This window comes from Aquarana catesbeiana, linkage group LG01, assembly GCF_042186555.1.
Source record: "Aquarana catesbeiana isolate 2022-GZ linkage group LG01, ASM4218655v1, whole genome shotgun sequence".
Lineage (NCBI taxonomy): Eukaryota > Metazoa > Chordata > Amphibia > Anura > Ranidae > Aquarana > Aquarana catesbeiana.
In genome coordinates, this window is record NC_133324.1 from 837765018 (window position 1) to 837837106 (window position 72089).

Below are 72089 nucleotides of genomic sequence, written 5' to 3' on the forward strand. Positions count from 1 at the left end.
TTTTCGCACAGCACCCCAGTTCTCTATCTCTGCCTGAATTTCAGTGTATAGAAATAAATAAAATATCACTTTGTGACATTTCTATAAAGTCAATAAGAAAAAGAAAAAAAGAAAACAGTGCACTGCAATCCCCCCCCCCCCCTTCCAAAGGCCAACACAACACTACCCATCATTTTCCTGTATGGGTAGTGTGAATGAGCCTACTGTATCTTTTTTCATGAGAAGTATGCAATATGGCTGCTCCCTAATCACATTGCTCTTCAGATTTTTTTTTTTATGATAACCATGTCATTTTATACAGCTACGCCTGGTCACCATTTATCACCATTATGCTTTTAGTGCTCTAAGGCTTCCAAACCACAGTTTAGAAGAATGCCATTCAAATTCAGAAATGTGTATGATTAATTCTTCATTATCTCTACAAAATATTATTTAGTCTTTTTAATACAGGCAATTATATGGCCAAAAAGTCTTGTTCATTGTTACAACTCTTCTTTACAGGTTATGTCCATCAGCCTCTCTATGGTTGTGAAGTTCCGTCTCCTCTTCAAATAAATCCCCCTCTGGAACAGGAAGGTCTATTTGAATTGCTCCCCTGAGGTTAGCCCAAAAAAGGCCTTGTTTGGCTCTCTCCTTTGGCCACTCCATGTAAGTCCTTTCCTTCATTAGTGCTTTTAATCTGCTGTATTTGTCAGGAATAAGATATTGGGGTATTGGTTCTAGTAAAATGAGTATTAGGTTCTCTGAAGTCTTGCCAAATAATGAATGCTGTGCAAAGTATAATTCATAATGACACCATTCGCTTTGAAGAAAATTTGGAGAAAGGACAAAGATAGACTTGAAGCTTTTTTCTATGCAGCAGATGATATTTTCAACGATCGATTTGCCTGGGATGAAGTCTCTTTCATGGAGACAAATTCTTATTGAGCTATCATCTTTTTCAAGGTTGGGCAGCACAAAGTTTCTTACCCAGTCGCTGTCTTTTTGGCTATATGAGACAAAGGCATGAAAATGTTTGCTGTTCTGGATCTCTGCTACATTAACCTGCCGTACCCTATATTTTCTTCTCAGCCACTGGAAAATCATTCTCAAATACCAAGGTACATCAAAATATTTACACGTAAAAATTATGGAAAATACCACAATCAATACTGAACCTACAGCAATGCCTATTAAAAGGTATACATTACATGATACCTCAGAAAGATGGAAATCATTAAGAATGATTCCTCTAAATTCTTCAGGAATTTCACAATTATAGGATGATGGCCACCCCAACATTTCTCCTTTAAATGCCTGGATAGCGCTAACAAATGCCCGCATTTCACAATTACAAAGAAATTTATTGTTAATAGCACTCACTGTCTTTACATTTCGACAGCTCTGGAAGAAATCACTCGATGGAGAGAATATAATATTGTTATCTATGTTTAGGACCCTCAAATTCTTGCTTATGTGTCTACAATCTGGTATATTGCTTAGCTGGTTTAATGCAAGATTTATTTCTTTTAATGCTCTTAACAATGTAATGTCTTTAGAAATACTTTTTATCTGGTTTCGGGAAAGATCCAGTATTTCAACATTATTTGGCAGACATTTGAAAACTGAATCTGCTAGCTTGTTTCTGGACAGATTTAGGAAAACCAGACTTTCTGACCATTCACAGTGTACATTCTGATCATAATAAAGAGAATTAAAGCTCACATCTAGATGGAGCAGAGAATTCATAGTTGAAGTCATTGAGCTTAAGCTCAGAAGCCTCTCTAGTCGGTTATTGTGTAAGTTAAGATACTGCAAAACTAGAAGAGATCTACATTGTTGAAAAATACCATCGGTAATTCCGTTATTTGCAAAGTTTAGAAACTGGAAAATGCTAGGTAATTTTGGACAAAAGAAGTATGTAAGATCTGCATTAGATAAAGTCAAATTGCTGACAAACATTTCTGAAAAAATGGGCAACGGATGTTCATAAAATTCAAACACTAGAGACATAATATTTTCAATGTGTAAAGATTCTACTGAACCTTTCGAGACATCAATGGGTTCATACTCAAAATCCTCTATGATTGTGTACCCATAAATGAAGAGATGTTTAACTGAGGACTTCCAGAAACCTTCCAGAAACCTACTCATGGCACTCCATGGCATTGTAAAATTGCTAAGAATTAGAGTTGATACGTTTGAGTTTTTGGTAATAAAAGAAATCTGCCCCACAGGGCACTGTATACATCTAATCTGAGAGATTTCCAGAGTTATTGTGGAATTAAAGGCATCACTCAGTAAAAAAATGGAGCTGGGGATAATTTGAGGTAAAATGATGTGTATCTTCTCAGTCTTCAGTAGCCTTAGACTACCAGGATAATATTCTTTCAATTCTTCAAGTGCCAGAAACACACTTTTAAATTCATGGAGTGCAATATTTGCAAAATCATTTATTTTAATCCTTTTACTACTCAATCCAAAGTGTTCCAACTTTGTCAAGTATCCAAATTCCTTGCAAAGATCCATTGTTTCAAAATTATTGTAGGGCATATTTAAATGTTTTATGTCTTTAATAAATTGTAATGAGCTACAGTTTATAATGTGTAGTCTGTTGTGTGAGATGTCTAGATGTTCTAGAATGGTATTAAACTTGAACACTGAAAAGTCTATCTCTTCTAGAAGGTTATGAGAGAGATCCACTGTCTGTAAATTGGTGTGTAATTTGAAATCACTTTCTTGAAGGTTGCGAATATTGCACTGACGTAAATCTAGCTGCGTGACCAAAGATGGATTGATGTGTGGTTGGGATCCAGTACATACGTTACCAAAGTTGCTGGGCAGGAATGTCAGAAGCAAAGACAGGCAGAACACTTTTGATATTATTGCGCTCTTTTTCATTATGTTGGTTGTTCCTCGTTCTAGAATCTGTGAACCTGTGAAGAATTAATCCATCAGTATGTGTGGAAAACAGTGATACTTATGTAATTAGAGTTGAAATATTGCTCTATAAGGGCAACAGTGATAGTCTTGATTCTTTTGGACACTGCATTGCCAGAAGTGCCCTGAGCTGATTTGTATCTATGCCCTCTCTAAGACCCCTTTCACACTGGGGCGCTTTGCAGGCGCTACATCGCTAAAAATAGCGCCTGCAATGCGCCCAGAAAGAGCCGCTGCTGTGTCTCCAATGTGAAAGCCCCGAGGGATTTCACACTGGAGCTGTGCGCTGGGAGGATGGTAAAAAAAAGTCCTGCTAGCAGCATCTTTGGAGCAGTGAAGGAGCGGTGTATACACTGCTCCTTCACCGCTCCCGCACATTGAAATCAATGGGGCAGCGCGGCTATACCGCCGGCATAGGCCGCTGGCAGGGGGTAAAACCGCCCCGCTAACGACCGAATACCACCGCTGAAACGATGATAAAGCGGCACTAAAAATAGCACAGTTTTACCGCTGGCGCCCGCACCGCCCTAGTGTGAAAGGGCTCTAAGATGTCATTCTATGGAAGCTGAATTTTCCAGGTATTTGCGAATTCTACATTACTGAAAATCTAGGTTGTATGACATGATATAGGGAATTTTGATGATGACTTTTAAGTGATATTAGATAACATAATTTAATTAAACTTTAAAGTATCCATAAATAACTGACATTTAGGTTGACTACAGTGGTAATTTTGACATCAAATATTGATTTAATTCTAGTCATAGTCTTTTGACTAAAAAAGCCATATTTTAGTTTTAGTCATATTTTAGTCATCTGAATTGTTTTAGTTTCAGTCATATTTTAGTTTACTAAAATCTCCTACATTTTAGTCAATTAAATTAATTTTAGTCAACTAAAATCTAAAGGATTTAGTTAAATTGCAATGCACTATTTAAGTATTTCTCTAGAATTTCCAAACTTACTATATACTCCTGGAATAAAAATCTAATAAAACCTTATTATTTATGGTATTAAAGTGATGGTAAATGGTCAAAACATTTGTAAATGATGGCAAAACATTTGTGTATAGATATATAAAAAAAAATAAAAAATACCTTCTTATCTCTTTTTTATAAAGAGCTGGGGGGGAGAGGCAGCAGCACATTGAGCTTCACAGTAAATGGGGGAGGGACTGGCAGGAACACCAGGGATTTCACACAAAGGAAGCAATACAAAGAGAACAGGAGACTTTTTCATACAAGTACATGGTACAGCAGGGCACATATCAGGAATCTGAAATGTTGGGGCAACAAACGCTTTTAAGGAGAAGTCCAACCTAAACTCTTTTGGCTGGGCTTCTCCTATGGGTGACAGGAGTGCAATTCGTTTTGCACTCCTGTAACCCGTTTTTAGCAGAGAGAGGTCTGAAGTCCGCTCTCTGCTGACGTCACAGAATTCAGTCCAGGCACTGTGTCATCCCGACAATGGGAGTCCAGATCCACCAGGTGCCTGGACTGACACCCGTCTCAGCCTCTCAGCGAGCCGCTGAGAGCCTGAGATGGCCGCTTCCTACCCCTCCACAGCTCAGCGCTTCAGTGAGCGTGGAGGAGCAGAGGGGAGAGCTGCTGATTGACAGTCGCCATTTCTCTGCTTGGGGAGCTGTAAGAACCGAGCCATCGGTGATGTTCGATCGCCCGGTTCTCAGTGCAGAGGCGCTGGGGGACAGATGCAGCATCTGACCGATGCTGCATCCACCTAGGTAAGTATGATAGATGAAAAACCCCTAAACCCATACTTCTTTTTTAAGGTTTGAACATGCACTAAAGATACAGATTGAACCTATGTGATATATAACCAGTGTTATTTTGACATCAAATTTCGATTTTGTTTTAGTCATAGACTTTTGACTAAAATGGCATTTTAGTTTTAGTCGTATTTTAGTCATTAGAATTGTTTTCATTTTAGTCGTATTTTAGTCAACTAAAATAGTGTTAATTTTGCACACCAAAAAAACCACAGTAGATTTTTGCATGCATCTACTGTAAATTAATTAATCTGCTCTCCAGGCAGATGTGAAGAATCCCAGTTAATGCAGATATGACTTTGTTATAACTAGTATAGGTACCTGAATGTGTCTTGGCATTGACCTCTTGGAATCCCTTGTTTAGCAGCAATTAGAATGGATACAGAAGGGTTGGCAATCTGAGCCAACTAAAGTTTGCTTTATGCACATGTGGTTACAATTAAAGTGACAAAGGGAGTGGTGAATTTTGGTTTTGTACTGCCCTAGGCAAGACTAAAATCAGGCGCCCCCATCTAAATTTGCCCCACCCCATCCTGTTTAAGATCCACCCCTTCATCTGTAAACTCCACTCCTTCCTCTTTAGGCTCCACCTCTTCCTATTAGACCACAACCTCTTTCTCTGTACATTAAAAGCATGGACCCCTTAGATCTAAGGATGTGACCCCCCCAAATGTGAATGACTACAAGTCCCAGCACGAAAATTTATATCTAAGGATGTGACTCCCTCCAAATAGAAGGACTACAAGTCCCAACATATACCCCTGATCTAAGATTGTGACCCCTTAGATCTCATGGGTTCATGCTGGGATCCGTAGTCCTTCACTAGTTGGGGGGGCAGGGGGGTGTCACATCCTCAGCTCTGAGGGGTTAATGCTGAGACCTGTAATCCTTCACTTTTGGGGGGTCACATCCCCCAAAAGTGAAGGACTACAAGTCCCAGCATGAACCTCTCCTCTTTATATGGATCTCTGCAGTGCCCCAGCTCCCTCATGACACACACGTTTCCAATCCAGCCCTGGTGCCCGGCATCACCTCAGGGTTTTGAGAGTTGTTCTCAACTGAGTCCTGGCAGTCCTCTTCCCTCCCCTCTGAGCATGCTAAGCCACCAGAGAAAATGGAGGAGGTGGGTAGAGCTAAAGCACTAAGTGCGGAGCGGCGGAGGAGGAAGTTAAATCCTCCTCCGCTTTGAATGCTGGGGCCTCGGCCTTGCTCTGCATTAGGGCCGAGACATGACGCCATTGGTTTGTAGACATCAGGCGCTGTGGCCCTAGCAACCCATTGGCAGTAGAGCCAGTTTTGGAGCAAGCTACGGGTCTCGGACGGGCAGGATTAATACTGTCAGTTAGTAAAGTGGCACTGTCTGTGGTGGCCTTTTTTGGGCCATCAGATTGGCAGCCCAGTCCGACCCTGTTCTCTGCTGTCCTCGCTAGTGTCCCATCTGCCTGGGGGGGGTTGGCGCCCCCCCCCGTAAAATGCCGCTCAAGGCAAACACTTTGCCTCACGTTAGATACGCCCATGGACACAGGTGCTGCTGTTTGTATGTAGAAAGAAGAATCCTATGACGTAGGTTCATGATGGTTACTTTTGTGAACAAGAGAGAAAGAGGGACAGAGATATGCCAAAATAATCAGAGGTGTGATAGAAGGTCTTGCTAGAAAAGTGTCGATGGTTATTTTTTGGAGCTGCCAGGATTACGTTTTCTAAAGACCCTGTAAGGAATAATACGGCTATGTTATTTGTTCCTAAGATGAAAATGTCCAGTTACAGCCTAGTGTTTTTGTATCTTGACTATGGTGCTCAGTAATAAAGTAAAGGATTTTCCCCAAGCAACTCATTTCAACTCACTTGCATGGTATTATTTTCCATTCACATTTCCATGTGTGAAGATGAATTAACACTTCTACTTCATCTTCTTTAGTTATACTGTAAATAATGATTTTTTCCAGTAAATTCTCTGTTTAATTGACAACCTGCTAAACCTCATCCTAAAGTCTTTATTATTGGGTCAAATTATTTGTGGCCTGATGGATTTTATTTTTTCTATTTCCTTCTTAATACTCAATTAAAAAAAAAAAAAAGAATGGAGTGCAGGATCAGGTACAGTAAGTAAAACTACTGTACCTGGTGCCCTAGACATAAACAACCTGTGCAGTGCAGATGCAACCCCACTGCAAGGGAGGACCTTTAGTTTTCCTGGAGTTTAACCTCATAGTCCCACTCACAGCGGAAAACAAACCCCCTTTCATCCCTCCTTCCTATAACCCTCTGGCTGCATGCTGGAATGCAAAAAAATATACTTTCTAAATATCATTTCTACTTACCTAAACACGTGGTCATGTAGTTTTTGGGTTACAATCCTTCACTCCTCTTCTGTATTCTTCTGGTGGGGTCCTTCTTCAGGATACCACATGCCTGCAGGATGTCAACACTTTCCACTGACTGTCCCTGTCCAGGATCTAGAAGAGGGATCATCTCAAGGAGACGGTATGAGACCATCCCTATTTGAAAAAAACTCCCCCCTTCCTGTTTCGTTACCTGCATGAGTAGTGAAGGGAAATCTCTCCAAAAGGGTCTCCTCTACTCTAACTAAAGCAATAAAAATATGAGTTGGGCTGTACTCATTTTTGTGCAGAACAACAACCTATATTAGATTTTTATTAACAATTTTCAAAACTCTGGACTTAAAATGGCATATTGAGGTCATGAAAGGGACATAATAGACTGATGCATTGAGGAGGTAGCAATGGTGAACTGTAACACTGAGAAGGAACATGTTGTAATTAACAACTTGCCTAACTAAAACTAGTGCATAAATGGAAATAGAAAAATAACTCTGAAGTTTGGATTCAGGGAAGAACAAAATATGGCATATTCAGGATTATTGTGTTATATATAATAAAGTAATTTGTTACTCCGTGTATAAATGTACACAGAGCACTTACTTCTGATTACATTTCTGATTACATTTTTTTCAATGCAGGTTTAGTGCATTAGTGCAGTGAACACCACAACATGCCCACACGTACCTTTAATTGTGTCCTTGCCTATCTGTGCGCAGCCTGCTAACCCATTCTGCAATAAAGAGCCTCTGACTCCCAATTAGTCTGCTTTTACCATTACAGTTTCCATTGAGAAATCTTAGCAGCTAAAAAAAGGAAACCATTTGGATATTTTATCCTGTTCCAGTGGCAACTCAGGTTTTTGGATTTACCATTCCTTTATGCATACCTCCCAACTTTCTGAGATAGCAATGAGGGACACCTATTAGCACCTATTATAACCTATTATTAGTAAACTGGCATTACTGCCAGTTTAACGTCATATAGTTTTGTGTGCGTTACTGCCGGTTTAATGCCATATAGTCCTGTGTGCGTTACTGCAAGTTTAACGCATAACGTTTTTTGTGCGTTACTGCCAGTTTAACGCCATATAGTTTTGTGTGTTACTGCAAGTTTAACGTCATTTACTTCTGTGTGCGTTATTGCCAGTTTAACGCCATATAGTTTTGTGTGCGTTACTGCCAGTTTAACGCTATATAGTTCTGTGTACATTTCTGCCAGTTTAAAGCCATATAGTTTTGTGTGCGTTATTATTATTATTATTATTATACAGGATTTATATAGCGCCAACAGTTTATGTAGCGCTTTACAACTTGAGGGTAGACAGTACAAATACAATACACTTTGATACAGTAGGAATCAGAGGGCCCTGCTCCTTAGAGCTTACAATCTAAGAGGGAAGGTCAAAAGATACAAGAGGTAATAACTGTGGGTGATGTGCTGATTGAGAAGATAAATGTACAGTTGTTAGGTGGGGGCCAGATAGGCTTCTCTGAAGAGATGAGTTTTCAGGGATCGTCTGAAAGTGGATAAAGTAGGAGAAAATCAGACGGATTGGGGTAGAGCATTCCAGAGGATGGGGGAGGCTCTGGAGAAGTCCTGAAGGCGAGCATGGGATGAGGTGACAAGGGAGTTTGAGAGCAGGAGGTCTTGGGAGGAGCGAAGAGAACGATTAGGTTGGTATTTTGTGACTAGGTAGAGATGTAGCTGGGGGCCAGGTTGTGGATGTGTGCGTTACTGCCAGTTTAATGCCATATAGTTCTGTGTGCGTTACTGTCAGTTTAACGACATATAGTTCTGTGTGCGTTACTGCCAGTTTAACGCCATATAGTTTTGTGTGCGTTACTGCCAGTTTAATGCCATATAATACTGTGTGCGTTACTGCCAGTTTAATGCCATATAGTTCTGTGTGCGTTACTGCCAGTTTAACGCCATATAGTTTTGTGTGCATTACCGCCAGTTTAACGCCATATAGTTCTGTGTGCGTTACTGCCAGTCTAACGCCATATAGTTTTGTGCGTTACTGCAAGTTTAATGCCATTCACTTCTATGAGCGTTACTGCAAGTTTAATGCCATATAGATTTGTGTGTCACTGTACGTTTGGCGCATTATATTGCAGTATATTGTAGTGTATCCGTGGAGTGTGTATGTGTAGTGTGAGTACTCAAATTAAAGTGCACCAAACACCACTTTACATTGATTAAAGTGCATCTACGTACAGATTTCCACTTCTTCTTTACATTTGCTTATAAGCACCGCCCCTTCCCTCCCAATATTGTCTGGGAGGACAACAAGGAGAGGCAGACGTTCCCTTGGCACTGTAAGGGGGCCAGCAACAAATGTGTCAACAGGCAAAGGTGGACGTGGTGGTCAGTCCTCAGGCAGGGCATCATTTCCTCTGTTTAGTGAGTTTGCCCGTGCTATCCAACCACTACATGCAGCAGAGGAGGTGATGGACTGGCTTACTAAACCTTCCTCATCCTCCTCATCCTCTGTCACACAAGCAGAAACAAGTGTGCAGTCCCCTGCAGTTGCCAGAGTGGATAAACATGCCTCCTTGCCATAACCGCAACATCAGCCATGGAGAAGTCAGCTGAGTTATTTGACCATAGCGTCAGCCACTTGCACCTTGATAATGCCCAGCCATTACTGGATTCAGATGTTGGTTCTGAGGTTTAGTATGACAGGAACATGAGCCTAGAGAGAGGGGAGAACACTGGTAGACAAATTGGCATTCATTGCAGAAAAGGGAGATTTTTTAGCGGGACTTTTAAGGTGCCAACAAGGAAAAAATATTCATTTCAATCCATGATAGGTACAAAAAATATGAGATTTTATTGTTACATACAAAACATGATAAAAGGTTTGATAAGAATTATGTGCACATGTACAAAAATACATCTAAAATTCAAAACAGATGACAGTAGAATAATTGTCCCGACATGTTTCGCCACTCTTGGCTCATCAGGGGATATTTGAAAAATAATTAGATGTAGCACTGCATGCAACCAAAATAAAACAAAATTAAAACCATTGCATGGACTGAGGGTACAATATAAAATTAAAATTAAAATGGTAGTAGTACAAAGGAAGAAGCTGTCAACCACCATACCCATCATCAATCGCTCACCCAATTGAGGATCTTTCGTCTGCGCCTCAAAGTCAAGTCACGAAAAACCGTCAAAGTGTAGTGCACATGAAAGAATGCCAGTGGGGCTCCAAAGAAACTTTTGGGCTGGAATCTAACCAACAAAGTTGTGTAAAAATTTGTGAAAATGATGAAGGTAAAATAAGGGGGTGACCAGGAGAGGAAAAAGTGAAAAGGAGGGGGGGAGGGAAAAGAAAGGGGGTGGGGGGGTTAGGGGGGTATTGGGGAGTGAAGGTGAGGTGAGAAGGGAATGGGGAGGTGGAAGTGGAGGGGAGGAAAAAAGGGGGGGTGGGATGGAAGGGGGAAATGGGGAAAAGGGGGAAATTACCTCTATAGGGTTATGGTGGGAAGGCACCACCGACACCTAAAGACCAATTTTTACGCACCCGTTACTTCTATCCAAAGTCAAAGTGACACCAGAATGTATCCAAAAAATCTCTAATCTTGTTCCCAGTGCACTACATTGTGGCCTCATCATACACACTGGCTCCCCGACTGTTGCTGAGCAAAATAAAGGCAACTTGCAGGGAAAATGTCATTGTCTTTGCCTTTATAAATACTGCAGCAGATTCTAGACCTGGTACAGATCTGCCACTTTACATGTAGACTAAGGAGACCCCCCCCGTATTGGAAGGAATTTTTCATTTTTATGCTTTTACTTTAAAAATCAAAAAATCACTGCTCATTTAAAAATGACGTTTTTCACAAACTCTTTTTTTATTGATACATGTCCCCCAGAGCAGGACCTGGACCCCTATAACCATTGTATGTCCAATTACTTTCATATAAGCCTTCAAAATGGGCACTTTAGATTTTTGATGATCGGTTCCCATTGACTTTAATGGGGTTCGTTATTAGGGTCCGAACTTTCGCAGTGTTCGAAAGTTCTGGTGCAAAGCGAACAGGGGTCCGTTTGGCCCATCCCTACTCTCATTCTCTCATACTGATCACTGGAAGTTCAACATGCAACCTCATGGCAAAGAACTCTCTGAGGATCTGAAAAAAAGAATTGTTGCTCTACATAAAGATGGCCTAGGCTATAAGAAGATTGCCAAGTTTCTGAAACTGAGCTGCAGCACGGTGGCCAAGACCATACAGCGGTTTAACAGCACAGGTTCCACTGAGAACAGGCTTCACCATGGTCGACAAAAGAAGTTGAGTTCACCTGCTCAGCATCAAATCCAGAGGTTGTCTTTGGGAAATATCGAATGAGTGCTGCCAGCATTGCTGCAGAGGTTGAAGGGATGGGGGTCAGCTTGTCAGTGCTCAGACCATACGTCGAAACTGCATCAAATTGGTCTGTATTGCTGTCGTCCCAGAAGGAAGCCTCTTCTAAAGATGATGCACAAGAAAGACCGCAAACAGTTTGCTGAAGACAAGCAGACTAAGGACATGGATTACTGGAACCATGTCCTGTGGTCTGATGAGACCAAAATAAACTTATTTGGTTCAGATGGTGTCAAGCGTGTATGGCGGCAGCAAGTTGAGGAGCACAAAGACAAGTGTGTCTTGTCTACAGTCGAGCATAGTGGTGGGAGTGTCATGGTCTGGTGCTGCATTAGTGCTGCTGGCACTGGGAAGCTACAGTTCATTGAGGGAACCATGAATGCCAAAATGTACTGTGACATACTGAAGCAGAGCATGATCCCCTTCCTTCAGTATTCCAACATGATAATGACCCCAAACACACCTTCAAGTTGACCACTGCCTTGCTAAAGAAGCTGGGGGTAAAGGTGATGGACTGGCCAAGTATGTTGTCAGGAAAGGTTCCACCTGCTAATAACACTGTCTGACATTTGGCATGCAGTACTGATGTCCACCAGCGGGGGTCTCCTGGCAGTCTGGAACTGTCAGGGGAGCTTTCTCCTGCTGGTGGTTCTATGTGATCTTTGGGCCGCAGTACAGGTGTCCACCAGCGGGTAGTTCCTGGCAGTGTAGAGCCGACATCATCTCCTGCGATCAGACGTCACCTGAGCCTGATTGCAGGAGATGTGTATAAATACCTGGCAACACACACTCATAGTTGCCTTGGTATCTTCCTTGCGCCCTGACCTGATTCTGTGAGCTCTGAACCTGATCCTGTCTCTGAACCTGATCCCTGTACCTGAACCCCGTGCCTTGTACCTGAACCCATCCCTCATGTGACCCTGTTACCTTTGCCCCACAGCCTTATCCATCCATCCTCTCCTGGTCCTGTTTGTTCCCTGTCCCCATCTGCTGACCTCCCGTTGATGACCCTGGCTTGGCTACGTTTATGATTCCGGTATTCCCCATTATATATATATATATATATATATATATATATATATATATATATATATATATATATATATATATCTGTCTGATTATTATTACATAGTTACATAGTAGGTGAGGTTGAAAAAAGACAAAAGTCCATCAAGTCCAACCTATTATTATTTGTGGGTCTCTGTTTGTGATTTGGTTGGTTGTGCACTGTATTATATTGGAGGTGGTTGTGTTCACTTATCTTTAATAAACCACTATATTATCACTTATAACATTTGGTTTCCTCTGTTGCTGTCCACACAGCTCTGGTCTCACCTCATACATGACACGTGTCTTTAGACCTAAACCCTATTGAGCATCTGTGGGGCATCCTCAAATGGAAGGTGGAGGAGGGCAAGGTCTCTAACATCCACCAGCTCCGTGATGTCGTCATGGAGGAGTGGAAGAGGACTCCAGTGGCAACCTGTGAAGCTCTGGTGAACTCCATGCCCAAGAGGGTTAAGGCAGTGCTGGAAAATAATGGTGGCCACACAAAATATTGACACTTTGGGCCCAATTTGGACATTTTCACCTAGGGATGTACTCACTTTAGTTGCCAGTGGTTTAGACATTAATGGCTGTCTTGAGTTATTTTGAGGGGACATCAAATTTACACTGCTATACAAGCTGTACACTCATTACTTTACATTGTAGCAAAGTGTAATTTCTCCAGCGTTATCACACGAAAAGATATAATAAAATATTTACAAAAATGTGAGGGGTGTACTCACTTTTGTGAGATACTGTATATATATATATATATATATATATATATAGATATAGATATATATCTATATAGATCTATATATAGATATAGATCTATATCTATATATATATATCTATATATAGATATAGATCTATGTCTATATAGATCTATATCTATAGATATAGATATAGATCTATATAGATATAGATCTATATCTATATATATATCTAGATAGAGATATATATCTCTATCTAGATATATATATATATATATATATATATATATATATATATATATATATATATATATATATATATATATATACATATACAGTGGGGACAGAAAGTATTCAGACGCCCATAAATTTTTCACTCTTTGTTATATTGCAGCCATTTGCTAAAATCATTTAAGTTCATTTTTTTCCTCATTAATGTACACACAGCACCCCATATTGACAGAAAAACACAGAATTGTTGACATTCTTGCTGATTTATTAAAAAAGAAAAACTGAACCTTAAGTGCAGCAGAAATTTTTTTGTAACCTTGGCCAGATCTGTGCCTTGCCACAATTCTGTCTCTGAGCTCTTCAGGCAGTTCCTTTGACCTCATGATTCTCATTTGCTCTGACATGCACTGTGAGCTGTAAGGTCTTATATAGACACGTGTGTGGCTTTCCTAATCAGGTCCAATCAGTATAATCAAACACAGCTGGACTCAAATGAAGGCGTAGAACCATCTCAAGGATTATCAGAAGAAATGGACAGCACCTGAGTTAAATATATGAGTGTCACAGCAAAGGGTCTGAATACTTAGGACCATGTGATATTTCAGTTTTTCTTTTTTAATAAATCTGCAAAAATGTCAACAATTCTGTGTTTTTCTGCCAATATGGGGCGCTATGTGTACATTAATGAGGAAAAAAAATGAACTTAAATGATTTTAGCAAATGGCTGCAATATAACAAAGAGTGAAAAATTTAAGGGGGTCTGAATACTTTCCGTCCCCACTATATATATATATATATATATATATATATATATATATATATATATATATATATATATATATAGTGTGTGTGTGTGTGTATTTAAGAGCTTTCATAAAGTCAGAATCAGCCAAGGCTATGCATATACTGAATAAAGAAAAGTGAAATGAGTAACCTATTAAAAAGTAATAATAAAAGCTGTTTACAGTAAAACCTGTTTAAAGTGTTACTAAGCCCACATCATAAAAAAAAATAGCAATAAATGGTGTATTTCATGCTGTTCATAATCACTCAGTCACTATGGGATTTGTTTTCTATTTTCTGCAAAAAAAAAAACTGGCTGATCCTGCTGCTATCTATCACCACCTTCTGTTCATTTCCCCAATTCAGCTAGGGATTTTGCAGCTGTGGTGGCAACTCTGCACATGCTCACTTTTCAGTGAGCTTCTATGCTGAGCATTTCCTCCCTATCACAACTTTGCAGCCCAGAGTCACACATGTAGGCGTATACACAGTGGTAAATGGCAGCCCACTCTCACCCTCCTCCATGCGCACTAACCAGCTAAACACAATGGGGGTGGGATATTACATCTTGATTGCTGGTGGCTTTACCTCCCTCTTATTTTAAGACATAGGCTGGAGGGACGTGACACAGGGCGAGCCTGTGATTGGCAGAAATCCGCCCACACCATGTTATTTCCACAAAATAATAAAGATTTCATTTCAAAAATATTTTTTCGTATGCCAATTTAAAACAGTTTATTGATGTTATTTATTTATTTTTACTCTGTATTACAAAGGCTGTTTTTTTTAACATGTGACCAGCAGCAGAGAACTAGAAGCTCCTCCTGCTTATGTTTTCCTGCAGACAGGCTGGGAAAGGGCTGGATCATGTGACAGCTGTATATCGATTAGAAAAAAGGTACTTAGATGTTTTTTTAAAATAAAAAAATTACAATGCCCTTATTCACATACAGAAATAGAAGGGACAATGTAAATGAACCACTTAAAGAACGCCTTCCACATATATACTGCGGCAGAGCGGCTCTATTACGCAAAACAACGTGTAGATACTGTGGGTGCGTGTCACCCGCGATCGCTCCACAGAGAGTCAGAAGGGGATCCGCCTATGTAAACAAGGCAGACAGGGAAGTACACAGAGATCTTCTGTCCCTTGTAAGCAGGAACACGGGTCTCTGTGTTTTTCCTGTCAGTCCATCCCCCACACAGTTAGAAAACACTCCCAGAGAACACACTTAACCCTGTGATTGCCCCTGATGTTAACCCCTTCCCTGCCAGTGTCATTTATACAGTAACAGTGCAATTTTTTTTAGCACTGATCACTGTATTGGTGTCACTGGTCCCCAATAAGTGTCACTTAGTGTCAGATTTGTCCGCCACAATGTCGCAGTCCCGCTAAAAATTGCTGATCGCAACTATTATCAGTAAAACCATGAAAAAAATTAAAAGTCCATAAATCTATCCCATAGTTTGTAGACCGTATAACTTTTGCGCAAACCAAACAATTTACGCTTATTGGGATTTGTTTTACCAAAAAAAACGTAGAAGAATACATATTGGCCAAATTGATGAAGAAATTAGATTTAAAAAAAAAAAATGGATATGTATTATAGAAAGTAGAAAGTAAAAATATAGTTTTTACCACCAAAAGAAAACTCTATTTGTGGGGAAAAAAGGAAATCAATTTTACTTGGCAACAGCATCGCACGACCGCACAATTGTCAGTTACAGTAACTCAGTGCAGTATCACAAAAAATGGCCTGGTCATTAAGGGGGTAAAACCTTCCGGGGCTGAAGTGGTTAAGCAGTGTGTGTTTAGTATCACTTGCTCAAAAAGACAGAAATGGCCATGAAGCAGCATTAACTTTGTGTGTATATTTACCAGATGGCTGAAAGCTCCCTACCACAGTTCAGATAGATAAAGCATAACTCAGCTATTACAGCTTTGGGATCGTTTTATAAAAAAATTTGCTTTGTGAATGTCTTATTTGCGCAAATGTAAAGAATACCTGTCATATTTGTAGCATGTGCGTAATAATGTCAGTTTCCATTTATTGCCTTTTGCCATGGGAATGTAATATTCCCTAACATTCAATCCTAAGAAAAAAATAGCTATACGAACATCCAACAATAAGACCATTCACAATTAGAGAAAATAGTTGAACACTATAGGCAATATGAACATTTGAAATAAAACTCGCCTACATGTCCAAACAAAATGCTTGGTTCACGCCGAATGGCATCTCTCAGTCCTGGCCACCGCAATGTAAGCAGAAGGGTCTCCCAGGTGACATCATTGATTATATATGGCCATGTTTGGTCAATGCTGTCATAGAGATCCCTTCAGGTCTGGTGTGAAATTTGAAGGGGCAGTGGGGGGTAGTTGTTTTATTTATTTTTGTAGGGTCCTCCTTAACCACCTCAATACTGGGCAGTTTTACCCCCTTCCTGCCCAGGCCAATTTCCAGTTTTTATTGGGAAAAGACACACCCGCCACTCCAGGTGAGACCAGGAAGCCTAATAATCCAGGTAGGTGCAAGCCTCATCTCGCCTCCGCACAGAATGAATTTAGAACAAATGGCCGCCCTCCACTGTAGATCAAAATCCTTTTTATTTGGACATCCCAAAAACTACAAGAATCAGAATTCTGGGTAGACGCGTTTCGCACACTTCACGTGCGCTTAGTCATTACAAAGATATGTTAGCAAGACAGTTCTTATATAGTTCCACCTATAACAGGTGTCACCAGATACTAATTTCAGGCGTCCTGTTACATAGACTACACATGTGAAAAAGAGACCCATGAATACATAATTATATATAACACATATAAACAAAAGAAACAAATAACCAAAAATATATATATGTGCTCTAACAAGACAAAGTGTTATTCTATAAAGACTAAATATAAAAGATATATAAAAACATTATCATAAAACACCATATAGTCTTGTGTCACCCTGTGTCCTTATACTCTAAAACAATTAACCAATAGACAGTATCCTCTCCCACCCTGATATAAACAACAATCGATACATATAAGCACATACATATCAATGGATGTGGGGATCTCCTAACATAGGAACGGGAAAAAAACAAACCGCACAAGACACAAAGAGACAGAAAAGACAATTGACACATAAATATAATGTGCATTGCAAAACCCATTCATGTACGATGTGGCTCCCATCTGTGAAAGCACACCATAAAGTTGGTAGGACAGACAACCAGGAACGGACAATGGGGATGGGCGGCACAAATTTAGGTAAAAGAAACTCCAGTGAGCCGCAATATTACCGCCCATCCATCTGTCCCTTTATTTATAACCCTGTGGCTAGTGAATGTTCAGATGGGTCAGAAATAATTGGAGAAGGGATGTGTATCGAAATTCATATATGGACATTGCTTCAATACACAGAAACAGCGGATGGTTATGTAGCACATCACAGTGTTTAGACAACCAGAAATGAGCTATGGAAACGACGGCACAAATTTGGGTAAAAAAAACCTCAATGAACTGCAATATTACCGCCCCAGACATCCATCCCATTCATTTATAACCCAGCGGCTAGTGAATGTCCAAATGGGTCAGAAATAAATGAAGAATAATGTGTATCAACATGCATGCATGGACATTGCTACCATGCATAAAAACAACGGCTGGTTATGTAACACATCACAGTGTTTGGTACAATCGTAACAGATGAAGGATAATGATAAAAGTTACAATATCAAATATGTAAATATAGTGTATTATTAGATACCCTCTGCACAAATAAAGAACTCACCATATCGATGCGTATCAGTTGCTACGAGAGGGAGGAAAAACTATACTATTCATAAAAGTGACTCACATCCCACTCGAAGTTTAACTTCTGCGGGATACGAGTCTGGAGCTGGAAAATCCAGAATACCTCCCTCCAGCAGAGCAAACGAAACACCTCTATTAGGGGTCCTCACTTTTTCAATGACCTGTACACGCATGGCTGAAACATCTCCATTGTGGCAAAAATTGAAATGTTTGGCCACATTGGTTATTAGAGCACATATACATTTTTGGTTATTTGTTTCTTTTGTTTATATGTGTTATATATAATTATATATTCATGAGTCTTTTTCACATGTGTAGTCTATGTAACAGGATGTCTGCAATTAGTATCTGGTGACACCTGTTGTGGGACTAGATAAGAACTGTCTTGCTAACATATCTTTGTAATGACTAAGCGCACGTGAAGTGTGCGAAACGCGTCTACCCAGCATTCTGATTCCTGTAGTTTTTGGGATGTCCAAATAAAAAGGATTTTGATCTACAGTGGTGTGCAGCCATTTCAGTTTTTAAAGCTGTCGCAATTTGAATGACAATTGTGCGGCCATGCAACATTCTACCCAAACTAGATTTTTTTTGTTCACACCAATAGAATTTTCTTTTGGTGGTATTTAATCACCACTGGGTTTTTTACTTTTTGCTAAACAAATGATAAGAGACTGAAAATGTTTCTTCGTTTCTGTTATAAAATTTTGCAAACATGTAGCACCCTCCTAGATAGCTGCTAGAAGAGAGTATAGATTTTGATCTTACTGCTTACCAAGAAGATGGTCAGGTAAAACTTAGAGTGCTCTCTGCCTACCAGTGAGCAGGATCTATTGGTTAGGTCTGCTCATTGTGCTCAGGTGCAGCTTAAAACGTAAATATGTGAAAAAGCCTTGTGAGCTGCTATACTAATCCAAGAAAAAGCTGTCGACATTCCCCACACTTCCAGAGTATGTGATAATACAAGTAAACTTAAATAAGTGCAGGCTATAATTTCCAAACGATATTTTTGGCGCAAAAACAACACTGCACATCACCAAAAGAACACCATACTACCCACAGTGAAGCATGGTGGTGCCAGCATCATGCTTTGTGGCTCTTTTTCTTCAGCTGGAATAGGGACTTAGTCAAGGTAGAGGGAATTATGAAGAGTTCCAAATACCAGTCAATACTGGCACAAAACGTTCAGGTTTCTGCTAGAAAGCTGAACATGAAGAGGAACTTCATCTTTCAGCATGACAACGATCCAAAGCATAGCATACATCCAAATCAACAAAGGAATTGCTTCATCAGAAGAAGATTAACCACTTCAGAACCAGAAGATTTGGCTGCTCAATGACCAGACCATTTTTTTCGATACAGCACTGCGTCGCTTTAACTGACAATTGCATGGTCGTGCGACGCTGTACCCAAACAAAATTGACGTCCTTTTTTCCCACAAATAGAGCTTTCTTTTGGTGGTATTTGATCACCTCTGCGGTGTTTATTTTTTGCACTATAAACAAAAGCATATCGACAATTTCGAAAAAAACACAATATCTTTTACTTTTTGCTATAATAAATATCCCATTTAAAAAAAAAAAAATTTTTCCTCAGTTAAGGCCGATATGTATTCTTCTACATATTTTTGGTAAAAAAAAATCGCAATAAGCGTATATTGATTGGTTTGCACAAAAGTTCTAGCGTCTACAAAATAGGGGCTAGATTTATGGTATTTTTATTATTATTTTTTTTTTTACTAGTAATGGTGGTGATCAGCGATTTTCATTGGGACTGCAATTTTGCGGCGGACACATCGGACACTTTTGACACATTTTTGGGACCAGTGACAATTATACAGCGATCAGTGCTATAAAAATGCACTTATTACTGTATAAATGTCACTGGCAGGGAAGGGGTTAACACTAGGGGGCGATCAAGGGGTTAATTGGGTTCCCTAGTGTGTGTTCTAACTGTGGGGGGGGGGTGGGGGGTGGGACTGAATAGGAGGAGACAGAGATTGATTTTCATACACAGTATGAACACAGGATCTGTCTCCTCTCCCCTGAGAGAACCGGGATCTGTGTGTTTACACACACAGATCCCAGTTCTTGCTCTGTCACGAGCACTTGCGGGTACTTGCATCGGCTCGGCACATGACCCCTATCCAAAAGGTGAAGCGACGTAAGGTAATGTCGTTTTGCCTAGGGGAGCCAACCTGCCACAGTACAACTGCGGTGGCTGGTCGAGAAGGGGTTAAAGTTTTGGAATGGCCCAGCCGGAGCCCAGACCTGAATCCCATTGAAAATCTGTGGGGAGATCTGAAGAGGGCTGTGCACAGGAGATGCTCTCACAATCTGACAGTGCTTTTGCAAAGAAGAGGTGGCAGATATTGCCAAGTCAAGATGTGCCATGCTGATAGACTCATACCCAAAAAGACTGAGTGCTGTAATAAAATCAAAAGGCACTTCAACAAAGTATTAGTTTAAGGGTGTGCACACCTATGCAACCATATTATTTTAGTTTTCTATTTTTACTTCCCCCCCACCGAAAAAATTTCTTTTTGTTGTTCAATTGAGTTGTACAGTCTATAGGTCACATTAAAGGTGGAAAAAGTTCTGAAATGATTTATCTTTGTCTTATTTTTTTACATCACAGAAACCTGATGTTTTAAAAGGGGTGTGTAGACTTTTTATATACACTGTACTAAGCCTATAAGGTGAGGGCACATCCGGTGGAGAGTACACCAAGATTTTCTTCATATGCACAAAGGTGGATCAGTATGGAGATGATATGTTTATATGAACTGCTTTCACAAATCACATAATGTACTGTCACGCTCAGAGCCGGTACAAGGGGGGGCGGAAGGGGCGGATGCCCTGGGCGGTACAATTTATTGGGGGTGGGGGGGCGCAGTGAAGTGTCCTTCTAAAACACTAAATGGCAGCCCGTCGTCCGAGTCCGGACTGAGTGACACTTCTCCCCGGACCGCCAGGCCGCCAGTATAATTGTAAATGTCAGCAAGCGTTGGTTTGCTGGGACCACGGGTTTCCTCAGCAACCAGTGATGCTGCGTGCGTTCGCCTGCCCCCTGCTCCTCACCGCAGGTCTCAGAGTTGACAGAAGACCAGCTCGCACTCACAGGTCGCGAGTAGGGGCGTGACGTCATGTGCGCGCCCCGCCCCCCTGCTACTGGCGGTTCCCAGGTCCTGGCTCTCCATATCTCGCATCTTCCGCCCCTTCGGTATTTCAGTTGTGCCCTCCAGGTATGTGGGCCACATGTTAACTAGTGTTCACTAATGGGCATATTTAAATTGTGCACACTGCTGGGCATATTTTGTTAAAGGTCACGCTGATGGGCACCTTTTTTATGTTAAGGGGCACTCTGATGGATGGACAAATTTTATTTTAAGGGGCACGCTGATGGGTATATTTTTAATGTGCACACTGATAGGCATATTTTCTTAAGGGGCACACTGATGGACACATTTTGTTGTGCCCATCAGAGTGCCACTTAACATAAAATGTACCCATCAGCGTGCCCCTTAAAATAAAATGTGCCCATCAGAGTGCCCCTTAACATAAAAGGTGCCTATCAGCGTGACCCTTATTTTATGTTAAGGGGCACGCTGTTGGGCACATTTTATGTTATGGGGCACTCTGATGGGCATATTTTATTTTAAGAGCAACAATGATGGACACATTTTGTATTAAGGGGCACTCTGATGGGCAGATTTTACGTTAAGGGGCACGTTTTGTTGCGCCCATCAGAGTGCCCCTTAATATAAAATATTAATATAAAATATGCCCATCAGGGTGCCCCTTGACATACAATTTGCCCATCAGAGTGTCCCTTAATATAATAATAATAATAATAAGTATATTTTTATAGAGAAATAAATACGTTGCGCTAGAATAAACCAAATTAATGTATATACACCTAAATGTAAATTTAAACTAAATTATATCTAAACAAAAATCATGTGACAAATTCATGTAAATAGCATTAAAGTGCAATGTGCACGTACAATATCAGCAAATCCAAAGTGCATAAATAGATATAAAGTGCCCAGTGCTCAACATAAATATCAGAAAGTCCTGTCAGATATTCCTATTCCTGGATTTGCTGATATTGTACATGCACATTGCACTTTAATGCTATTTATATGAATTTGTCACATGTTGCTTTATATGAATTTGTCACATATAATTTTTGTTTAGATATAATTTAGTTTAAATTTACATTTAGGTGTATATACATTAATTTGGTTTATTCTAGCGCAATGTATTTATTTCTCTATACTAATTTGCACGGTTATGAAAACGTGATCTGCGTCTGCAGCTGGGCGTTATTATTATTTTCTACTTTATTGGCATTGGATTATTGTGGCTCGCAAGATCCGTTCTTTATTTGTCAATAAGTACTGTATTTATTGGCGTATAACACGCACTTTTTCACCCTGAAAATCGGGTGTAAATAGCGTGTGCGTGTTATATGCCAATACTTAAATTTTATCTGCCTCGGAGGGGACAGGGAGGGGGACGGGACGAGCGCTGTCAGATTATATGCAGTGAGAATCTCCTGTTTACTTGGCGGCCTCTGTAATAGGAAGTCCCGTCTCCTGGGAAGCAATTGGACCACTGTTTTGTCTATCATAGGAGATTCTCACTGTATGTAATCTGTCGGTGCTCGTCCCGCCCCCCTCCATGTACCCTCTAGGCTGCAGATGGGCATCGATCAGACTGCACTGATGACATAGGTGAGGCTGCTGCATTGATGACAATGGTGAGGCTGCTGCATTGATGGCAATGGTGAGGCTGCTGCATTGATGGCAATGGTGAGGCTGCTGCATTGATGGCAATGGTGAGGCTGCTGCATTGATGGCAATGGTGAAGCTGCTGCCTTGATGGCAATGATGAGGCTGCTGCAGCGATGGCAATGGTGAGGCTGCTGATGGGCACTGACCCTTATTTTGCTTCAAAGTTCCTTATTTAAAATTTAAGTGTTTTTCCTGAAACGTCCCTCTTAAAATGAATGTGCGTGTTATACGCCTATGCGTGTTATACGCCGATAAATACGGTATATTCTTGTTTTGAATCGACATTGAGTTTGCCATCTTCGCCTTGGGCACCAAATGCCTTGTCCCAGCACTGGTCATGCTGTCTGCACTATTGATTGAATACTATAAGGAAACTGTGTGGTGCATTAAACACATTGCACTTTATTGCTATTTTTTGGCTGTTTATGACAATTTTCTTTTAATTTACATTTATTAATTTTTGGGATATTTTCACTGATATACTTTTTTGGTATATAGACTATTGCACTTTATACAGTATTTATATTTACATTGGATGTTTATGATGAGGTGCAGCTCAGCTTGTTTGACTGTCCCTCACTGGTCCAATAGGGAGGCATATTGGACAGTGGGAGGGGACCTGACAAGTGAGTGCACATGCTTTGTTACAGTCCTGGCAATTGGCAAAGGAGAAGTGCTGCATTGCATGCTATGATGTACATCCATACTTTAGGGAAGGATATCGTTGTTATGGCAGCAGCTAAAATAACAAAACATATGCGGCGCTCTTTATGCCCACACTGTGTGCAAGGAAATAAACAAAATTAGAAATTAAAATTGCCACAGAAAATTCACAAGGCTACTAGGAAGTGCAATGCGACTCCACTGGAACGCATAAACAGTGCGACTGATCAAACAAACCCATAACTCACATATAAAAATAAAGGTGGTGGGAGTAACATAAAGGTGAAATAACGAATTAAGAAATGTATATTCAATATTGCATAAATAACAAACAAATAAATGGAATGAATTCTTGAATAATAAAGTGCTATACACTACAATAGATCAATCTGAATTATAAAAATGAAAATGAATTCTTGAATCATACAGTGCAATACACTGAAATAAATAAATAAATATGTGCAAATTTCATAAGAATACCAATCAAAATCTTGACTCATACAGTGCAATACACTAAAAAAATATATGTGCAAATTTCATGAGAATAACAATCAAAATCAATTCCTAAACAGTGATGTGCAATTCATTGAAGTCCATAAAAGTGCAAAAAATTCATAACAATCCGTGAACAAAAATAAGTGTAGGGATTGTTCCAATAAAACGTGAAAAAATATGTCTTCCAAAACTTCATGCAATATAGTTCCTGATGGCCGTAAAGGCAAATCTTCTAATCATGCATGAAAGTGCAAGTGCAGTGAACATTAAGTAAAAACAGTGACCATGGTGGATGAGTGCTTACAAAACGGGCTCCGGGGTGCAACACCTGTTTCCCCCAGCCTCTCACCTGAAGCAGCGGCCCCAATGGGCCAAGTCAAGCGTAGGTTTAGGTCAAAGTGTATTCTGCTACATTTCTTTAGTGAAAATAACCCAAATCAGTGTAGATTATGTGGTCTGTAGGAAAGTTATGGAGTCCAAAAACTATGGGATATATCTGAAAATTTATCAGTCCTGATGTACTGACTGCCTTTTTCTTTTCTTGAGGCCCGAAAACTCAAGGACAGTACAAATACCCCCCAAATGACCCTTTTTGGAAAGTAGACATTCCAAGGTATTTAGTAAGAAGCATGGTGAGTTTTTTTGTAATTTTTTGTCAGAATTTTTTGAAAAGGAGGAAATCTAAAAAAAAATTTATTTTATTTTTTTAACATATTGCCACCAGTGCAGTACAGCGTTATCATATAACGGGTGTGTCGGTAATTGGGGACACGGACTGGTGACAGTACAAAAAAAAAAAAAATGTAATAATTTTTATTTATTTATTTATTTTGATTAAATTTTTTCTTTTTTTTTTACGATTTTTTAATTAACACACTGTGACTAGAGCAATTTAATGTTACCAAAGTAACATTGTACTACTCTGCGGAAGTGATCAGGATTTTTTTTATATGCATTTGACTGAATTAAACTAACTCATTAAGCCTGTTTTGTTTTGATTAGCTGTGATTGGCCAGAGCTAATCACGTGGTACAGATGGGCTGTGATTGGCCCTGTCTGTACCATGTGATCACACTGACCAATCACAGCTAGCAACACAGCTGTATTCAATGGATGGCATGAAAGGAAGCCATCTATTGTTTTCAACTGACATGACCTGCTGTGATACGTCACGGCGATCACATGGTATCGGCAGCGAGCTGGTACTCGGATCGGTCATCGGCTGTGTCCCATGGTCATGCTTTTGTGATCCCTGTAGCTCGGGATCAACACCGTTTGGTAAGCGGCCATCTTCTCTAAAGGAGCACATCTGCGCATTTCAGTATTTTTTTTTTTCAGAAGTTATTGAGCACTGAGCACTTTTCATCACCATCACGTATATATTGACTTTTATCAACAAGAATTTTCATTGGTGTTTATTAATTTTTACCATACATTGTTTTTAATTACTATATTCAATTGTACATGTGGGGCACTTAAGGTCCATATATTGCTGAAATTCGCAAATTTTTCTTGTTTTTTGCCCACTTTGAAATTATGGATGGACTTTAGTGAATGATTTATTGTTTATTAAAGAGACAGCACACTATTTTTTTGTTTTGGATTTATTATTGGCCCAGTGTTTGGGTTTTATAGACTGCAGCGGTCCAGTATATAAAACATACGTACAATATCACAGGAGATCACTGGAAGTAATATTTAGTACCCTATACTAGTGCTATACCAAAGAAAACAGGCACCAAACCAAGTAGTAAAGGAAAACCTAACATATTGTCACTCATTGTGGTTGGTAACTAGGCAAGCGTAAAATGGATTACCAATGGTAACAACACAATTTAGCATACAAAGTGATTAACAGTAAAGACTAGGCATAAGATGACATTTGAAGTCTAGATCAGAATAAACAAATTTACTAAGTGGTGCTGATTGTCAAAAAATTAGGATATCTAGTCCACATCCCTAAACTGAATAAATTGCAAACGGGGAGTTTTCCTCTAACTGGGACTTTAAAGGGCAGTGCTCCTCTACAGATCAAAACCGTAATTATAAAAAAGTATTATTTTATTAGAAAAAAGTTAAAAAATAGAATATACAATACACAGGATATGCAAGATGCAGATATAGAGCTATGCAATGATAACAGTACAGTTGAAAACAACCACTACAGTACTATGTTGGGAAAGATAGGGCAACAGAGATTAATTGAATTAAACAGTTAATGTAGAACAACTGACCATACAACTTGCATAGAAAATCAAAGATCTTGCATCCAGATTAAAATATTGGGAAATGCTGCAGCTTTAAGCCAACCAGTTCGGGTCCAGAGAGAAATAGATGCACACAGGCTCGAAGGCGCCTCTGCCATGGTTTCCTGATGGAGAGAGGGGATATCCGGCGTCACATAGACAGATGGGGCGTGGTAACGCCTGGTGACGTCCCGTCGGGCATGACGTAATGGTGATGCCATTCCGCGTCGGCGTCTCGCGGTGCACGTCCGGAGTCATGGCAACCAGGTGAGCCTGGCTCCACAACTCATGTAAAGGGGATGCCGAACACGTCATAAAAGGCGTGAATGGCCCCCGTGCGCCGAGTAAGGACATGATGGGCGGGCAAACATGTCAGAAACAAAAAACACAGAAAAACAAAAAGTAATTAACCACTTCAGCCCTGGAAGATTCGGCTGCTGAATGACAAGGCCATTTTGCTTCGCTTTAACTGACAATTGCGCAGCTGTGCAACGCTGCACCCAAACAAAATTTACGTCCTTTTTTTCCCACAAATAGAGCTTTCTTTTGGTGGTATTTGATTTTTATTTTTTGCGCTATAAACAAAAAAAGAGCGACAATTTTGCAAAAAACACAATATTTTGTACTTTTTGCTAGTTTAGGCAATAAGCATATATATTGATAGGTTTGCGCAAAAGTTATAGTGTCTACAAAATAGGGGATAGAGTTATAGCATTTTTATTATAAATTTTTTTTTACTAGTACTGGCGGCAATCTGTGATTTTTATCGGGACTGCAACATTATGGCAGACACATCGGACACTTTTGACACATTTTTGGGACCATTGGCATTTATTGTTTTCCTATTTTTTAAAAATGTATTTATTTTTTATCAATGGGACAAGGCTTGTTTTGTTTTCGTCCCGGAGGGCCACATTCCTCTACGCTTCCTTTAGTTTAGTTGTGATAGTTCAATCCATCAAGGGCATGCCTCTAGTACTCCATCTCTATAGATACGGATGTCTGTAGTTTACTTCCATGTACCATTGCATATTTGGATGGTAACAGTTCTACTTTGGCCGTTCTTGCTGTTCTGTACCTGTATGCCCATTTAAGCATTTGGAATTTCTTTGTCTTGTCACCTTGGATAAATAAAGAATTTTAAAAAATTGTGTTGATAGGATGCTATTCTGAATGGGCACTTGCCAATGGACATGCATTGTAGTGCAGCACAGCATGTGGTAATATGTTGCGGTTCACTGGCGAAAAATAGTGTATGTGCTGAAGTTGATACTGTGCCAAACTACAATGCACATGCTTCTCAACATGTATTGGGGTGCCATTCCGATTGAATTGAACTACATTGTATCAGCTCATTTATTGTGTATCGTCATACACTGGATTAGCAACGATTTGGCTTGATTTTTTGCTCTCTTAACCCTGTATGCCTAATGCAGCCAAAAATCTCAGAATTTCTCCTCAACTAAAACCTTATAGATGTGTATGAGCATTAATAATTTTGTTCTAAGGCATCATTATAATTATTATTGTTATTGCTACTACAACTATTAGTTTTTTTTTCCAAGCACTGGTTCCTAGTAGTGTACTATCTATGCTGACAGCTCACCTGCTGCCTGCCCATGATTTAAGCATACTTTGTGTAAAGATCAATGACAATTAACACTGCCGCCTGTTAAAGTGAAAGTTAGCCAGAGGGCCCCATGAAAATGTTGCTATTGGGTTCCATGCTTTATAGTTACGTCCCTTGTAATAACCTTTGCAAACTGACTTTAACATCGACTTTATCTTAACAATAAATACAATAATAGCACTATAATAGAACTATAATAGCACACCATTATTTAAAGAGAATACTAAAAATTAGGGATCAGAAAAATTGAAGGCACACATCAAATCCCAGGCTTAGTATACTAGCATACAAGTGTATCAGGTACCTTGCCGTGCAGTCTTGTTCACGTGGTTAAATCTGCATTCTTCAGAAACAATAACACTACCCTGAGTTCAGTAGTTGTATTCACAAAACTCTGTTTTGATTCATTTTGTGGCGTTGCATTCCTGTGCTGTGTGCGTATTAGACGTGCACATCCTCTGCTCAGCCAGTCCTCAGTAAACGTCTCACAATCTTTCAAAAAACACTCCCATTGCATCATATCCCTCCTCTATATGTGAAACCCAACCAAACCTCAGTGGGAACGTCATGATGTTTTGTAAAGCCTTGCTGTTCTAGTTATAGTATAAGATTACAGGTCAGAACATTATGCTATGTCATTTTAATATGCAAGTCATCTATTAACTGGCTTTTTATAGTCCAAATACATTACCCTTTCACAGTTGAGGCATTTTCCGGGTACACCGGCATGACTGGATTTTTGCAAAACCAACATAGGTCATAGTCTAAGCCTGCAAAGCTGTCAAGGCGGCACACCTACACATCATACTGGTGGTGAATGTCTTTAAGGCATTGCCATACATAATAAATGTTTTAGGCTGCCAAAATTCTCATTCTTACTGGCCCAGTACAGTATGTGTATTTCTGTTGGTGGTATACTGTGTGCTTTCGCTTAAGTAGATGTAAGCCCTAACTTGCTAAAGCACTATATATCATATTATTGACTGCAGAGCCACCCACAGTGCAACCCAAAGTGTTCCCATTCCCCAGTAACCTGCAAAGTTCTCCAGCCCTCTGCAGAGCCCTAAGACTTCCACAGTGTCCCCAGGCTGTAGCCTCCAGCAGAGCCCATAGTGCCTCCAACTTCCCACAATACTGCCCAGCCTCGGGCATATTCTTTAGCAGCCCACAATGCACCCCAACTTACAGCTGTCCCATTCCTGGGACATTTTATAGAGGATTGTTGATGGTTACACTAACATCCTGCCAGAAATATTTACATCTCCCATCGTCATTTCATATTTTCCATTGTTGCTGAGTGTACCCATCTGCTCAAGCAACTTCAAAGAGGCTTTTCTTTATTTTTTTTATTTTTTTACATTGAATTATAAGTGCAGCGGTACCCCCGTAGGAGCTGCTGGATATTGTGGTTCACCCGTCACCTTGCCCAGCCCAGCATTCACTTCTCAGGCAATCAGAGAAATTAAACAGTCAGAGAACTTTGTTTTTTTGTTTTATTGAGGGGATTGAACTTGGATGGGGTAAGGGAAATATGAGATGTCCAGTAGAATTGGTAGAACTCACTTGGGACAACTATATACATTCCAGTATATACACTCTGTTTCTCCTCCTGCACATCACTCTCTCTCTAATCTTCAGGTCTTTCTCCTCCTGCACATCACTTCCTCTCTTATTTCAGGTACAGCTAGCACAAGGTGTTTAAGCCTGACACTGTCTCAGCCAGGCCTTAGCAATTGCCCTTTGCAGGCAGGGACCGTGGGCCCCTATAGTGTAGCAAAATAGAAAGTCTCTGGTGCAAGCTGTCCTACATGTGGTAACTGAGCCCAGTAACCATCTTCAGGCCCTGCCAGCCCTCCTGGCTGCAGCTGCCTCCTTCCACTGCCCCTTCCACCACAGTCCACACTTCTGGCTCTGCACCCATCTCAGACTGCAAGCTCCCAGTCCTCTCAGGCAAGCCACCCCAGTCCTCCTGACTGTGCCTCACTCACCAGCCCTCCCAGCTGTGACCAGTTGTCCTCCCTGGAGTCTCTCAGCAGTGCTCTCTCCCGCTGTCCTCTCTTAGCTCTCTCTTGTGCATTCGGTCCAGGACCTCTTCACATGTTCTTGAAGTTGGTCCTGACTGCACCAGAGCCCAGGCCCAAGGTCACCCCCCCCAGACTGGGGAGCTCCCTTAAAGGCCCCAACACCCTCCACACTCTCTAATTCCAGCTCTTTAACCCAACAATTCCTCCCCAGCTGGGCTGACCCTGGGTATTTATGGAGGCCTGCCCCCTGCCAATCCAGGTTGGGGATTGGTCAGGGCTCCTTAGAATACCCCAGGCAGCTCCACCTCTCATCTCCTTCTCTCTTTCTAGAATCTTCTGGAAAAAAGAGGGAGGTCTCAGTGATGCTGCTTGGGAGTCACCAGCTGCTACCCTGAGCCACTCCCAGCCCAAAATGAAAACAAACAGGCCTGACGGTCAGCCAGGCCTGCCTAAATTTACCTGTCCACAAAAATCCTACCTCTAGCACCTACCTACCTAGAGGGTGATACAAAAGGACTCTACTTAGGGAGACAGTTACTGAAGAGCAGGAAGATCTATGATCTTCGAGAGCGCTCACCAGCTCCCTCCCAGTTCACTGAGAACTACAAGCCACTATCTGCCACAATGGAAGACAGTAGTTGTAGTTCATTCATTCACAGAACTCTGAATGAACCCCCCGCTTCCACGCGAGCCACCGCGACCACAGAGCAGTAGTTGTGTTCATGTGTAATGTGCTGGACTCCCAGGAAACCCGGGGTCCACCCCAGAGGGCATTAGGTCTATGCTGGTCGACTTTTAACAAGTTATCTCACATGAGTTTCTCCAGTAGTTATTGTGAGTGAACAATAAGGAATAGTAAAACATAATAAAGAGGGGGGAACAGTAAGGGGAAAGAAGAAGGGGAGGAGAGAAGGAGGGAGAGATGGAGAGGGGAGAAGGGTTGGATCAGGTTACCTGTAAATAATGTTAAGCTTCTTCTGCGTCTGCAACGGACCCTCCGGAACTGGGCTCAGGACTCCATAAATGAGTTTAGATCTTAAGGTCGGGCCTACTGGGTTGAGTTTTCGCTATCCTAAGGTCTCTAAATGTGGGGTCTGCCAGTTCCAACAGTGCAACATCTAACCTGGAAGGCACCTTGGTAGGGTCTGAAGTGTATTCGGTCCAGGGTGCCCAGGTGTTATGGAATCGGTCTTTATGGCCTTTATTGGTCGCCACCCAATCCTCAGCCTCTCGGATCTCACTCACCCTTTTGATCCACTCATCTTGTGTGGGGATCGTGGGTTTCTTCCAATAAATTGGAATCAGTCATCTTGCCGCGTTTAACAAGTGTGGCAGCACACTTTTCTTATATCTACGGAGTGAGATCGGGGGGATGTGCAGGAGAAAGTGGGTCGGGGAGAAAGGAACATCTGTCTCTGTCACTATTTTAATTTGGTTTCGTATGTCTTCCCAGAAGGGTTTAATCAGGGGGCAATCCCACCATATGTGTTTCAATGTACCCCACTGTCGGCATCCTCTCCAGCACAACTCGGACGTGGAAGGGTAAAAGCGGACCAAGTCCGCTGGTACTATATACCATCGGGACAGTAGCTTAAAGTTCGTCTCCTGGGTTTTGGATTCTATCGAGGATGAGTGGGTAAGGTGATATAAGTGTATTAAGTCCGTCTTTGCAAAAATTAATCCTAAGTCATTTTCCCAGTGTCTTATATAGGCAGGTGTGGTCTGAGGGAGCGCTGAGCCTAGTAATTTATACAGTTCCAAGACCAAATGTGGTGTGGGTTCCTCTGCAATGAAAAGTTGCTCAAGGTGGGTGAGAAGCGGGGAGTCTCTAATCTTATGTCCGTGTAGTTGGAAAAAATGATGTAGCTGTCTATACTTCCAGAAGTTCATTGGTGCGCTCTGTCGGCCTATGGGCAGAGCTTCATAACTCAGGAGCCTACCGTCTTTCATAAGCTTACCACAACTGGCGTCTCCATCCTCTACCCACGACTCAAACAAGCCCATTTGCTCCCCCAGGGGGAACCAAAGGAAACCCCCCAGTGGGGCCAGCGGGGACACTGGAGGGGCCAATTTTAACAGCGGGTTAATCTTATCCCAGATCGACAGCACCTGAGTTGTCAAGGGGGACGTCGTCTCCGACAATCCCCTATGCTCTCAGGACAACCAGGGAGCATATGATAAGTTCCTACCCGCTAGGCACTTCTCTAAGGACACCCACAGTTTAAAGCGAGTATGGAAACACCAGGTAAGGATCCTGTGTAAAGCTATGGCCCTATAGTATCGTCTGACGTCTGGAAGGCCCAGGCCACCATTCTGTTTTGAACATCGAAGAACCCGTAGGGCTTTCCTAGGTTTGCGTGCGCTCCATATAAAATCTGACAATAGGCTAGATACCTTGTTGAAGAAAGGTCGGGGTAGGAGGATTGGTAGCATCTGTAAAAAGAACAGAATGCATGGCAGAATGTTCATCTTTATTATATTCACTCTACCTAGCCATGTAAAGGCCGTCTGCGTCCATTGGGAGAGGTCTTTTTTTACCATAGCTAACAATGGGAGGTAATTGGCTGTATATAGGCTATCAAAGCTATCTGTGAGTTGTAGACCTAGATATCGTATAGCCGACGTGGCCCAGGTGAAGGGGAAGGCGGTTTTAAGGGTCGTGGCTAGGTGGGGCGCTAAGCAGATGGGGAGAATTTCAGACTTTGAAAAATTAATTTTAAAATTTGAGAGAGACCCAAAGAGCTCCAGTTCCTTCATCAAGTTGGGCAAAGAGAGCAGGGGGTCTGAGACATGGAACAGAACATCGTCGGCATACGCCGAGAGTTTATGTTCTGTGTTACCAACCGTAAGACCTTTAATGTCAGGGCTAGCGCGTACTGTGGGGAGGAATGGCTCCAGCACTAAGGCGAACAGGAGCGATGAGAGAGGACACCCCTGTCTCGTGCCGTTTCTGATGGGGAAGCAAGCTGAAAGGGTCCCATTTACCTTAACCTGGGCGCAGGGTGTGGAGTATAAGGCCATAATGGAGGACAGCATTCGCGGACCTAGCCGCAGCGATTGGAGCACCTCTATCAAGTAAGACCAGTCAACGCGATCGAACGCTTTTTCAGCGTCTGTTGACAGTATAAGATAAGGCTGTGGTTCGGGGCGGGTACGAGCCCAGTGGATGAGGTGCACCGCCCTGATAGAGTTGTCTCTGGCCTCCCTACCCGTTATGAATCCCGTTTGGTCTGGATGGACAATGTCGGGGACAAGATATTTAAGTCTATTTGCCAATATTTTCGCAAAAATTTTAATGTCCAAGTTAAGGAGGGAGATTGGCCGGTAGCTCGGGGGGATGGTGGGATCCTTGCCCTCTTTCGGAATCACAGTGATGTGGGCCAGAAGGGCCTCCGGTGGGATAGTCCCTCCATCTGCTATAGAATTAAAGTATTTACACATGGGAGTTTCCAGGTGAGTCAAGAAGGCCTTGTAACATGCCTTAGTGAACCCATCGGGTCCAGGGCTCTTCCCATTGGGCAAGGAGTTCACCGTAGCACGGAGCTCGTTTAGAGTAATTGGGGTATCTAGGTCTGAAGATTGCTCATCCGTGAGTGCTGGGAGTCCAGCTGCAGCCAGGTAGTCTTGGATCGCACGTTGTCTAGTGTCTCGTGAAGTGCGGGGGAGGTCGGAATCTAGGTTATATAGAGTGGCATAATAAGCTCAGAATTCCGCAGAAATTTTAGAAGAGTGCAGGAGCGGGGTCCCTGAAGCATCATGTAATTTATGTATGTACGTCTGTGCATGATGCTTCCGAAGGGCACGAGCTAGCATGCGACCGCACTTGTTTCCGTGTTCATAGTATTTACCGTATTTATTGGCGTATAACACGCACCAGCCTATAACACGCACCCCAAGTTTAGGAGAGAATTTTAAGGAAAAAAACTTTTAGGAGGGAAGTTTAAGGAAAAAAACTTACATTAAAATGCCCATCAATGCAGCCTTATCGTGTCCATCTGCAGCCTTGTTAGTGTCATTGCAGCCTTTCAGTGTCAGTGCAGCCTTGCCCAGTGTCCATTGCAGCCTTGTCAGTGCAGCTTTGCCCCAGTGCAGTCTTGTCAGTGCAGCTTTGCCCCAGTGCAGCCTTGTCAGTGCAGCCTTGTCAGTGCAGCTTTGCCCCTGTGGTCAGTGCAGCCTTGCCCCAGTGGTCAGTGCAGCCTTGCCCCCAGTGTCCATGCTTGGACAGATCGCCGCCGACATACACATAGCATGTAGTTTTAGATATGGCGCCGCGGAGTTCGGAGGGACTTGGTGGAGCTGAACGAACGCCGCCGAGATACACATAGTCGAGTGTGCTCGGCTCTTTCACAGTCCCGCCCTATGATGGACATAACACAGGTCCAATGGCGGGACTGGGCGTGACTGTGAGCGGCGCCGGAAAGAGCCGAGAACACTCGACTATGTGTATCTCGGCTCCGCCCAGTCACTGTGATTTCGGCGGCGCTCGTTCAGCACCGCGGAGTCGCTCCGAACTCCGCGGCGCCATATTTAAAACTACACGCTATGTGAATGTCAGCGGCGATCGCCGCCGATAGATCACAATTAGCGGCGATCGGCGTATAACACGCACCCACGATTTTCCCCTGATTTTAAGGGGAAAAAAGTGCGTGTTATACGCCGATAAATACGGTATGTGCTATGAATCGAAACTGCTTGCGAGTTTGGCGATCGAGTAAGCGTAGGAACAGTTCACGTAGCTCTGTCAGTTCCTTCAGCGCCTCTGGACGCCCGTTAGCTTTGTGTCGAAGTTCTGCCTTCTGAAGCTCAGTGTATACTCTCAAGAAATCTGCTTGTCGTATCTTTTTAAGTCTGCAACCCTGGGAAATCAGTGTCCCCTTAACCACAGCCTTATGGGCCTCCCAGACCATCCCTTCATTTTGTTCGCCGATTGGGTTTTCCCTAAAATAATGGGTTAGGGTGTCTGCTACCTCAGCCATCACTACCACATCATCTAATAAATTGTCATGAAGTCGCCATGTCCACATTCTTTGCGTGCCTGATGGCAAAGTAAAAGCCATCGTTACCGGGGCATGGTCGGAGATAGAAATGGAGCCAATGGACGCAGACTGCAAGAGTTCAAGAATATTCCGATCTACATATATATGGTCAATGCGAGTGTATACGTCATGTACTTTAGAATAATAGCTAAAGTCACGGTCTAGTGGTCGAAGCGTTCGCCAACTGTCGGTCAGTAAATGGGACTGCATAGTCTTGCGGAAGCGTTTCAAAAATGCATAGGAGTGTGAGGGCCTCGCATGGGATACGTCTAACATAGGGTGAGGGCTTACGTTAAAGTCGCCTCCTAGGATTAAGAAGCCTTCTCTAAAATCTGCCAGGTGGTCTAGTGTATTGTGAATGAAGGTGAGTTGGTCAGCATTCGGAGCATAGATTGTCGCGAATGTGTATTTCTGACCAGCGATACTGCCCTTCAGGAAGACATATCTCCCCAAGGGGTCCACGTCATGGCCTGAAGGTTGAAAGGGGCATGTCTTGTGTATAGCAATAGCTGTCCCCTTGGATTTGGGGGTCAGAGACGTGCTGATAAACCATTGGTTGAAAAGGTGGGTGGGCAATTTGGGAAGAGATTTTGTCGTAAAGTGGGTTTCCTGGAGGAAAATCACTTGGGTCTTCAGATGTTTTAATTCCCCCCAAAGCTTATTACGTTTGTGTGGGGAGCAAAGGCCCCTGACATTATATGTACTTACCCGTAATGTAGCCATAGGGTGATACGTAGGTGTTGAAGGTGTGTAGATTGGCGGAGGGCCGTTGCAAACAGCAGGATGAAGTAACCTGTATTGAGGGGGGAGGGGGAGAGTAGGCAAAAAGAGAAGGGAGAGAAGACAAGACATGTATGAGGTAAGAAACAAAAACAGAGGTACAACCATCAAAACAGTGTGGATGGTAGCATCCAAGCTCATGTAACAATTACTAAGGGTCATGTTGAGGAGTCCCCCCTGGGAAAGGGAGGGAGTCCAGACCATGTCCCCGGATCCCAATAGGGATCAATACCCATAAAAATAGGACGGCCTACGGGGGGAACGTGTGCCGTCTTAGGGAGAGGGTGAGAGGGCCTCTGTCTCCGCCCACCGCATCTAACGTGGTGCAACATGCAAAAAGACAGAGAGATAAAAATCCCATCGTCAATTCGTTAGCCAAAAAGAGTGCGTTTGTTAATTCCCAGATGGGGCCGGTCCCAGTGAGGACTCCGAAAGATGTCGCCTGCGATTTCTCCTGCGGTTTTGATTCCTGGCAGGTTGCCATGGCTGGTGAGCGGGCAGCTTAGCAGACACCAATTCTGAGGAACACCTCCAATCAGGAAAGTCAACCGGGTCTAAGTCCAGGGAGGTCAGGAAGTGCGGGAGGTCGTCTTTGGTGCGAAGGGTCACGGTTCTGCCCTCTTTAGTGACTTGGAGGCAAAAAGGAAATCCCCATCGATACACTAGGCCTGCGTCTTGGATAGCTGTTAGGAGAGGATGTAGTGATCTACGTTGCATAAGGGTGCGTCTCGAGATGTCCTGGTAAAAAGCCAAGTGTGCACCATCAAAATCAAAATAGGGTTTCCCCCTCATCTTCTGCATAATGTGGTCTTTTAGCGTATATTTATGCAATTTACAGATGATGTCCCTTGGGTTGTTTGCATCCTGAGATGGGGGTTTTAAGGCCCTGTGTGCTCAGTCTATTTCGATCGTAGAAGTGGTAGGCAGACCCAGAATTTCTTTAAAAACTCCTTCCAGAGTGGGGATAATGTCCCTGACACCGGTGGCTTCAGGCAAGCCCCGTATCCTGATGTTCGCCCGTCAGCTACGGTTCTCTGTTTCATCCAACTGACATAACAGGGCCTCAATCTGGTGGCCCTGCATAGTGCATTTGTCTTGAAGCATGGAGATGACGGGGAGGGCATCTTCAAATTTTTGCTCCAGGGATTCGAGCCTGCCTCCTAGGTGAGTTGTATCAGCTTTGAGCTGTGCAATGTCTTATCTGAAAGCTTTTTCTACCCTGTCAGCAAAGTGTTCAAGATCAGTTTTCGTGGGTAGGGACATGATGTGGCGTCTGATATCTGTGTCAGCCAGGGGGTCTAGGTCAGCAGGATCGCCGTCCTGGGAAGTGGGGGAGCCCGGGGAGATCAGGGGGGCAGAGTCACTCACCGACCCTGGAGATGGTATGGAGGATTCGTCCAGCTGCTGCGACTGGCCGGCGGTGGTCTTTGAGGCCTTGTGTGCACACTGTGTCATCTTGGAAGGCTTGCGGCCTCTCCCGTTGTGCCCTGAGTAGTAAGATTCTAGCTGGGACTGCCGTGATCGGTCAGTCCGTTGTGGCTGGGAGGATGCCCGGTGTCTCAGGGACATAGTTAGCTGTTGGAGCGGGTATTTTCTCCGCTGTGGAGCTGTGAAAGTGCGGCGGTGAGACGGAGCTGAGAAGGCACACGTCCTCACACCCCCGCCATGCTGTTTTTAAACTGTGACAGTGGGTGCGGGGCATCAAACACGTTACATCCTAAATATGGGTAGAATGATTAAAGCAGGGCACATGGAAAGTAAAAAAGTACCACTTTATTCCTTCAAAAACATAACACACTTACATCAAGGTATTCTGTGTTCAGCAAGAAGTGCAGAGGGGAGCCATATGGACAAACCCAGGATGGTATCAGGACCGTAATCGATAAGCCTCTGTGGTATGAAGCCAGACACACAGATGGAGCTGTTGGCATCTATGGCTGTCCTGCGTGAACCTCATATCACAGCAACACAAGCATCTATGGGAGTGAGCGGGCAGCAACATGTTTTAGGGACCCTGCCCCCTTTGTCATGCCAGAATCATTTGCTTCAGTTTTTTTTTTATTTAAAATAAAATTGGCAACATAATACTTAAGGAAAGAGATCTATAAATAAACATATGTAAACAATGGTCTTCTACATTTGCATATGTTGTACACCCCAGTCAAGAGATTATGATATATACATATATATATATATATATATATATATATATATATATATATATATATATAAATATATTAACAATCACACAAATGTAATAAAACAATTCTCAAAAAAACGTTTTCATAAAAGGTGTTTTTGGTTCCAAAGTTAAGCAAATGTCAATACTTAGACATAACATTAAACACACACAGAAAATAAATATATTTTAATATCTTTAAATAGTCTGGTACAGTGGTAGGCAACCTTTTGAGCACAGTGTGCTGAAAAATGTTTTCAATGAAATTGAGAGTGCTGATTTTCTAACAAAAAAATGTCAACTTCACACTATCAATCACGAAATTTTTTTATAAAGTAAATGCTGAAACTACTTTAGTAGTGAGAAATTAACATCCTGCACTCTCACGCCTCAGATCAGCCCCAATTCATGCACCTTCACACCTCAGATCACTGTCCCCCCTGCAAATCTGTCCCACCACTGTAACCCCCTGCTCATCTGTCCCACCACTGTAACTCCCTGCTCATCTGTCCCACCACTGTAACCCCCTGCTCATCTGTCCCACCACTGTAACCCCCTACTCATCTGCCCCAACACTGAACCCCTCTGCTCATCTGGCCCAACACTGAACCCCCCTGCTCATCTGGCCCAACACTGAACCCCCCTGCTCATCTGGCCCAACACTGAACCCCTCTGCTTATCTGGCCCAACACTGAACCCCCCTGCTCATCTGGCCCAACACTGAACCCCCCTGCTCATCTGGCCCAACACTGAACCCCCCTGCTCATCTGGCCCAACACTGAACCCCCCTGCTCATCTGGCCCAACACTGAACCCCCCTGCTTATCTGGCCCCGAGGATGTTTCATCCTCTGCTCCCTCTGCGACGGCAAGATAAGGTCCGCAACCTTACCCTTGTAACGTGGATCAAGGAGAGTTGCCAGCCAGTAATGATCCCTCCCCTTGATACCACGAATACGAGGATCCTTCCGTAGGCTTTGTAGGATCAGGGAGGCCATGCAACGTAGGTTTGCTGAGGCATTCGGTCCAGAGTCCTCTGGGTCACTAAGGACGACATGATCTGCAGTCACCTCCTCCCAGCCACGTACAAGTTCATGGGTTTCTTCGGACTGTAAATGATCCCTTGAAGACTGCTGCTGATGCTGAGTGCCAGGCTCCACCTCCATGCTGACACAATCCTCCTCCTCCCCCTCCTCCTCGTCCTCTTCCTGTGTGGCACGCAGGAACACTGTCTGGATAAAGGGGGCCTTGAAAGGTAAGTCCTCCTCTTCCTCCCTCTGTTCTGCCTCAAGTGCCCTGTCCATTATTCCACGCAGCGTGTGCTCCAACAGGTGGACAAGAGGGACAGTGTCACTGATGCATGCACTGTCACTACTTACCATCCTCGTGGCCTCCTCAAATGGTGACAGGACAGTGCATGCATCCCTGATCATAGCCCACTGGCGTGGGGAAAAAAAACAAGCTCCCCTGACCCTGTCCTGGTGCCATAGTCGCATAGGTACTCATTGATGGCCCTCTGCTGTGTGTGCAGCCGCTGCAGCATGGCCAATGTTTAGTTCCACCTGGTGGGCATGTCACAGATGAGGCGGTTCTTGGGCAGGTTAAATTCCTTTGGAGGTCAGCCAGCCGAGCACTGGCATTATATGACCTGCGGAAATGCACACAGACTTTCCTGGCCTGCCTCAGGACATCCTGTAAGCCCGGGGACCTGCCCATGAAGCGCTGCACCACCAAGTTAGGGATGTGAGCCAAACAGGGCACATGGGTCAGTTGTCCCTGTCGGAGGGCGGAGAGGAGGTTGGTGCCATTGTCGCAAACCACTATACCTGCCTTAAGCTGGCGTGGCATCAACCACCTCTGAACCTGCCCCTGCAGAGCTGACAGAATCTCTGCCCCAGTGTAGCTCCTGTCCCCCAAGCACACCAGCTCAAGCAGCGCATGGCATCTTTTTGCCTGCGTGCTTGCATAGCCCCTTGAACGCCTATGGAGCACCGCTGGTTCCGAGGACAAATCAGCACAGGAAGAGGCCATGGAGGAAGAAGAGGAGGAGGGGGTAGAGAAGAGAGGTGTGGCAGAATCACCACTAGTAGAATTTTGGAGGCGTGGTAGCGGAACAACCTCCAACACTACTGCACCCTGTCCTGCATCCTTTCCAGCTGCCAGAAGAGTCACCTAGTGCGCGGTGAAAGATAGGTAATGTCCCTGTCCATGCCTGCTGGACCATGAGTCAGCGGTAATATGCACCTTACCGCTGACCGCCCTGTCCAGCACCTCACTGTGCAGAGGACACAGTACACTAACTGTAAATACTGCAGCTGCCTGCCTGTGGTACTAATAGAATCAGAAGAACATCACCAATTTTCTTCAGGTAGTTTTAAGTGCACACTGTGCAGAGGACACAGTGCACTAACTGTAAATACTGCAGCTGCCTGCCTGTGGTATTAAAAGGATCAGAACAACAGCAATTGTCTTCAGGTAGCTTTAGGTGTACACTGTGCAGAGGACACAGTACACTAGTGGCCTGTACACACGGTCAGATTTTCCGACGGAAAATGTGCGATCGGAGCTTGTTGTCGGAAATTCCGACCGTGTGTACACACAAAGTTTGAGAGCAGGCTATAAAATTTTTCGACAACTAAATCCGTTCGCGTAAATTCCGACCATGTGTGGACAATTCTGACGCACAAAGTGCCACGCATGCTCAGAATAAATTCCGAGACGGAACTGCTCGGTCTGGTAAAATTAGCGTTCGTAATGCATATAGCACTTTCGTCACGCTGTTTTTAATTGTTTAATGCAGCGCACTCTCTTCTTCTTTATAATGCTAGAAGAATGAAGTTGTTTTGCTGCTCATATTCACGCAGACGTCTCACAAACTTCTTTCTTTATTCTTTATCGTGATTTCATGAATATAATATTTTTATTTGTCACATCTCCCGAAAAGAATTTAATTTTTTGATGTTTTTAGATTTTGTTTTCATTTATTTTATTTTTTGAAATCCTGAACTCGTGTTTTTTTTTGTATTTTTTTTTTTAACTCCAGAATATTTTTGCGTGTGTTTTGTGTGTCAAGTTACCACAACACAATTATTATCTTGTATTATTTAATCTCAAGGAGATTGCTTGGTGTTGGTGTCACTTGTTAATTTCACATTGTATTTTTGAAATGTACCTGCCTCCTCACAAACAAACTGTCCTTTTTGAAGGAAAACACACATAGGCGAGTATAATAAAACAAGAAAAAAGCCTTTGGCCCCCAGGGCACATATCAACTATTTTACTGCAAAATTGGTGGCATGAGGAGTCCACATATAAGGGAGTACAATCTGGTCCAGAAGTCCAAGAGATCATGAACAGCAGCAGATGACATACATGTCCCCAAGCTGTGGTCATACAAGAGCCTGCATCTTTTGTCAGACCAGACTGAACCCAGGCCATCACTTTCTTGTCTTCCTTACACGCTTCCTTCCAGGCTGTGTCTGTGGTGGTGGAGGTGTGGCAGGAGGAGGAGGAGGAGGAGGAGGAGAATGATGCAACTCACACAGGTGAGTATTGGGTGTGATTTCGCCCCTCACCCCCTTAGTTAATGTTTTATAAAGGGTGTCCTCACACATGAGGCGTTGGCACTCCTGCATGTCCTGCAGTTTGGTGGCAGCCATGCAGGAAAAGGCCTCTTCACGAGTGGGGGTGGCTCTGAGGGACACAGAAGCCTCCTGAATCAGCCTGAGCGTTAAATCCTCCACGTTACTCCCCTTCCTGGGTCTTTTGTTTGGATGGCGGAGGGGAGGGACCTGCGATTCTGTGAGGCTTCTACTGGGCCCGGACACCTCCTGGCTGACACTTAGCCCCTCCTCCTCCTGGCTGCCACTTACCCCGCCCACCTCCTGGCTGCCACTAACCCCCGCCTCCTCCTGTGTGCCACATTCCACAGCCTCCTCCTGGCTGAGGTCTTCCTGTGTATGAAAAAGGGACATAGTTTTCGTTTTTTCTTCATCAATCACACACTATTTTCATCTCATGACTGTTGCAAATTAAATGTTAATAAATAGAACAGACTATCATTCTGAGCCCAGCATTTTTCATTCTTGTCCCAATTATTTTTGCCCACTACTGTCTAGTGATATGTAAAACTCTTTATGAAATCAGCAATTAGTGATCAATAATAACATCTAGGAAACATCATTTATGTTTTGCCAAGAAATATGTTGAACAATGCTATACCTGGCTCAAGCTGGGCTCCTCCACTTCTTCCTGGCTGGAAGTCCCAGGTTGGACATCGGAAGCCTCAGCTGGGTTGAAAGATAGGGTGGAAGGAAGAGTGGAAGGAAGAGTGGAGAGGGATTCCCTGACTTCAGTCTGGTCCCACTGAAATCGCAGTCTCTCATAGTACCACAGCCTGGGGACATAAACGTCATCTGCTGCAGCTCCGGATCTCTGGGAATCCTGGACCTTCTTGCGCTACCTAAGATAAGTGCTCCTCAGACCACCAATTTTGGCTTTTAAATGGGGGATGGTTGCCGTGGGGACCATCGGCTTCACCAACTCCAGCAGTTTCTCCAGCGCTGCCTGCCCCTTTTGTTTATGATTATAATGCGGGTGTTTGACCTGCCACAGACAGGGCAGCTCCCTGTATTTATCTATGAACAGGGGGAGGAAGTTTTGGTCATTGAAGCCATCCATTTTATCTGCAAGACAAACCCTAATGTCAGGCTAAAGTCTCCTAATCTTGTCACAATATAGGAATCAATCTCTAAGCAGTATAGGCCCAAGTTTAAATGTTACCTTTGTTATCATGATCGCTGCTTCCGATACTCCTTCCTCCGCTCACAGATCGTACATACGACGCACGCGTGTTACGCTTTATATACACTGCGCATGCGTGAAACTCCGCCCGCCCCTGACGTTCTTTCTAGTCTATTCCCTGCCCCTTCTTGTTCGGCGCAGTGGGGAAGAGCACATGGCGGAGACACAACAGGTGCGTGATAATTCCAGCAACGAGGAGGAGGAGGAAAGCCCGGAGCCAGAAACGTCCCGATCCCGGAGCAGAAGATTTAAGGCATCAAATATGGCCTTTGTTGAGATGGTGGAGATGGTCGACATATTGAAGAGGGCCGACTATGACGGGAAGCATGGACCTTACCCCAACTCAAATGTGAGAAAGGCCAAGATCATGGCGAAAGTTGTGAAGAGTTTGCACAGGAATTTTTGGGTACGGCGATCCAAGGATCAACTGAGGAAGCGGTGGTCAGACCTCAAATTAAGGGAGCATGATCAGTATAGAAGGATCAGGAGAGTGCTGCAAAAAGTAAGTAGTTGTCCTGTGTTCCTTTTCTTTATTTTTATTACGTTCATGCTGCTCCATGTGCTTTTCTTTACTGTTGTACAGTTAAAAATGGCAACTTTCATGGTCATGGACACATTATTCGTTCGTAGGAAACATTGTTTGTTCGGCCAATAAAACACCATGTTTTGTCCAGATTCAGTTCAATACATTTTTTCTGGCCTACTTCTCTTAAAATAAGTTTGTTGTCTAGATGGGTTTGTAACTAGAATGAAATGCAAAATAGATTCTGTGTAAGGAGAGGACACTCAGCAGCTGTTTACACATCTGGACGCTGGAGCACTAGTGTGGGACACAAGAAGACCCTTTTTATTAGGGGGCCCACACAGGTGCTCCAGTGGATACTATAGGGGTGTCTCCATCTGTGAAGCTTGTACAAAACAGGTAAGTATTCAAGCTTGACAAAGGACAAAAATATTTCTTCATCTTGGAACTCTGCCAAAACAGACAATTGTACCCCACTTCCAAGCAATGTTTCATATTCCGATTTCTGCCATCAAATATCTGTGTGCTAAGTATACATATTTTTGTTCACATAGGGGAGAAGTCTCGGAGGACACCACTCATCAGAGGAGACTACGGACCCCCCACCTCAGGAAGAAGGTGAAATCCCAAACCCAACCAGAGGAGGAGGAGGGAGACGTTGTGGAAATTGTCACCACAACAGGTGAATGTCTGCGACCACAGCTTCAGGTAAGAGATGGATGCCTGCATATTTATAATACATGGTGTGTTATTTTTTTTTATCTTTTAGGTGATTGTGATGTTGTGGAAGAGGAATGTCATTTCACAAGTGAAAGTGCCCAGATCCTCATCGGGGAGATAATGGGGTGTAAGAGGGATTTAGAAAACATCAAGCAAAACATTGATGATGTTCAAAACAAAATGAAGAACACCATTGATGTTTTAGGGAGAATTTAAAACACCCAGAAATCCCTAACTTATTGCAGCTTTTTATTGTTATTTTTATGACAAGTTTTTGACATATTAAAAAAAAAAAAAAAATTAAAAAAGCCGAATTTTGAAGATGCACACAGTGTGCCAACATGTGCTATCTGCCACCACGGGAGATCAATGTACGCGTTTTGTGGGTGCAACCCCTTCCTCAATAATAAAGTAGCTGAGAGGAAGGGGTTGCACCCACAAAACACGTCCCTTGATCCCCCATGATGACAGCTAGCACATGTTGACATTAGGCAATTTGTGTGCATCTTCAAAATTTGGCTTTTCCAGGGGTGACATCACCCCATCTGCTGAGCGCAATATCAAACACAGTTTATAAATACTCATGTCTGATATTGCTTTCACTTTATTGAAAAGTTTGTAGAAAAGTTTGAAGAACTTTGTAAGTTCCAGAGTTGTTTATTTTTTTATGGTTTTAAACATGCCTGTTTTACCTTAAAAGGCAATTTCTACTTATTTTAATGTGACCCAAAAATTGTTATACAACAAACATGTTGGTTTGTTCAAAAACCCTTTTAGAAATGCACATGCGATTGTGCTTTGATTAAAAAGATTGATAATGAACAATGTGTGGATTCTTCTTTCAATGCTCAAAAGCATTTTTTGGAGTAAAGTTGGTGTCTTTAGTGACAATGGGGGTTATTTACTAAAGACAAATCCACTTTGCACTACAAGTGCCGTTTCAGTGTAGTCTCAAGTGCACTTGTAGTGCAAAGTGTATTTTCCTTTAGTAAATAACACCCAACAGTGCTTTCTAATTTTACACAATCACGCCATTTTCAGGACTCCACAAATTTAGTGTTGAAAATTATTTTATTTTTTTTGTCAGTAATGCATTACATACATTCACAAAAAAACAAGATGTGTGTGTAGCAGACCCACAACATAATAATAGTTAGCCGAAGAAGAGATTGTCACCTCATGTGTCAATGAAATTTCGTTTGCACTGTTGAAGAAAAAGCCCAAAAAATTAGACCATTAATAAAAGACAACCTAGGAGACAGCTAAAAGAAAGCCAAGCAGGAAATCAAATCAAATATTTGTTCAGTTTAAAATATTTTTTTATTTAAAAAATGTCTCAGACATTGTCTGGCATATCGATGGCCCCCCTACCCGCAAAGTATTCCATGTATCTTATACAGACCTCGCGGGCACTCTAGGGGGGCAAGCCAGGGCGGCCAGCTTCAAGCGCCGTCGGGGTTGGTTCATTAATATGAATTCCGGCCTCAGGCCCAACTGAGACAGGATAGTTCCAAGAATTTCTCCTTAAAAAGTTGTGGAAAACACAGCAACACAGAATGATGTGATTCAGTTTATATTCCACCATGTGTATCGGTGTAAGAAATAGGCGGAACCAGCTGGCCATTATCCCAAACGTGTTCTCCACCACTCTTCTGGCTCTGGCCAGCCGGTAATTAAAAACCCTCTGGTCCGGAGTGAGGGTCCTCATAGGGAATGGCCTCATAAGATGGTCCCCCAGCACAAACGCTTCATCCGCAACGAAGACGAATGGGAGTCCTTTCGCATTGTCTTCTGGAGGTGGCAAGCCCAAGCTACCATTCTGGAGACGCCTGTAGAACTCCGTGTGGGCAATGACTCCATCTGACATCCGGCCATTCTTCCCAACGTCCACATATAGGAACTTGTAAGTAGCCGACACCACCGCCAACATCACAATACTATTGTGATACCTTGTAATTATAATAGTATGACCCCGAGTTGGGTGGTGGGATGATGTGGACGTGTTTCCCATCAATTTCCCCTACGCAGTTAGTAAAGTCCCACCGCTGGGCAAAGTGGGAGGCCACAGTCTTCCATTCCTGTGTGTTGGAAGGAAACTGTGGAGTCAAACAAGAAAAAAAAAATTAGTCATTTTGCACGTAAACATTGAAAGCAGATTAGACACAAACATTCTTGGCCAACATCAGTATAACATTTATTTTAGGGAGCATTTAAAGACAAAGCTATAAGGTCCACCTATCAGATCCCCCCCCCCCCTCTCATTGGCGATTTAAAAATTTTTAGGGGGGGAGATGTTTTGGACAGGTAACCCTCTCCACTTCATTGAGAGATGAATGCCTTAATAAAGTGTATTACTTTGGCCAGCCCCTCCTAACTTACACTATTGGCAGCCCACTGGACAGGTAAGAAGTGTCATAATACAAAGATATAAATACACACTGTACACATTTTAGCACATTTTTACATTCTGCTATTACCTATCAAGATAATAGGATACAAAAACTTTACACAGTACCATTTGAAAGTGTTCAGGCAGGCCCTTGCACTACATGCTTTGGGGAATTCATCCATAAATCTGACCACAAAAGAGGTAGGTATAGTGTGTATGGGTTTGGCAAAGTCAGCAGATAGAGGATTGGTATAAGCTGAGTTAGCAGTTGGGGGGGAGGGAGGGTTCCAAATGATTTTGGGACCCAAAAAAAAAGCCTCTGGCACTCTGCCAGAATTTAAAGCACAAAAAACATTTTTACACATTTTAGGGGTTGTTTAGGGTAAAGCACTTCTATGGAGCTGACAAAATACGTTGTTAAGTGACTAGACGAGGTGGATATGGGCCCAGGAGAGCATGCTGGGGAGGTAAGTGAAGGCAAATATGCATGAAGGACAAAAAAAATGTAAAATAAAGCCAGCATGCATGAGGACAAAGGGGACATTTACAGCATATTACAATCATGGTAATTAGGGAATGAGGAAAGAAATACAATATATTATCAAACATTAAATACAATAAAATGTGATGTTAAAGGATAAATCTTACCTTAATATAGTCCTTCTGCAGGACCTGGATGATGGCAGAACAGGTCTCTGGGATAATGATCCCCAGAGCCTGGGGGGAGATGCCTGTCAAGAACTTGAGGTCCTGCAGGCTTCTCCCCGTCGCCAAGTACCGCAACGTGGTGACGAGCCACTGCTCCGGAGTGATGGCTTGCCTCATGTAGGTATCCTGCGTGCTGATATAAGGGGTCAGCAAAGCCAACAAACTGTGAAATACGGGGTCCGTCATCTGGAGAAAGTTCCTGAAATCATCAGGATTATTCTCACAGAGCAAAGGCATGTGACAGAATTGGTCATGCTGGAGTAACCAATTCTTGGTCCATGAACTCCTCCCCACCCTGTTCATGGACTGGGCTTGTGTCAAAGTAAGAACCCCAACACCGTCTTTCTGTCGGCTGGTCAGAACAAAGTAACAGAACGCACTGAAGAACAGCAAGGCCTGTGAAGAGCGACCTGAAAATCAGTAACGAACGGACAAGAACACAATGATAAATCAATGGGAACTCGCTGCACGCACTGAAGACCAGATACAAACCCACAAGCACAAACTGAACAGCAGAAAAATGAACTGAAAACCATGAATCTGAAAAAGCGCGAATCGTCTCTCACCAAACTTTTACTAACACGAGATTAGCAAAAGGAGCCCAAAGGATGCCATGCTTGTTATTGAACTGCCCTTTTATAGTCTCGTCGTACGTGGTGTACGTCACCACGTTCTTGACGTTTGGAAATTCTGACAACTTCCGACACCGTGTGTATGCAAGACACAATTGAGCCAACATCCGTCGGAAAAAATCCATGGATTTTGTTGTCGGAATGTCCGATCAATGTCCGACCGTGTGTACAGGGCATAACTGTAAATACTGCAGCTGCCTGCCTGTGGTACTAATAGGATCAGAAGAACACCACCAATTTTCTTCAGGTAGCTTTGGGTGCACACTGTGCAACAGCCACAGTACACTAACTGTAAATACGGTAGCCTCCTGCCTGTGGTACTAATAGGATCAGAAGAACACCACCAATTTTCTTCAGGTAGCTTTAGGTGCACACTGTGCAGAGGACACAGTACACTAACTGTAAATACTGTAGCTGGCTGTCTGTGGTACTAATAGGATCAGAAGAACACCAGCAATTTTCTTCAGGTATCTTTAGGTGCACACTGTGCAAAGGACACAGTACACTAACTGTAAATACTGTAAATACTGTAAAAACACCTGCCAGCCTGTCAGTAGGAAGAGAATAACAGGAACGGATCTAGCTAAACTGAATACAGTGTATATATATACAACACCTAGGATGCATATATATATATACACAATACACTGTAAGTGCAGCTAACCGACTCGCCTGCCTAATCTAACTTAAATCAAATGACACTGTCTCTCTGTCTATCTCTCTCTGCCGCAACACACTACACAAGGCCGCCACGCAGGCGGCCTTATATAGTGTGGGGGGGCGTGTACTAAACCCCCTGAGCCATAATTGGCCAAAGCCACCCTGGCTTTGGCCAATTACGGCTCTCTGTACAGACAGCGCTATGATTAGCCAAGCATGCGGGTCATAGTGCATGCTTGGCCAATCATCAGCCAGAAATGCACTGCGATCCCGCAGTGAATTATGGGCTATGACGCGCCATTTGGCGCGAACGGCCCATAACGTTCGCAATTCGACGAACGGTCGAACAGGCGATGTTCGAGTCAAACATAGGTTCGACTTGAACTCGAAGCTCATCCCTTCTCGTGAAGGAGGCAGTGTCTACAGGCAGGTGATGGCGGGTGTGTAGGCAGTCGGTGTCACCCCAAGCTATGTAGATTCCTCTCGCTGGAGCAGAGATGTGGATTCAGACGTCCATACAACAGTGCAGTAGCCACGCCCCCCCCCCCTTTTTTCCTTTTTTAAAGAATTAAGAATTATTTCGTTTAACAACCATATAAGAAAAAGATGCACATGACCAAAACTATACTATTTCATAACACTTATTGTGAACAGACTACAGTGCAATGTAAATATACATTGTAAGGAGATTACTTTGTAAAAAAAAAATTTAAGTTATCCATACAAATATGTCTTGTACAACTTCTGCTTCATCCATGATTTGCTGTACAACATTGGACCCCTGATTTATTGAAGTAGACCTGAATCCATACAGGAGTGTGTCTCCTACTCTAGATGCAGCTGGAAGGCAGGCAGATCCTGGAGACAGCAGGAGGAATAGCAGAGTCAGGTAGGCCAGGTCAAACAATGGCAAGACATATCATGTACAGCGTGGTCAAGGTACAAGCCTGGTTAGGAGCCGATCAGTGGAAGAGTAACAAATGTAGCAGGTAGAAGAGGTGGTTAGAAAGCAAGCCGAGGTCAGTACAGACATAGTTCAGGGAGTAGTCAAGATGAGCTGGGTCAGCAACTGGAGTCAGGATACAGGATCACAGGTTCTCAGGACACACAGAAGGCTGAAGACAAAGCAGCACTGAACCTTAGCACTGGCTCAGTTTAACCACTTAAGGACCAGCCTCGTTTTGGATTTTAGGTGTTTACATGTTTAAAACAGGTTTTTTTGCTAGAAAATTACTTAGAACCCCCAAACATTATATATGTTTTTTTCTAACACCCTAGAGAATAAAATGGCGGTCATTGCAATACTTTTTTTTTGCACCGTATTTGCGCAGCAGTCTTATAAGCGCACTTTTTTTGGAAAAGATTAACTTTTTTGAATACAAAAATAAGACAACAGTAAAGTTAGCCCATTTTTTTTTTATATTGTGAAATATAATGTTACGCCAAGTAAATTGATACCCAACATGTCACGCTTCGAAATTGCGCCCGCTTGTGGAATGGTGTCAAACTTTTACCCTCAAAAATCTCCATAGGCGATGTTTAAAAAATTCTACATATATATATATATTGCATGTTTTGCGTTACAGAGGAGGTCTAGGGCTAGAATAATTGCTCTCGCTCTACCGGTCACGGCGATACCTCACATGTGTGGTTTGACCACCGTTTTCATATGTGGGTGCTACTTGCGTATGCGTGCGCTTCTGCGCGCAAGCTCGTCGGGACGGTGGGTTTTTAAAAAAAATAATTTTTATTATTTATTTTACATTATTTTATTTATTTTTACACTGTTTTTTAAAAAAAAAAATGTGTCACTTTTATTCCTATTACAAGGAATGTAAACATCCCTTGTAATAAAAAAAAGCACGACAGGACCTCTTAAATATGAGATCTGGGGTCAAAAAGACCTCAGATCTCATATTTACACTAAAATGCAATAAAAAAAAAAAAAAAAAAGTAATTGAAAAAAATGACATTGAAAAAAATATGCCTTTAAGAGGCGTGGGCGGAAGTGATGTTTTGACGTCGCTTCCACCCAGCAGTGTCATGGAGACGAGTGGGCGCCATCTTAGCCTCACTCGTCTCCAGGCACAGAAGGGAGACGGACGCGATTGCCTCCGCCGCTACCGACGGCTCCGGTAAGCGGCGGAGGGCACCGATAAAAGTGATTTCGCGGCAAATCCGCCACAGGGACCACTTTTATCAGAAAGCAGGCCGCCGCACGTAAACGGGGATACCGGGGTTATGGCAGCTAGCTGCTGCCATAACAACGATATCCGCTGGCAAAGTTTGGACGTACATCGGCGTGCGGCGGTCCGGAAGTGGTTAAAGCGGTGTTCCGCCAAAAAAAAAAAATTAACAGCCAGCAGCTACACATACTGCAGCTGCTGGCTTTTAACAATAGGACACTTACTTGTCCTGGAGTCCAGCGACGTCGGCACCTCGGCTGATGCTTACATCAGCTGTCGGGTGCTGCTGCCGCCATTGTGGGTAAGGGTACCCGGCAGTGTAGCCTTATGGCTTCACGCTGGGAACCCTACTGCGCATGTGCAAGGCCTCGCTCCTCTCTCCTACTGGCCCGGCGTCAGGGAGAGGAGGAGGGAGGAGGAGGGAGCCCCGCGGTGATGTCACGGGCCGCAGCCCGGACTCCCGGAAGTTGGAAATGGATACCTGTCAAAGACAGGTATCCTGTGCCCCTCCCCTCTGAAAGGTGCCAATTGTGGGACCGGAGGGGGAGAGGAGACAAATGAGCGGAAGTTTCACTTTTGGGTGAAACTCCGCTTTAAACAGCCCATTTGGTGACATCATCTGTCATGGGTGCACAGGAGCACGCCGATGAGCACGCATGTGCCCAAATCCTACGTCCACGAGAAGGAATCTGGAATAGCCTGTAAAGATGCACAGAATTCTGCCCAGAGGAGCCATCTTGTCTACTGACATGCCCATCCTGACAATGTGTTAAGTATAGAGGAACATCAGTATCAATGTTTGAGAATCTTAAAGCTTTTTTCTTGAGCTGCCACTGAGGTTTTATGTATCAGTATGAATGCTTTTGGTACTTTGTCCACCGAAAGCTGGTTGCCCAATTCCAAATCAAAATCGTGAGTATGTTCGTGTGTGTGGGCAATTAGTATTTCATAGAGAAGTGAGATAAGGTAAGTTCCTTTAGCCATACTTTGAATGTTATGTAAATCAAATGTGGCTTCCTACTGAACACTCTTTGTAAGAGCTAAAACTGTACAGATGAGATCTGCATTGACAACCTAATGCCTTTCTATGAGGTGAGTCTATCTGATTACAGTACTTTCACTAACACTGTATGTATGGATTGGGAGGCTTTGCATGGTGCCATGACAAAGCTGTGGGGGAAGGGCTAACCAGTGTTCGATTTCTAGTACCTTTCCAAAGATTGTAATTAAAATAAGGAAGTAACTAAATATAAAATTGACAAAGGTACCAAAAATAAATACATACTATATATATATATATATATATATATATATATATATATATATATATATATTCTGTATATACTGTATATATACACGGTGACAGGGCCTCTTTAAAAAGTAGAAATTCAAATGGATCCCAAGCAAGGTAGGAAATCTTCATTCCCTTGAGGCATGGACTTCTCGTTTAGGGTGGTGAGTCCTATTCTCACTCTGAAGTTAGAACCCTAAGTGGCCCTTGGGATTGCATTGTTTGAATTAATTGGTGGTGGTGTAGTGGTAGGTTCCTGCAGATGGATTGCTTTTAGTTACATGGCAAAAGCCTTGTAAAGGAATCGCACTACAGCAGTGTTTGGGCACCACCTAGTGGTTCTTGTTATTATTTCTTGTATTAGTATGGTATTACCAGTGTAATTTGTAGTGGGAAGCACTACATTGATTTAGCCCTGGTTCACACTAATGCGATGCGGGAAACGCATAAGCTTCGCTGCGTTTCCCCGAATCGCACCCCAATACAATCGCACGGCGTCCATGCAACCTTCTGTGGGTGTCAATGTTATTTTAACCACATCCCGAAACAGATTAGCAAAACGCAGTGCGATTGCCAGAATCGCATCGCATGGGTGTAAACACCCATGCGATGTGATTCAGGTGGGGGGGGGAGGGTCCTGCACCATTTTGGTGCGGACGTGATTTTAGTCATACAAAATATATGGCTGAAATCGCACAGATATCGCATGTGATGTGCGCAGGAATATAATGCGATTCCTGTGTGAATCACATGCAGTGTCTGCATTGCACAAGTATGTACCCAAGCTGAAGGAAAATTGTGACTTGAAGCAGATCTTCGCCCACTCTAGCAAGGTCCACCCTGCTGCCTCCTCCCCCCTCCCTCCTACACATTTGCAGATTAAAAAAAAAATGTTTTTCTTGCTAACTCCTCACCTAGGATGATATCAAGGGGCCCGCGTTTGCACAAACTCGCAGCTTGTCTGCGCATGCACCAGATCTCCATAAATCATGGCAGTGTGGGAAAGGTTTTGGGGGTTGTTTTCATTTTTTTGGGGGGTTGGGTTGGGTGAAGTTCCGCTTTAAGCTATAAAACTCTTTAACAACAAACTATAGTCAAACTACCATATATTCATTTTCTATAGATCAGATTGACAAGGGACCATTCACATGTGCTGCATTGCAAAAGCAGTCCCAAAGCAGTGGCAATTTACCCTACTATTGCTTCAGCTCACACCAGCTTGCTGGAAAAAAGCAGGGCATTCTGAATTTTTGTGAAGCGTGTTTTGAAGCTCTGTAACACATCGTACAACAATGTACTGCAGCACATAATAACACTGGGAAGTTAAAAAAAATCTCAAAGAAACACATTGCAGTGCTGTGGTGAGAATGGGTCCCCTTAATTCTGAGAATAAAACAAAATTTTAGAATTCCAAAAACAAAAAAATGCATAAAAATACATTTCTAATTTTTATTTACAGATTACCTTGATCTATGCCTAATACAATGCCCACAAAGTGATAATAAATGTTTTTTGAATTGTCATACGCCACAGTGTATTCACTTTAAAAAAGACGCAGTCAAGTTAAAAATATATAGTCTTTTTTTTTACAGCTAGGATTATACAAATAAAGAGAGTGAGCTCCACCTGCTGACTGTATTGGTAAAAATGAAATATTTATATGCAATATTTTATACTTATCTGGAAGAAAAATAAACTGTTTTTAACATTTTATTTTTTAAGTTTAGAACCAAATAAATATATGCATAAAAGCTACACAACCCCTGTGCTTTTCCTTTTTAGTAGACTTTAACTGGTTGAAATTAAAATATATATATATATCTGACTTAGTAGCCATTCCCAGAAAGAGAACATGACATTTAGGGTACTTTCACACTGAGGCGTGCGGGCGCTGGCGGTACAGTGGCACTAAATATAGCACCGCTTTACCGTCGTTTCAGTGGGGTTAAAACCACGCTAGCGGGGTTAAAACCGCCCCGCAAACGGCCGAAAAAGGGTTAAAACCCTTTTCCTTTTTAGTAGACTTTAACTGGTTGAAATTAAATATATATATATATATATATATCTGACTTAGTAGCCATTCCCAGAAAGAGAACTTGACATTTAGGGTACTTTCACACTGAGGCGTGTGGGTGCTGGCGGTACAGCGGCACTAAATATAGCACCGCTTTACCGTCGTTTCAGTGTGGTTAAAACCGCGCTAGCGGGGTTAAAATCGCCCCGCTAACGGCCGAAAAAGGGTTAAAACCGCCCGCAAAGCGACCGCTGCCGGGTTTGCAGCGCTGCCCCATTGTTTTCAATGGGAAGGGGCCCTTTAGGAGCGGTAAATACATCACTCCTACAGCGCTCCAAAGATGCGGCTTGCAGGACTTTTTTGACCGCCCTGCAAGCGCTTCGCTCCAGTGTGAAAGCCCTCGGGGCTTTCACATTGGAGTGCATTGAGTGGCTCTTTCAGGGAGCTTTGCAGGCGCTATTTTTAGCACTTTAGCGCCTGCAAAGCAAGATAGTAACATATTGCATACAACAAAATGGTAATGTGTGCAATTAAATTGTTTATAAAATTGTAATGTTGATCAGTGTAAAAAGTGTGCCTTCTGTACATTAAATGCATTACAGCTGATGAAAACAGAACTGGAAAAGAAATTTGGAATGGCGATTAACAATAAGCTAAATAGCACTACACAATGTCGAGTAGCAGCTGTAAAACAAATAAAGTATTGAGATGTGGTAAAAGGCAATTAAAACAATGATTTGATTTTAGTACTAAAACTTGCAAGGCCAAATTTTGAATATGGGGTATGATTTGGGCACCATGTTGGTTGGAGTCTAGCAAATAAATAAATAAAAGGGATAGGGTGGAGGCTTGGGTGGGGTGTCTTCCCACCGAGCGGTTGTGCTTTGCTGGACTTAATTGCAATACAGTTCTGCTTCTGCAACTGGACTCTGTATGTTCACTGCCGCCGTACCACGCTGCAACCCCCCCCCCCACACACACACACGCTTACACACTTGGTGGCAGGAGGAGCTGGAACCATCAAGGCACCATTAGAATCGACTCTGGTGCATACGTTTAATGGCTCCAATATTCCTCTGGCTGAGTGGGAGGGGAGATTGAGAAAGTGCGTAGCACCTGTATCACACCCCCCCCTGGCTAAACGCGAAGCTGGCTTTCAACGCCTTGGAGGCCGAGCGGTTATGGTGCTGCCGGAAGAGGATTGGGCCACCCTGGAGCAATTTGAAGAGCACCTGTAAGGCCTGTTCTAAGGGTTACAATCCATTATGGAGAGACAAAATAGAAACGCTAAATTTAAACCACTCGACGGAACAAACACTAAAGTCCTTAAACAAGGCATTACTACAAACAGCAGACTCAGTGGCTCCGAAACGTAGAACAATCATCCGCAAAAAATACTCTGGATGGTGTAATGCCACTCTTACTCTACTGAAGCAGGAACGCAGAAGAGCTGAAAGAGCGTGGAGAAGAAATCCTACAAAGGAAAACCACACAATCTACAAAGCACTCACTAAGAAATATCACCAAACAACCTTCAAAGCAAAAAAAGAAACATCATCTTAACAGCCTTAAACCGCCCTCTGGAACTTTTCAAAATAGTCTCTCAGACTATGAACCCCACCTGCCTAGAGCCCCCAGCAAACGAAACTCAAGAATTCTGCAATGAGTTATCGGATTTTTTCATTGACAAAATTGACAACATTCGGAAAACAATTCAACAGAAGAAAACAACCGACCACATTCAACCTAATCAAAGAGAGGGAATCGATACGAACATCGCACAATCACCAAATTTTTCACTGATCCCAATCACCACTGAAACCACCAAAAACATCATCAGTAGCCTCCGAGACAGCACATCACCAAATGATATCATTCCCACAAAACTCCTGAAAGAATGTTCCGACATCTTGGCTCCTACTATAACACATCTTATAAATCAGTCGTTCAAAGAAGGGATTGTTGAGATCGCCCTGAAGCAAGGCACCGTCAAACCCCTCCTTAAGAAACCTAACCTCGACCCTAAAGACCCTAACCACCGCAGACCGATAACAAGCCTTAACACCATCTCCAAGATCATGGAGAAAGCAGTAGTAGAACAGCTACAACTCCACCTGGACACACACAAACTCTTGGACCCACTGCAATCAGGCTTCCGCCCAGGCCATGGCACAGAAACGGCACTTCTCAAAATATGGGATGACGCCCTAGAAGCAGAAGATGATGGAGAATAATGTCTTTTGGTACTGCTGGACCTCAGCGCAGTGTTCGACACAGTGGACCACAATACCCTACTCGACCGCCTCACAGAAGTAGCAGGAATCACAGATTCAGATCTACCATGGTTCACATCCTTCTTAGGAAATCGTTCACAGATAGTGAAACTAGGAGCCTTCACCTCTGAAGGTTCACCTTTGTCACCCGTGCTCTTCAACATCTACATCCGTCCTCTCCTCAAAATCATCAGAAAATCAGACCTCTGCTTTCATTCATACGCTGACGACACTCAACTCTACTTCCGCAACACCGGACAAAAAGACCAATATCAGCGACTAGAAAAATGCCTCTCACTGATAGACGACTGGATGTCCACTAGCTCCCTCAAACTCAACAGATCCAAAACAGAGCTTCTGCTCCTCCACGCAAACCGTAATACAAAAACTAAGACCCCATGGACATCACACACCATCCTTGGACAGACCATCTCCCCAAGCACCAAAGCCAAAAGTCTCAGCGTCATCTTTGACGCAAAGATGTCGATGGATGCAAAAATAGGTTCAGTAGTCAGCGGCTCTCACCATCTTCTCCGCCTACTACGTAGACTCATCCCATTTATTCCAGAAGAGGACAAAGCAGCAGTAGTCGGAACAATCATCAATTCCCGACTCGACTACGCAAATACCCTCTACATAGCATTACCTAAATACCAGATTGCTCGCTTACAAGTCATCCAAAACACGGCAGCAAGACTAGTAACTGGAAAAAAACCCTGGGAATCCATCTCCGCATCCCTGAGGACCCTACACTGGCTAACCGTAAAGGATCGGATCACATTCAAGACCCTCTGCCTCACCCACAAATTCACATAAGGAAACGCTCCGCAATACCTATGCGAGAAAATAAAACACCACACACCTAATTGCAGTCTACGATCAACTAACCAAAACCTCCTCCTCATTCTCAAGTCCAGGTACAAATCAAAGGGAGAATGAAGATTTGCAGTCCAAGGACCACGGCTATGGAATGCTCTACCCACTAACATCCGCATGGAAGAAAACCATCGGGCCTTCAGATAAAAACTGAAGACTCACCTCTTCTGAGAAGCAGGATAACTCAGGACGGATCAAACGCCTTGAAGCAATTCAGTTCGCATTTGTAGCACTATACAAATTCTTCATTCATTCATTAGTTCATTCACTCTTCACTGCAAAATTCTGTGATTGTGCTTGGGTGAGGTGTCTTCCCGCGAGGCAGTTGTGCTTTACTGTACTTAATTTCAATACAGTCCTGTTTCTGCAACTGGACTCTGTGTGTTCACTGCCACCACACCACGCTGCACCTCCCCACACATGGATCCTTAAAGTCATAGCAGCCTAACAGTATCTCAGCAGACAAAACCAGCCCACAAGCATCTCACACTGTGACCCTCTCCACACAACCTCACCAACCAGCTGGCTGTTCTGCCCTTAACAGGCCTCTCTTGCAGGTGACCAACCCTGAATGCTCAAAATTGCTTTACTTGTTGTACCCCTTAAAGGGGCCACAACCCAAACAACGATGACACATATCTACTCTTCAGGACCCATCCCTGGTGTCCTGTACACAACATATGACAGCAGATATCCACAAAGTGGCTTGATGCATTTAGTACAGAAGTTCTTTCTTATATGGCCCTGTGAGTAAGAACTTCCATGAAAAATGTGTTAAGACAATTTGTGGAGAACCATTGTCATATGTTAATAAATAATAATATATAAATATATATAAATATTTATTAATGAATAATAATAATAAAGCTCTGGATTTGGTAGAGCGTTGTTAATTTCTCCCACTGGTATTTTGTTTTAACTTGGCAAGACATCAGTAACCAACACACGTGTGGACATTGCAGGTTCGCCTCCCCTATGCGGTAGCATTTGTTTAATTCTAAACAAATTTCAACGCTCAAAGTGGGAAAGCAAATGGGCCACTTCATTCAAGTGATATCACTTATCAGCTTCTCATAGGCCTCCAAAGCAGTGGCGGCTGGTGGTATATCCGCCAACCCCCCCCCCCCGGCGGTCGGTCGGGTCTCCCGCACAAACTCCCCCCCTTGATCGTTCCCCACACTTACCCCATCTGGGTTGTGGGCTTCCCCTGGGCAGCGGGCCTCTGCATCTCCTCCTTCCTCAGCTTCATGTAGGCATGACTTCCCCTGTGTCTCCTCCCTCCTCGCCGGCCAATAGGATCGCTTCTCCTCTTGGCCAATTGGGTCTCAGGACCTGCTTTCTCAGCCGGGATTGGCCGGGAGGAAGAGCAGGAAGACAATAGCGAATATTAATTCGCTATTGTCACAAGCCCACCCTTTTTTGAACCAATTAGAGCCTCAGGCTCTAAGCATGTGCTTTAAAAAAAAAAAAAACTCCCATTGAAATCCATGCATCCGACACCCGGCATGTAAATTAGGGGCCGGGCGCATGGATTAGGGGGGCAGTGCCCCTGCGCCCCGTATGGACGGGCCGCCGCTGCTCCAAAGGCAAGCTTTGGTAATGCACTTCCAGTTTATTCCAAAATGAAATTGGAACTTTTGCAAAGGTGTTTCACTTTGCTTATTGAATATTCTTACATTGTATGGAGAATTTTAGGAACCATAGGGCCTCACCAACTGAAAGAATGAGTCTACAAGCTGGTGTCTGTAGTTCATGAGTAATAAAAAGGAGGTGGCCACCTTGCGATGCCAACTTTAAACAATTATATTTCCAGCTCTCTCTGTACAATGTAAGTAAGAATGATGAAGACTCATTGAGGCTCAGATGATAAGCTTGGAGGAAATTCAAAAAGCGGTTTCAGCACACATTAGGCATTCTTTTTCTTCTGAGTTTAGCCAAGAATTCCTGATTAATTGGGCTGGGTCATGCCTTGTTTTGTACAGGAAACAAAAATGATGCTTTTGCAGTTGAAATGTTAATCCCTCGAAATATTGTATGTACATTCACACACTGCACAATGGGCCAGTGCATAGCTGTGGTTGCAGTAGTGTTGTATTATCTCCTCGTGTGACACCAAGATATGACATAAAGTGCACATTCCAAACCTCCAGCAGAGATAAACAATACACTCCCATCCATTGGCCTGTATGCTGCTCTGCTCTTATCACACACTGGTACTTTCCCACATGAGTGTTGCCTGGCAGCTTCCTATTTAAATTTAGACATAGACATTGCAATTGGTCTTCTGCTAGAATAACAATGTCTGATATGAGGCTTCCATTTGGGGGCCTTTGGGGAAATAATAATCAAGATTCCAAGACTGATGGGGGGGCGTGGCTTGATGGTGGAGCGAGCGGCCGCATAGACACACCGCTCTAACTGCCATCCTACAGGCATCCTGTGTCCTATCCTTTCACCGAAGGTCTCTAATTGCTCCCCACGGCTGTGGGCACCCGACAGGCTGGCAAATATGGTGAAATACGGGCCGGCTTGGGCCACATCCACGTCGGATCGGCTGGCAGGCTTTCGGAGGCAAGATGGCGCCGGGACACAGACTCTTCAGACAGACACGCTGCAGACATGCTCTCCTGCTGACCAGAGCTCTGCTAGTGGGGTGAGTGCTTCTACTCCAGCTATCTTTCAGTCACAAATAGATCCCCAGCAACTGCATAACCCCTATTCAGCACAGGACTCTCAACATTTTGCTGATAATGACCCAGAGGAAGCTTCTCCCTCTGCTGAATTAACCTTAGCCTCCATTATGCTAGCAATACAAGATTGCAAAGCCTCACTCACGTCCCAGATAGCCTCTATAAGGATCGACTTTTCTCTCCTGAAACAAGATGTCCAAAACCTTTGTGACAGGGCTGGGGACATGGAAGAACGCATTAGTTCCATAGAAGATAATGTACATCCCCTTTCTGTTAAAGTGCGTGATCATACTGGGGAAATGGCGGCCCTCCGCGCTAAAGTTGATGATTTGGAAAATCGTTCCAGACGGAACAACCTTCGCTTTGTAGGATTTCCTGAGTGTGCAGAAGGCACACACCCTGAAAAATTCCTTTACTCATGGTTAAGGGACATTTTTGGCACTGATGCACCCTCGTTCTCCTATGTGATTGAAAGGGCACACCGTACCCCTCCACGTCCTCCCCCGGAAGGGGCACCTCCACGTTCCCTAATAGCACGCATTCTCAACTTCCAAGACAAGGTGGCTATCCTGCGCATTTCAAGAGAAAAAGGTCCGCTTAAATACAACGGCAATAATATTTCAATTTATCCTGACTTTTCGGCTGAAATTCAACGCCAGCGTATCTCCTTCTCAGCAGTGAAGAATCGGCTACGTGAAGAAGGACTGAAATACGCCATGCTTTTTCCTGCCAAGCTCCGTATCATCCATGATGGTAAAGCTCAATTCTACACTAGTCTTAAAGAAGCCATGGCCTGGCTGAATGATCGCTACGGATCCGCTGACAGAAGAAGAAGTAACAGACAGCAAGCCCATTGACTCCCTGATGCCTTCCATCTTGTAGCAGCACTACGATCCCTTATTTACAACATGCCTAACCCATATGGGATGGTTGTTTACCTTTAATACTTGCACTATAAGTCCCAAGATAACATTTGATTTTTCTCCTTCTATATATTTTTTTCTTTTTTCCTTTGAATGGCCTACTGTTTTTCTATAGAGATGAACATCCTGGACCGGGACACATACAATTTTTTATTTTTTTCGGTTAGGAGCCACACCGGACTCCACAGTACCCCCTCACTAGTTAGTGGCGTGGCCAAGGGATAGTTCAACCTTCGAGAATGTTTCCCTTTTTTTGCTTAGGGGTAAGAGGGATTTCACCAGGTTCAGGGATCCAAGGCTCGCTAAGTTGGGGAAGGCCGAGCGGGGTGGGGGATACGGGTTTTCAAGAAATGTTCTGTTTGGGTTCATTTTTTTCCCCTCTTTTCTGTTTTTTCCTTTTTTCAAAAAAAATTTTTTCTTTTTTAATTACTGCTCAGAGCAGCTCAGTGGTATACTGCCTTATTGATTAATGGTGTATATCTCTGTAAAAGTTATTTACAATGCAATATGGATGTGACTGAGTGGGGGTGAACTGGCACGGCATGTGAGATATTGGAGATGAAAGTATTTACATATATATGTGATTATGGTATAGAATCTGTTTTAAATGCCCAGGTCACTGAAAATAGTGTCATGGAACACTAGAGGCATGAATGCACCTCAAAAAAGGTCTCTGGTCTTTTCGGTCCTCAAAAAAACACAGTCCCCAGATCATTTGTCTTCAGGAGACTCACCTGACTGACGATAGGGTGAGGGCCCTTAGGGGTCCATGGCTGGCTCAATGTTATCATGCCACCCATACAAATTACTCTAGGGGGGTTTCTATTTTATTAGCCAAATCCCTTCCAACTGAAATTATACAAATTAAGACAGACCCAAATGGGAGATTTGTTATACTCTCCTTACATTTCTACTGTGACACTCACTCTGGTAAACATTTACATTCCTCCCCCATTTTCGGTGGAAATGCTATCTAAACTGTCACTCTATTTGCTGAATAGACCCCCAGGACCTTTACTCTACATAGGTGATTTTATTGCAGTACTAGATCCAGCCATGGACCGTTTGGGGGGTGGGGGTAGATCCTTTCCCTCCCTTCTGGATTGGATACAGGTTCATAATCTTACAGAACTTTGGCGGTGGAAACACCCAGACGATAAACAATTTTTTATGTCACTCAGACTCTTTTCGCAACATGTCTAGGATCGATATGGTTTTCGCCCCTACAGACACTCTTCCCCTTGTCTCTGCGGTTACATATTTGCCCAGAGGGGTTTCAGATCACGCTCCTCTCTCTGTGGACCTCGACATCCTTCCAGGCTCAGGTCAGGCTATTTGGCGACTAAATTCTTATTGGCTGGAGGATGAGATGGTGCAAGAGACCTGCAGGAGGGGTATTGTGGAATACTGGAGAGACAATGTGGGAACGGCAGACCCCTCTACAGAATGGGAAGCCTTTAAGGCCACACTGAGGGGTACTTTTATGTCCATCACCGGGGTTTTGAGGAAAAATAACCAACAACTTACTGCAGAACTAGAGACCGCTATGGTGCAGGCAGAGTCTAGCTATGCCACTGACCCGTCCCCTGATAAGAGAGAGGTATGGTTACAGAGGCGTAGAGAATATGAGATTCGTTTACTAGATCTTACACAAAAACGATTACTACACACTACACAGAAAGCATTTGAACACGGTAACAAAGCTGGGCGTCTCCTGGCATATCTTACGCGACCAGACCGACCTCCTGTATCTATTCCACGTATTCAGACCATACAGGGCCAAATTAGTGATGTTCCTGGAGATATTATGGAGGCTTTTCTTAACTTTTACAAAGACCTTTATACCTCCAGGGCTGAATACTCTGAAACCCAGCTGGACGATTACCTCGCTGACATATCCCTCCCCTCCCTGTCTTCTGAGAGGAGGGATGAGTTGGAGGCGCCCATATTGGTGGAAGAGATTGCTGCAGCCATCTCACAAATGCCAGCCCATAAAACCCCCGGGTTGGATGGTTACCCCACCGAATGGTATACACAGTTTAGGGAATTACTATGCCCACATTTATTGCGTACATATAATAAAGCTTTAGGCACTGGGGTCCTTCCCCCCACTATGCGTGAGGCCTTGATCATACTTCTGCTGAAACCTAGAAAGGATCCACTTAAATGTGAATCATACCGACCAATATCCCTTATAAATGTGGACGTTAAGATACTGGCTAAAGTGCTTGCAAATCGTTTAAATAAAGTGGTCACCACTCTGGTTAACAGTGACCAGGGGGGCTTCATACCAGGAAAATCCACTAGAATGAATATTCGTAGATTATTTCACAATTTGCAATATCCACATGATTGCCCCCCAACGCGGGCCATAGTATCCTTAGATACTTGCAAAGCATTTGACAGTGTGGAATGGCCGTATCTTTTTCGGGTGTTGCAGTTGTATGGTTTTGGCCCACGTGTAGTGGCATGGATAAGACTCCTTTATACCTCCCCCCAGGCCAAGGTTCGAGTTAACTCCTCGGTTACAGAGACATTCCCCATTACAAGAGGTACAAGGCAAGGTTGCCCGCTGTCCCCACTCCTATTTGCCCTAGCCATGGAGCCCCTAGCGGCACGTATTCGCTCATCTTCATCTATTAAAGGACTTCCTATTGCCACTATAGAAGAGCGAATTTCGCTCTATGCGGACGACACACTGGTGTATCTGGCAGATACTAGCGGGTCACTTCAGTGTCTTCAAGTCTTTTCCCCTTGGATACAGCAGCGATTCCCCAGATTCATCTGGATTCTAAATTGCAAGTGGTGTCCTCCTTCCGATACCTCGGGGTCCTGGTACAATCGCCCCTATCCACTTACATTACTAATAATTTAGATCCCATATTGAATCGCTTACAGGAGCAAACTAAACAATGGATGGATCTGCCCCTTGACCTTATGGGAAGAGCAAATCTCCTCAAAATGGTCTATCTCCCGAAATTGCTATATGTTTTGGCTAATTCCCCATGTGCAATCCCTAAATCTATTTTTAAACGTATTGACACGATATGTGTGACGTTCCTGTGGAAGGGGGAACCCCCCAGAGTGGCACTTGAGACACTAAGGCTGCCGTCTTACATGGCCGGCCTGGCATTTCCAAATTTCTTTCTTTATTATTTAGCATCACAACTGGTGCATATACATGACTGGTTACATCCAGCCCTGGCAAATGCATGTACTACTACTGAAGGTGCCATCGCGACTTCCATGGAAACTCTCCATAATATCATTTATAGGGGCAGAGTCCCAAATAGACCAGGTACATCCATGCTGGCAACTACACTTTCAATCTTTCAACACATAGTCAAAAAAATTTCTTGACATACTTGGTCGGCATCCCCGAACAATCCTCTGTGGTTTAACCCCACTTTACAGGAACTAAACTCCTTACCCGACGCTAAACATTGGTACTCCAAAGGGGTAAAGTATTTATGCCATCTATACAACGACCAAGGCTTTAAAACTTTTCAACAACTGAGACTTGATTTTGATTTACCAAGCTCCTACCTGTTCCACTATTACCAGCTTAGACATGCTATCCGAGCTCAGTTTGGCTCCCTAAACGACCCCATAGACTTGCCCCCATTAGAGAGACTTCTAAGACAACCTGATCCTAATAAACTTGTCTCTGCTTACTACGCTGCCCTAATGACAGATTTAACCCCAGATTCAGCAAAGCGTAGAATAAATGGGCAGACATGGACTTACGGAGGTAGACTGGACTGAATTTAGTGACACATACAAAAATACTTTTATCTCATCTAAAGACCGGGTCATACAGATTAAGATTTTTCACCAATCTCATCTTACCCCAGCTAGGCTGTGTAAGATGGGGTTGAAACCCACTGCTGAATGTTTCAGGGGCTGTGGGGGAGATGCTGATTTCCTACATTGCTTCTGGACTTGTCCAGTGGTTCAGGACTTTTGGAGAGAGGTGGGTTCTTTCATTTCCTCTGCTCTAGGACTCCCCAATATTATTCACCCGAAGAATGGCTTACTGGGGGTCTTTGGTGATTTACAGATACCAACACAGGCTAAGAGACTATTACATATCCTTTATTTTTATGTTAGAAAGTCTATACTACTATCCTGGAAAGGTATACAAACACCTTTGAAATCTCTATGGCTAAAACTAATTAATGATGTCATACCGTTGTATAAACTTACCTTTGAACTCAGGAAACGAAAAAAAATGTTCCACAAAATATGGGACAGGTGGCTGGCTAGCCCCATGACCCTCTCTATATAGTGTGTGCTTGATCTGTACCATTCACGTGCCGTGCCAGAAAGAACACCATATATATGTGAACTACTATAACTCATATTCGTTAATAACTGGTTATGCATAAACTATGTAATCAATCTCAGATCGAATTACCACCAGTTAGCTGTTTGTTCCCCCCCCCCCTCACATGCAGACAATATACTTGACAAGGTATACCAATGTTTAACAGTGATTTATTTGGTGACTCTTTGTTGTGCTTTTTTTTTGTACAACTGGTTTGTATTAAAAACAAAAAATCAATAAAAAATATCTTTAAAAAAAAAGATTCCAAGACTGCACTGGCCTCTGACTAAAGTTTGGAAACTTTCTGATTGGTTTCAGATTACCAATCATATTGATCACATTGGTTTTTTTGTTTTTTTTGTTTTTACAAATTAAACCCAAGGGCTCAGCTGTTATTGTGTCTCGCAGAGAGTGGATCCTATTGTCATCTGCCTGGAGGTTTTAAAACTAAAGTCATATAATACATGTACATACATTTATATTTGTATGTATATTTTTTACACATATTTGTCCATTTATCCCTTCCCACCCAACCCCAGCATCCCTTTAACTGTGTCTTTACAACTGGGGAGGTAAAGGACTGGCCTATTAGTCACTGAGCTGGCAGTGTGCAGTGAGCGTGCTCTCAGCACAGAAAGCTCTGCTGACCATGGACGCATATGTGTGGCGTGTTGGCGTTAAGGCTCATACTTGTTGCCACTGCACATAGGCATTATATGGGTGGCAAGAAGTTGACAGCTTATAATAAAAAACATAGGCAGGGATTTTATTAAGACAGTTATCAAAAAACAATTGCCACACATGTAAAATGTATTTAGGTAGACAGATTGTCAATCTAGAGGGCTAGTAAGTGTAAAGAGGAAAGGATCGCCACTACTTCCGGTCAGCCCATTTGAATAAACTATAAGGAGTGGCCACAGTCTACATGTCTCCACCAAACACCCTTCAGGAGCCTAAACTGACATAGATACATACAGCTGCATACATATGACAAAACGCATAGGGCGGGAGGGCACATCAGCTTTCCCAGGCTCTAGTTTTTGAAGGCCTCTATATACGGTTTACACTGTACATGTACATCTATTTTGTATTGTGTGGGGTTTAATAAAGAATATATTACACTATAAGAACCTTCTTCTCTCTCTCTTATGATGATCCTACTGCATATGTTTGGGGGTCCGAGAGGATTTAAAGGGACAGTGGAACAATCCCTAATCTCATGAAGGATCCAGTTAATGGTATACATAACATCTGAACCTGGATTAAATCCAAGTTTGGGAAATATCCAAAACAATAAAGTGCATTTTGACCTGCTTGTTGTATACAAGGGGTCAGTATGTTGTGGTGAGTGCGGTTTGTGGTGGAGTGGTACACGCACAATTTTTTCCTTTGGAGCAAGTGTAGATTGAACTACGCACACAGAGCACACATATTTATGTGGACTTAATAATTGTAGTTTTTTTTCATGTTCTAAAGTTGTCACCATTAATATGCTTGCCTTAAAAACTTGCTATGGATGCACTTGGCAGGGGGGAGGAGCCAGAAGTGCACATGGGGAACTTGAGAAGAGGAGGATCGGGGCTGCTCTGTGCAAAACCATTGCAGGGCCCTTTCGCACGGGTGGTTTGCGTTTTGATCAACAGGGGATCTGCTCACAGATTCCCTGCTGACCAGAGCAGATCGGGGCGGATGACAGGTCTATGTCCACTCAGTTTATGCAGAGCGCACACGGACAGACCCCCCCTTCTGCTCTATGGGTGCCCAGGAGTAAACAGACTCCACTGTCTGTTTATACCTGGCTACCTCTGATACGGTCTGCCCAAGCGGGTCTGATCAGACCTGGAGGCAGGCAGGTATGAATGGACACAAATCCATGTACACCCGCCGGTCCATAAGAATTCATGGACTGTCGAAAAACGGACAGGCAGTCCTGATCGGATCGCTCATGTAAAAGGGCCCTTAGAATCACTATAGTATACAAGTACAGGTGCAGGGAACTAGAGCAGTGGATATCCCACAGTGTTAGATGATATCCGTTAAAAGCATATTAATTAATGCAAAATAATAATAATAATAATAATAAAATGTCCATGGTCTTGTAAAATATTAGAATATTAAAACAGTTCAAAGACCATATGGGATGGTGATGAGGGGTCCCACACCCAGCCATCAGAGGGGAACAGAAACCATGTTCCAGTACACTGGAAAAAACACAAGGGGAGAGGCGCCTTTGGGTGCAGATAAAGGACAAGTTTAATCACACTTTAAAATACAGGCAACTCACATTTGTGAAGTCATAAGGAAGGATCTGTTTTTCCCGAATGGGGGTAGTCCTCAGTGCCGTCAATTTGTTCCTGCTTGATAGGCGCTCTGTGCTTGATAAACACCGCTGGATGGAATGGAGCTGGCCACAGTGGAGCAGGCTCAGAATGAGGCGCAGTGGGTTTGCAGGCGAGGAGGGATGAGGTCACTGGAAAACGACGCGTTTCTTGAGCGTGCAGGCTGCGAGTGACGTGGCAGCTGCGCCCCTTCTTCAAGCTGATGAATGGGACTGAAATGCTTACAAAAGATGCATAGTGACTGGCGGCACATCGTGGTTATTAACCAGCGGCAATTCAAGCACTATGCAGTATTGTAGCATGATAGTGAACAGTGGTGGGGGCACAGTAAATACATGGCCAAATTAAATGTATTGAATAAAGGCAGAATTTTAAAAAAGTTAAAACATATTTAAAGAACAGTGGTATAAATCACAGGTACAAATAAAATACTTAGCAAACGCCAACATTATAAAAAGACAACGTTACAGAAAAAATAACATATATAGCCATCTCAGATGAAGGTAAGTTGGATCAAACGCTAATGAATAGTGTGGCAGATCATTAAACGAACAATCAATATAAATTGTCTGAACATCAATTTTACTAATCAAATGGGGAAGAGAAGGGGGCAATCATGGGTAGCATAATTATTCGGAAAGGAAACACATATATAGATAAACATTATGTGTATGGATAATTAATGTATACTTGAAATCGGATAAGGACCAATCGAACTAAATAAAATAATTATAAAAATAAATTGAGGACTAAAAATTGATTATATGTATATATGTATAATGGTATGATATCGAAGTTGGTGATAGGAGCTAATTAAAAATGATTAGTAATAAAATACAATTTACATATTGTTTAAGGGCCAATTTGATGTTTACTTTATTGGTAATGGTGGAAAATAATTAGTCTATTTATTAATTTATATTAATATTATATTGAAAAAATTAATTATCTAGAAATGAGCATGGTAATGTGATTATAAAAAGGGGGGGGGGGAATGGGGCACAAAGGCCACAATGTCAGAAAAAACTTGTCTGACTGTACAGATACGGTGACATACTGCATCATAGTACAGGCGACATGTAAAGATCTAACCCTATACATTTAGGTGCAGATTCTAACCCTATACATTTAGGTGCAGATTCTAACCCTATACATTTAGGTGTAGATTCTGAGTGGTATATATATGATATCAATATTACATGTCCATATGGAAAAAATTGAGAAAATTACATTTAATGGAAGGAAGCGTTGAAAACTAAGAGCATAACTATACTTACGGGTACCTGCCACCCCCAAAAAAGAGAGAGGAAGACCAACCTAAGGAATATAGATATATGGTTAATTATGATTAGCCTAAATACAGAAAAAGCACATGAATTTAGATCTTAATAGATAGTAGTCATATTGCGGTTACATTTAGAGGATGGTGGCTATTTCTATTAGTCTATTAGACTTGTGCACAGCGGAAAATTGTGTTTAGTTTTGTTTCGTTTTCATTCGTAAAATACATAATTTCGTTCTGTTATATTCGTTATGCCATTTGTTTATTGAATTTATTAACACACACAAAGACAATATCTCTTCTCTTCTGCTCAAATACAATGCAACTCAGTTCTCAGGAATGCACTTTGCCAGTAATCCAACCTCCAGCACAAAATTAATCAGCTGATTGGACTGTAAGATTTACTCTGAGTTGACCTTTTGTTTCATTAGACCTTTACGAATGAATGAATCATGTCGAATTCATTCATTATATCCGCTATAATTTCTTTCGTATTAGTTGAAATTCGTTATTTTTTCCTTCGGATATTCGGATGCATCCGAATGTCCAAAAGATGCAAAATTTGGCCGAATTTTGATTCGTTACGAAACTAATTGCACATGTCTAATTTCTATACCCTCATTGATACCTCCAGGTGAAAGGACATCTAGACTATATATCTAGTAGGTCTCTCTGGCACAAAGTTTTTTGAATCTTTTGGCTACAGGGAGAGATCTGGAAATCTGTTCTATGACCCATACTTTTAATCCTACAGTAGATTTTAGGTGGGCCTCTGCAAAATGTCTTGGGACACTGTGTGGATCTGTGCCCCCCTCAATAAACCATCTGTGTTCACCGAATCTTTGTCTCAGGGCTCGGGACGGTGACTGATGTAAATGACAACATATTTGTGTAGTTATTACAATATTGGACAAATAAGGGGATGAGGTCGGGGGCACCATCTCAGATGATGATAAGGTCATCTATGTACCTCCCAAAGAAAACAATGTTGGCTGAAAAGGGATTGTTTTTATGGATGTGGTTGTTTTCCCAAAAACCCGTGGCAAGGTTAGCGTATGAGGGAGCAAAATTGGCCCCCATAGCTGTGCCCTGTTGTTGCAGGTAGTATTCTCCATCAAAGGTGAAATAATTATGTGTGAGGCAGAATTTTGTGGCTTCTACAATGAAAGAGGCCTGGCAGGGGTTGATTAGTGGGTCCATAGCCAGGAATTGTTCCAAGGCCATTAGGCCAAAACTGTGGGTAATAGAGGTGTAAAGAGAGCTAACGTCAAGTGAGAGCCCCCCCATCCCCACAAAACCCACTGTCACAGTCCGAATTTACGTATCCTGTACAGGAATGTTGTCACAGACATTGTATTATACGTCTGGCTCTTGTTGATCTTTTTTAATTTTTATTTAATCTCAATTTTTTCTTTGTGTAACCCACATCCTCTCATTATGGATCTCATCTCCATCATAGATAATCATAAATATGCGATTCTGGATCAACTATATTCTATAATATCAACTATTGCTATTTTAAATGACACCAAACTCATGGGTAAAACACGTCACAGTCTTTGTGGCGAATTCAAACAACTAGAAAGAATAATCCACACCACAAATCAACAGTGGCGGGACAAATTCTTCCTACAACAATACATAGACACGAAGGTCTCACCCAGAGGCCTCCAAGTCATGAAAGATTGACCCATTGTTTTGGATGAGGATGGTACAAAAGAATGGGCCAATATCGCTCAATTCTGCACAGTAAAATGGATGGGAATACTTATTTCTCACAGAATCAGGTTTGACAAACTTTACCATCAAGTCAAAACTACAGTAGAAGAAATCATTGGTCACTCAGTACCCATTCCCCTCACATGGTTAGAGGTACTCAAGAAGAACACCAAAAGAGATGAGGATAACCTTATTAAAATGAAGATTGGTAAATTTAAACGTGACTTAAACGACTATAATTCTGATAGGATTTTTTCACTGAACAAAAAGAGTCACCCTATTCTGATTACCATATCACCCACACTTCCAGCCCCTACCCACACCTCACAGAATCAGAGAATGCATGGTCCTCCATTTTCCAATCATCCCCCCCTCCTCTGATGAATGTATGACCTCTTAGCCCCATGGCCCTTCGGTAGATATCAAAGGAACAACCAATTACCCTGAGCCCCTCACCATTTTTCACACCTACCTTGCAACTGTCACCATACCCCCAGAAATAATTATGATAAGAAAAAGAGTAAATATACTAGTGATAAGAATAGTGAACTCATTGTTGCTCTCAAGCAGTTCTATAACAGATCATCCAGTTCTGCACAGGCCTTGCATCCCACTTCCTCTAAAGTTCCGGCATCTCTTACCAGTGGCCCCCCAGCCCTTGATTGACCAGGTAACTCTCTTACTACAGTTACAGCTTCCCCTACCAGTCCCAATATATCTGACCGGCCCACTCCCCCTATGGCCATTTCTACAGATAACACACCATCTGAACCCTGTGTTCAGGACTCGCAACCTCAATTAGCATCCCACCCCCCTCTATAGGTTGCCCTACTTTTTTAGTGCCCAGTCCTCCTCCAGCCGCAGTGTCCAGAAAAAGAAAAAACTCATACAAGAGGCTGTAGAGGAGTACAAACCAGAAAGCAACTAAAATGTTCTGAAATGATCCAAAACCATGAAAATCTTCAATCTCTCTTTACATATTCTGTCTTCAAGAGATACTTCCTTCCTCAGTCGTGGACTCAATTTTGCCCCTATCAATAAACCCAACCATTTTCTTCTTTTCAAAGATCTAAATAGATACATACGCAATCTTACCCTCAAGAGACACTTTCACATCAAACAAGAAAAAGACAAAAATAATACCATCAATGACCCTACAATTAGCTCCCCTACCCTCATTAGGTCAGTCTGAATTTAATTTTGAGGCGTATGACATCGACAATCTTGATTCACTATCCACTGAGGACTCCATCTTTTTTACAGCCCATTCCAAGGGTCTGTATTTGGAAAGTTTTTTATAGAGTGGTCTATGCAGATTTGGTTAAACTCTGCAATTCCACCTCTACTTCCAAATCCTATAACCTTTCGTCCTCCAAAACCAAAGCACTTGATCAAATGATGCACACCCAAGATCTTGTGATAAAATCTGCAGACAGATTATGTAGAAGAAGCGAACAGACTCCTTTCAGACAAATCAACGTACATCAAGCTTAAAAAAGATCCCATGGCAGATTTTGCTAAAGAGGCCGATACACTGATTTCAACTGCATTTCAGGAAGGTATCATCACCAAAACGGAGAGTTCTTTCTAGGAAAGGCATTCTACCAAATACCATACTTTTACCACCTACCAAAGATACATAAAAGCTTACAACATCCCCCAGGCAGACCCATTGTAGCAGCAATGGACAGTGTCACTATAGGGTTCAGCCTCTACATAGATCAATTTCTACAACCGATAGTACTCCAATTGCAATCATATATCCGTGATGGAACACACCTACTGGAACATTTGTCCCCTTACAAATGGGAGCCAACTTATGTTTGGCTGTCACTTGATGTTAGCTCACTTTACACCTCTATTCCCCACAGTTTTGGCCTAAT

At 42.8% G+C, this 72089-nt stretch overlaps 1 protein-coding gene across 1 annotated transcript; it reads right to left on the reverse strand.

Moving 5' to 3' along the window:
* Nucleotides 1-426: 426 nt before the first annotated feature.
* On the reverse strand, nt 427-28434 carry LOC141116464 (toll-like receptor 1). The gene is made up of 2 exons (XM_073608812.1): nt 28139-28434; nt 427-2915 (listed from the first exon to the last, which is right to left on the reverse strand). The coding sequence occupies exon 2, from the start codon at nt 2878-2880 to the stop codon at nt 496-498; it is 2385 nt and encodes a 794-aa protein (XP_073464913.1). The 5' UTR covers nt 2881-2915; nt 28139-28434; the 3' UTR covers nt 427-495.
* Between the last annotated feature and the right edge of the window lie 43655 nt (nt 28435-72089).

Excerpts from the sequence above, each read along its gene's own strand:
- LOC141116464 (XM_073608812.1), bottom strand. The coding sequence starts at position 2,880 with ATGAAAAAGAGCGCAATAATATCAAAAGTGTTCTGCCTGTCTTTGCTT.